Below are 72,089 nucleotides of genomic sequence, written 5' to 3' on the forward strand. Positions count from 1 at the left end.
CCAAGGATGGAAACTACACAGCCTCTCTGGATAGCCTTTTTCCAATATTTAACCACTTTCAGAGCAGGGAAGTTGTTCCCAGAGTCTAACCTAAATTTCTTTTACTGTGATTTGAGAGGATTGCTCCTTGTTCTATCCTCTGGGCCCCAGAGAATAGTCTACCACAGGTGTAACGGGTCAACTTCACCCTGAGCAGAAGCAACACATAGGGCAATGGTAGCTTCCATTTCCCATGATCAGCACAGCTGGCCCATAATGATAGCTGTTAGTCTTACATGCCCCAGCAAGTCAGCACTCTGGTTGCTGTTGCCTGGTTGCCCCTTCCTCCCCCAGTACCCTCCACGTGGTTAGTTATACTACTTATCTCCATCATCCTTAGAATAACCATTCACATATTTGAGAACTGTTATTAAACCCCTCCCCCCTCTTCCCCACTGCTTCAGTCTTTTCTCCAGAGTAAATAATCCTAGTTCTTTCAGGCTTTTATCATGTCATGTTTCCCACATCCCTAATCATTTTTGTCATTCTTTACTGGACTTTCTAATTTGTCTTCAGATTTCTTGCAGCTTGGGACTCAAAACCGATCACAGGTCTCCAGAAGAAGTATTACCAATAGAGTAGAGTGCCCCCTTTTTCAGGAAACAGGACACTGTTGGCTCTTATTCACCTTATGGTCCTCAGGAGCCCAGCCAGTAATTCTGATTTGTGCAAACATTTGCTCTGTCCTAAAGGCAGGACTTTATTCTTTTCCTCATTGTATTTCATTTGACTGATTTTGGATGCTTTTATGAAGGTCATTCTGAACTCTACCCCTATCCTCCAAAGTGTTTGGAAATCTACTCAACTTGGCATAGTCTGAAAATTTGCAAAGTGCACATTCATGTATCATCTAGATAGTCCACACAATTGGACTCATGGCTATTTCAAAAGTTATCTCAAGTTAATCTACTCTTCACTGCAGTCACAAAAGTAATAGACATACTGGGTGCATCTACATGTAAGTTCTACTGCAGAGTTAGATTTGACTAATTAGCTCCACAGTAAAGCATCACAGTTGACATATACACCAGTATTAGGGCACAGGAAATTAATTAACTCTGTCATAGGATAGTATGGTCAGAAGCAGTACCATCCTATGGTGGAGTAAATAACTTTAATCAAATGCTCATGTAGACTAGGATAGCAGGTAGAAGTTATGCCCAGTCATCCCAGGCAGCAGGGGTACAGAACCCTGCCTGCTGTTTAGCAATATGGCTCTGCACATTTAGCACTCTCATGCTTCAGCGAGCCCCTCCACTGCCCAATACCACCACCCACAGCCTGGGGTTAACCCCCGAAGTCCACTGCCAACCCTGACCTGCTCCCCCACAGCAAGAAGTACTGCTGTCCTGGGCATATGTGTAGACACTGTGCTCGGGAGTGGTTAAATCCAGTGCAAACTGTTCTGAAATTTATTGCTTCACCCTAATTTCACATGTAGCTGCACCCATTTTGTGTCATATTGAGAAGAAGGTGGGAATCCCTTTCAGATAGCAAAGCCTAAATGATCTGGAATCTTCATACCGAGTGCACAGTCTCTCCTCATTTTATACTTCCATAACGAGAAGTCCAAGCATCTCTTGAAGTATGGGAGAAGCTTTTGTGACAATGGAGCTAAAGGTTAAACCCAGTAAAGGACACAGGTTCAGATCCAAAAATGGACTTAGGTGCTTAAAACCCTTTTATTCAAAACCTCCTGGAGTAGATAGGATGCCCACCTTTTACATAATAGTCTATGTGGCAGAGTATTCACATAGGATGTGGGAGAGCTGGATTAAACACCTTCCTCTCTTTGTTGAGTGAATTCAAACCCACATCTCTCACCTGCTAGAAAAAAAATACTCTGACCAGCAAGCTATAGGCCCACCATCTAGGATCACCCTCCACCCTCTTGCTGAAGGTAAGACAATATGCAGAAAAGAATGCAAGCCTCAAGTGAGAATATAACCCTGTAGACTAATGATTAGGGCATGCACCTGAGAAGGGTTAGTCTTTTATTGCTTGCCCCAGGACTATTTCTATTTTTCTCACATGAATGCTTTCATGTAAAACACAGTGATGGGAGCAAAGAATGGAAACCCATCCTAGGTGAGTGTTTGAGTCATTAAGCTACAGTCATGCTTTCTTGTTTTCACTCTTCCTGTGTCCCTGAATTTTAATTTATTTTTTGTCCAGTTGAAGTTTCAGCACAAGGGGAGGAATTATGCATCCAGCCTAGCCTATACCAAGATGTTTAGGAGTGTCTCAGTGCCTGATGAAGGCAGAAGCAGTGAGAGGTCCAATCCTTTTCTTTTTTTCCCACCCCCAGTGGAGGCTGCCCACCCCTCCCATGGATGTGGGTGAGCTGGTGGCTGGCTGAGAAGCCCCTGAGCTGTGGTGGGGTGCGGGGGGAAGCACAGTCCTTCCCTCTGCATTGGCAGCATCCCTGGGGTCACTCAGGCAGGCTGCTAGGAGGTTGGGTGCTGCCCCAGCTTGGGATCAGGGAAGAGTTGGATTGGACCCAGTGCTGCCTCTGAGCTGAGGCAGCACCAAGCCTGCTAGCATCTCACCCAGGTGTCCCCAGGGGCTGCTGCCACCACAGAGTGAAGGACTGGGGCCCTTGCAGCTATGGGGGTGCTCAGGCTGCCAGCAGATCACCGCTGGGGTATGGGCAAGCCCTAGCTCCAACCAAAAAAAGAAAAAGGAGCGGCCTCCTCACCAAAATGTGATGGAAAAATTGAAATGGTTTAATCCTCAAGGTTTTGTTCTATGACCCACTGTTTCAATTTAGGGGTCATAGAATAAAACCTTGGAGATTAAACCCCTGTTACATGGACAAGATCTCTTGGTTCCTGTATTTGGAAGAAAGGGCATAATTAACTTTGGAAAGTTATCTGCCCAACAGATGTCAGAGAGGGGGACACAGAGAGGAAGTGTGGGGAATGAATGGATCAGTTAATTGACTAATCTGCTTATCTTATCACTAACAAACACAAAGGTTAGAATTTTAAGAAGTACCAGAGGAAGATGAGAAGACAATTCCGTTTGAAAACCATCAAGCCAAGGCTGAAACAGAACTCAGACTGGTCACTCAAATTAAGGACAAAAAAAGTCCTTCAAATATGTGGTAAGTCAGAAAAAGAATCAGGGTAACACTGGACCCTTACTAAACCAGGTGGGGCAGCTGCTAACTGACACTCAGGAAAGCTAATGTTCTTAATGACAGCTTCGCATCAGTCTTCCGTTAAACCAGTGGGATCACCCTGCCTGACAAAAGGCAGGATCATAAGCTGAAAGGTGAACCTGAGCCCACCATTACCACTGATCTTGTAAAGGAACATCTTAAGAGGCTGGACATCCACAAATCAGCCAGCCCAGATGGAATGCACCCAAGAGTGCTAAAGGAACTAGCTGACATTATAACAGCCTATGGTGAGGATATTCAAGACTCGTGGTGCTTGGATGAGATGCCTGACAATTGGAAGAGGGACAATGTGGTACCCATCTTCAAGAAAGGGAGAAGGGAAAATCCAGGGAACTACAGACCAGTTAGCTTGACCTAAATCCTTGAAAAGATCCTGGAAAAAATCATTAAGGAAACCATTAGCAACATCCTAACACAAGGTAATATTCTGAGAGAGTGCCAACATGGCTTCATGGTGGGTAGATCTTGTTTGATAAACCTGATATCTTTCTATGATCAGGTCATGCATCACCTGGACAAAGCAGAAGAGGTGGATATCATATTCTTGGACTTCAAGAAAGCCTTTGACCTGGTGCCCCATGATGGACTCATGGAAAAATTGGGGAATTGTGGCCTAGACAATTTCATGGTCCAATGGCTGGGGAACTGGCTCCCTGGACAGACCCAGAGAGTGATATTTGATGGAACCAAATCAACTTGGTGCACTGTAACCAGTGGTGTTCCCCAGGGCTCTGTTCTTGGACCTGTACTCTTCAATGTGTTTATAAAAGATCTGGACTCGGGTTTTACAAGTGGACTGGCTAAGTTTGCTGATGACGCTAAACAATGTGAAGAGCAGCTAGACCAGAGGATAGGCTGGCAATCTAGACCAACCTCAACAGACTTACAGGGTGGGCAGATCAAAACCTGATGGCATTTAACACCAAGAAATGCAAGGTGCTCCACCTTGGGAGAAAGAACCCACACCACACTTATAGCCTTGGCAGTGCTACACTAGCTAGCACTGCATCTGAAAGAGACTTGGGGGTCATGATTGACCACAAGATGAACTCAGCCTTGGTGAGACCATAACTGAAATACTGTGTCCAGTTCTGGTCTCTGCAATTCAGAAAGGATGTAGAGAAGCTCAAGAGAGTTCAGAGGAGAACCACACAAATGATTAGAGGACAAGAGGGCAGGCCTTATGAGGAGAGGCTGAAAGCCATGGCATTCTTCAACCTGGAGAAGCATAAACTCAGGGGTGACTTGGTGGCAGCCTAAGTATATAAGAGGTGTGCACCAGGAACTGGGAAAACAACTGTTCAATAGAGCACCTCATGGGAAGACTAGGTCCACAAACTCTTGGAAAACCATTTTAGGCTAGACATAAGGAAAAAAAAAAACTTATTTACTGGACATAAGGAAAAACTTATTTACTATCTGTGTTCCCAGGGCCAAGAATAAACTCCCCCCCAGAGGTGGTGCAGGCAACTACTCTGGATTCCTTTAAGAAACACTTGGATGCCTATCCTGCTGGAGTCATTTGACCCCTGCTGGCTACCTGCCATTTGGGCAGGGGGCTGGACCTGATGATCTTGCAAGGTCCCTTCCCGCCCTAATGTCTATGAAATCTATGAAATAAATACCTAACTCCTGGGACATCCAAATGCTTCTGAAAAAATCATATGCTAGGTTAAGAATGTAAATGTTCCTGTAGCACATACAAATGGTGTTACAATAATAGCTGCACATGTGTGAAGATCAATTATTAAATAATTCCCCCCTGAGTGTATTCAATGGGAAATAAAAACAAAAATTAACATATTTCTGTAGCTGCTGCCTAATAATAGATTATGTTCCTGATATTAAGAGTCTATGAAAAGCAAATTGGATTTCCTTTCACTTTTTGTGGTGGGGATTTTTAACAGCCTTTAAGCAAGACAAAGTATATACCCAATTAATAACCATTATATCACTTTTGTAAAAAAAAAAGAAACAAACAAAAACTTCAGTGTAATTTAGGTTGCAAGTAATTACCATTTAAAATGGTTGAGCAGACACAATAGTATGCAAGTAATTGAGTCTTCATCAGAATATTGTTACAACTGCTAGATGTCTGCTAGGTGCAGCTGGCCAAGGCAGGTGTGCTGATCCTGCTATGGAAAGGACAATACAAAGAATATATTCCATGTAGTTATATACCCCTGGGTTTCAAACATAAAAGGCTGAGAAATCTATAAGATTGTATTTCTGAATTACTAGTTAGAATTATTTTAATATTGAGCAGAATTATTTATTAAGTACAAAATAGAGTATCTAACTCAGGCCAGTGATATAAGTTATCCCTGCCACTGCTAAAGCAAGAGATCATAAATGATAGCAGTAACAAAAGCATAAAGATGTGGTAAAGCAAGTTATGATATAGAAGAGCCGACAGAAAAATCAAAGCCTTTAAATTTCTTTATGATTCAGAACATGAGAAATCTAGGGGGAGGGGAAAAATATTAGAGAAGACATTCTGCTGCAGTTGCAAAAGGCAAAGATGCAAAAAATCCCTGAAATGATACATCATGATAAGAAATATAACATAAAACTTTATAAAAGATCAAAAAAGAGTATCTTGAAAGTGGAAAAAAATATAGGACTCTTTTTTCCCAATTGTATTTCAAAAGATAGAGGACAGACAGACCTTTTAGGTTAGATTCTGCCATTCTTCTCCCTATTGCTTTCATCAAAACAAATTAACCTACTCATGGAACAAGATATTTTCCAAAAAGAATCAGTGACCCTATACTGAAACACATCTGAATCAAAATATTCATCACAGAAGTTTGAATCCACCTAATTTTCAAATATTCAGACATATAACAATGCCCATAATAAAGACAACCCCCCCAAAAAAACAAAACAACAACAACAACAAAACTCTGTTATTTTAACCACTTAAAGTCATGTAAACTATCACCAAGTAATATGGCATGTAAAGAACTTTTTACTGAAAAAGTGTCATAACGGGTTTTGACTGAGTATTGTCCTTGTTTTGCTTAGTAGCTATTTAAGTTATTGTAGAAAGTGGGGGGGGGAGGTGCAGGGGAGAGGAGAAAATTTAATGTCCTTAGACTGTTTAATGTCATAATAGGACCCAAATATTAAAAACTATCCAAAATAGAGTGAAATCTAGTAGATCTGTCACTCCATGGAGATAGTTGTGTTGACTAATTATCCACAAGGGACTAAGCATTAGTAGTTAGTTATTTACAACTTTTTGAGAGATATATTTTGTATGACATACTGAGACACAGAAAAATGATTTTTGCATTTATAAATGATGAAAATATCATCTTATAAAAATCCTAAGTGTAAATTGTATGCACCCTAGCTCACTACATGAGAGGTGTTTGATTACATTGATAAATACTTAGCATAAATACTTTCTTACCACAAAAATTCAATAGCCTTGCTATACAAGAACTATGCAATTCTGAGGCAGTAAAATAATCACATCTTTCTACTTGGCACTCTGACATTCATATACTGTTAAAATGGAGAATAATTCTGCAAAATAAAGCAGTTGTTAAACTCTCATACAGTTGGGCCTGCTCCTCATGGAGATGCATGGGTTAATGACTGTCCCAGGGAACCTGGGGTTGCAGGAGGGCCCCAGCCCAAAGAGAGCCCCACTTACCTCTCACAGAGCCCGAAGAGCCGGAGGAGATGCACGCGGCGAAACCGCCGTTGAGGGTGATTAGCCACGCGTATATTCAGCTGTGGCCGGGCAGCGTGGGCAGGAGACGCCGCCCGGCAGAGATAAGAAGCGGCTCCAACGATGTGGCAGGGTGGCTGATGAGTGGAGGCTGGAGGGGAGAGCCCTCACACAGAGGGGATCAGCCACTGCTCCCAGCAGTGTGGAAAGCCAGGGGCGGAGCCAGGAGAGGCTTTGACGGAGTTGGCAGCGACGCCGACAGCAGCGCCAGCAGGGAAGCTGGCTGTAACACCAGCAGCAGAGCCAGCTGGAAAGCCGGCAGCGACGTCAGCTGCAGAGGTGGCAGTGAAGTGGGGAGTGACACTGACAGAGGGTCTAGCAGCTGCACCCGCAACAGGACCGATGGCAGCACCTACGGAGGAACCGGAGGCAGGAGCACAGAGAGCAGCATCAGGGCTGAGATCTAGGACTGAGCCTGCACAGAAGCCTCAGAGAGGAGGTAACAAAGGGGCGTGTCCAATGGGGCCTTGTCAGCCGCACCGGAGGGCGGCTGAAGACCTGAAGTGGGGTTGGATGGTGGACCTTCGGGGCCCACAGTGGCCTTAGGAGGAGGAGGGGATTCAACACCATAGTGGGATGAGCCGCCGGGGCTGTGGAACCCGGGCCCGGGGGAATCCACACGGCCCATAGGCCAGGGGCACCCTTTTGGGCCTCCTGGCCCCATAGCTTAGGGGCCTTAGTTGTCACGGTGGTGGGATAGGCCCATCACGTCACAGGGTGATTAGTATAGGACGGTCGGGAGTCTAATTGGAGGGACCAGGTCCAAGGACCTCATGGACCATACACCTGGCCCAAAGACTCAGGCACGCAGCTGGCAACCCGTGGGCAGAGGTTGGGGAAGAGCAGAGAACACCAAAGGCGCCCGAAGATTGGCAACCCAAGGTGGCGAGTGGCTGGGGTGTAGGGGAGGTCGGAGCCCCGTGAGTGCCCGCCGGGAGGCGCGACAACCCTGGAGGCTCCCCCAAAGGGGAACCCGTCCACTGAGGCAACATTCCAAGTCGTGGCAGGAAAGTTAAGGGGACCCCCTGACGTCAGCAGGGGTAGCCTGTGGGGTCCACCCGCGAGCCCAGGACAGACGCTATCCATAGTCCGGGCTAAGGCAACATGAGAGCACTTAATCGAACGGAGGTGAGCACAATGGCCATTGTGCCCCTGGGACCCGAAGACCCAGACTTGGACTCCAATGACCCCCCCAAAGCGTAGAGCTAGGATGCAGGTGAACTGGGGCCAGGAGAGGGTGGGCAAGTACAGGGGTGGTTGGAGGGTGCTGTGTGTGAGTGAGTGTGTGCATGCGTGCGTGCATGTGGAGCCATGCCGGGCGGGACATGCTGGCTGAGTGGAGCCTAGGAGGGGAATGCCGCCTCCCCGCACCGTTTCCTACTTAGCTGAGGCCCCCAGGGAGCCCTATGATTGGAGCCATGTGAACGGAGTTCACAAACAGACACGGCTCTACTTCAGTTTGCCAGTTTACATGGGACTTTGCACAGAGAGGTGTACAGAAGGCACCCAGAGGGCTGTTTCAAGTGAGAAGCTTGAGACCAGAAACCTGAAGAGTAGCTGCTGAGACTAGGTAGGGGCATGAGCTGTCTCTCACAGGCTTCCCAGCATTGCTGAGGTCTCTACCCAGAGACAGCTCCTGGACCTAGACTTTGGAGGCTGCCTGGCATGGCTGCTAGCAGCTGGGCATGGGGCACTCCAACATCTGGGGTATGCTCCCTAGTGGAGTCTCTGGAGATCTGGGTATGGGTACTAGAGGATGAGGTGGTATGCCAGCTATACACCATCAAGGCCCACAAAGATTTCATTGATGGCTACTGCCAGGAACTTCTCCCGAAGAATGCCAGGAGTTTGAGGAATAAACAGGAGACCCTCTGGATTAAAATCCATGGGGAACATGGCACAGGGGACACAATGGTGGAAGTCTACTACAAGCCTCCCACCCAAAGTCAAGAGCTTGACAAGGAGTCACCAGAGAATTGGCTGAGGCCACATGCTCCGGGTCTATGGTTGTCATAGGAGACTTCAGCTACCCAGACATCTCATGGGAAGAGCGCTCAGCTAAATCCGAGCAGGCCGCAAAGCTTCATCTCATGTATACGTGCCAACGAGAGGTAAACCGCTGCTCAATTTAGTACTGGCAACTGGGGACAACCTAATCAGTGACTTAATGATGGAAGGGAAGCTGGGTGACAGCAACCATGAGCTGATGACCTTCACCATCTGCCGTAAAGCTGGCAAGTCAGTCAGCAATACAGAAGTCCTTGACTTCAGGAAGGCTGACTTTGACAACCTCAGGAGGCTTGTTGTGAGGCCCTAAGGGACCATGACCCCAAAGGGAGGGGAGTTCAGGAAGAGTGGTTGCTCCTCAAGGGAGTGATTGTTGATGTACAAGCTAATGCTATTCCATCTCGGAGGAAAGGCAGGAAAAGGGCAGAGCAGCCCCCTTGGCTCTCCAGGGAACTAATGGACCTCCTGCATCCTAAAACAAAGGCCTACAAAAGGATGGAATCCACCTCCAAGGAGGAATATTCTGCACTGGTCCAGAATTGCAGGGGGAAACCAGGAAATCCAAGGCTGTGACAGAACTCCAACCAGCTACAAGTATCAAGGAAAATAAAAGAGTCCTTTTTTAGATATGTGAGGAGCCGGAGGAAAAGCAAGGGCAACATTAGACCCCTGCTGAAACAGATGGGACAGCTGATGAGCAAACCTACTAAATGGGTACTTTGCATCGGTCTTTCATCAATCCCACGGGACACCCCTACCCACTATGGGACAGTGAGGCCTGGGTGAGGGAGATTCCCTGCCCTCCATCAATGCTGACCTCGTAAAGGAACACCTTGAGAGGCTGGATACCTTCAAGTCAGCCGGCCCTGACAATCTGCACCCCAGGGTACTCAAGGAGCTGGCTAGTATCATAGCTCAGCCCCTGGCATGGATCTTCGAGAACTCCTGGTGCTCTGGTGAAGGGCCCAAAAAACGAAAGAAGGCCAATGTGGTGCTTACCTTCAAGAAAGGGAGGAAAGTGGATCCGGCAAACTACAGGCCCATCAGCCTGACCTCTATCCTGAGGAAGGTCTTAGAAAAGATTATCAAAGAGGCCATTCTTAAACAGACTGGCCAACAACAACATCCTGAGGGATAGCCAGCACGGGTTTGTTGCGGGTAGGTCTTGCTTGACCAATCTTATTTCTTTTTACAACCAGGTGACCCATCACCTGGACAAGGGAGAGGAGATTGAGGTCATATATCTTGACTTCAAAAAAGTATTTGATCTGGTATCCCATGATCACCTCTTGACAAAACTGGCCAACTGAGGCCTCTGGTTCACCACGATCCACTGGCTGGGGAATTGACTCCATGGTCATACCCAGAGGGTGGTGGATGATGGAGGTCAACCATCATGGTGCCCTGTGGCCAGTGGGGTCCCTCAAGGCTCTGTCCGTGGAACTATATTGTTCAACATTTTCATTAAGAATGTGGATATTGGAGTCAGAAGTGGACTGGCCAAGTTCACCAATGATACCAAACTTTGGGGTAAAGTATCCACACCTGAGGACAGGAGGGCGATCCAGGCTGACCTTGACAGGTCAGGAAATGGGTAGAAGAGAACCTGATGGTGTTTAACACTGAAAAATGCAAGGTTCTCCACTTTGGGAGGTAAAACCTGCAGCATCCTTATAGGCTCAGCAGTAATACGCTGGTTAGCACTACAGATGAAAGGGAGGTGGGGAGTCATGATTGACCACAAGATGAACATGAGCCATCAATATGATGCTGTGCCTAGTAAAGCAAGCAAGATGCTGGCTTGCATCCATAGATACTTCTCAAGCAAATCCCAGGACATCATTCTCCCATTGAGCTTGGCCTTGGCGAGTCCACAGTTGGAGTACTGCATCCAGTTTTGGGCTCCACGATTCATAAAGGATGTGGAGAAGATTGAGAGAGTCCAGAGAAGAGTGATGCACATGATCAGACGTCAGGAAAACAGACCTTATGACAACAGGTTAAGAGCTATGGGGCTCTTTAGCCTGGAAAAGTGCAGGCTCAGGGGCAATCTGATGGCCACCTATAAGTTTATAATAGGGGTGTCCACCAGTATCTGGGGGAACATTTGTTCACCAGAGCACCCCAAGGGATGACAGGATTGAATGGTTATAAACTCCTGAAAGACTATTTCAGGTTAGACATATGGAAGAATGTCTTCATTGTCTGAGCCCCCAAGGTCTGGAATAGCCTGCCACCAGGGGTGGTTCAAGCATCTACATTGAATGCCTTCAAGAGAAATTTGGATTCTTATCTTGCTGGGATCATATGACTCCAGTTGACTTCCTGCCCCTTGGGCAGGGGACTGGACTTGATGATCTGCCAAGGTCCATTCCAGCCCTAATAGCTATGAAATAAGAAGGAAGAAGAGAAAGATAGAGATGGTGGCCAATGAGAAGGCTAATCAAAAATACCTACCTGGATGACAGTCACCTCATGCTCCAGGAAATACAGGGCCAAGGCTGCTCCTCATCTGGCCCTGCACAACAAGTATGCTCCCCTCCCCATTTATGAGGAGGCTCTGATGGTGAACCAGAGGAGGAGGAAGGTAAACAGCATGCTACTACCCCCAAGAGTAGGATCAAGGTGGTGGTAGTGGGAGACCTCCTCCTGTGGGGCACTGAAGGACCTATCTGCCATCCAGACCCCCTAGGCCATAAGGTCCACTGCCTCCATGGGGCCTGCATCTGAGGTGCTGCAGAGATGATCCCCAGGCTTGCAGAAGCTGAGGGAATAGTTCACCTTCAGCATGACAGGAAATTGAGGGTCTCAAAAGGAGGACTTAGGTGCCTGTACACTAGTGCCAGGGTAATGGGTAACAAGCAGGAGGAGCTAACCCTCCTGTTTTCCAGTGGGCATTACAATCTAGTACGTATTAGGGAGACCTGGTGGGACTCCTCATATGATTGAAGCATAACTATAGAGGGTTACACGCTGCATAGAAGGGACCAGGTAGGGAAGAAAGGTGGATGTGTAGCTCTCTATGAGAAGGAGCAGTACATCTCCTTGGAGGCCAACATCAGCTCCAAAGAAGAATGGCTTGAAACCCTATGGGTCAAGCTGCAAGGGCAGGGCGTGGCAGTGAGAGACCTAACTATAGGTGTAAAGTACAGAACACCAAACCAGGGGGAGGAACTCAATCTAGAATTTGCCCAAAAACTGACAGAGGCCAAATGTACATGGTTGTCATGGGCAACTTCAATTATCCAGACATCTCTTGGGAGGATACTCAGCCAAGTTGGATTGGGCACATTCCTTCCTGACCAGCATTGAAGAGCTCTTCCTGGCTCAGGAGGTGCACAGGCCAACCAGAGGTAATGCTCTCCAAAGTCAATTACCTGGTGACCCACTTAAATATAGAGGGTAGCCGAGGCAACAGCGACCATGAATCCATTACATTCACTGTCCATCACAAGGCAGACAAATCAGATACCAGGGATGAAGTTTTGGACTTCAAAAATGCAAATTTCAACAAGCTTAGGTCACTAGTAGGGGTAGTGCTGGAGGACCAGGGACCAAAGGCAAAAGGAGTGCATGAAGAGTGGTCATTCCTTAAGAACACAATCCTTGAAGCACAAAGGAAATCTATTCCCATGTGGAGGAAAGGTATCAGAAGGGCTGGGAAGTCCTCTTGACTGAACAGGGAAATCATGGTCCTTCTAAGTAAGAAGAAACAGACACACAAACAATGGAAGCTTGAGGCAGGCCCCAAGGAGGACTATACAACAACAGCCCACACTTGTAGGGAACAGATTAGAATGTCTAAGGTGGCAACTGAGCTTAAAATTAGCAAAGGGAATCAAGGACAACAAGAAGTCCTTCTTCAGGTACGTAGGGAACAGAAAGAAAACAAATGGAAGTGTATGGCCATTGCTCAACAACTCAGGACAGCTGGTTACTGGCATTCAGGAGAAAACTGAACTCCTGAATGACTACTTTGTTTCAATATTTCACTGGACCAAGGAAAAAATCATGCCAGACAGGGTACAGAATGAGCTGGGCAGGAATGACCACCTTCCTACTATTGCCATAGAACTGGTGTGTGACAAATTAAAAAAAAAATTAGACATATAAGTCAAGTCAGCAGGACTGAATGACCTCTATCTAAGAGTGCTGAAAGAGCTGGCTGAAGTTATTGTGGAACGCCTGGTGAAACTCTTCCAAAACTTGTAGTGCTCTGAAGAGGTCCCCGAGAACTGGAAGAGGGTCAATGGTGTGCCCATCTTCAAGAAGGGGAAGAGGAAGGACCCGGGTAACTATAGACCAATTAGCCTAATTTCTATCCCAGGGTAAATTCTCTAAAATTTCATTAAGGAGTCCATGTGCAATGGGCTTACAGAAGGTAGATTCTGAATGACAGCCAGCATGGCTTCATCACAGGTAGGTCTCATCTTACCAACCTCATCTTCTTTTATGATCAGGTAACTCACACCTGGATAAGCGAGAAGAGGTTGACATTGTATCCTTGACTTCCAAAAAGCCTTTGATCTGGTATCCCACACTGTTCTCATGAGAAAATTGGAGGATTGTGGGCTTAACTGCAAGATAGTTAGGTGGGTATGAAGCTGCCTGCGAGGCAGGACCCAGGAAGTCCTAATGAACGGAGCTGGTGAGAAGTGGTCAACCATGTCCCACATTAGTTGGTGCTTGGTCCAGTGCTTTTCAACATCTTTATCAATGATTTGGATGTGGGGGTGAAGAGCTCACTGGCCAAGTTCACTGATGACACCAAGTTATGGGGAAGCATGGTCATGCTTGAAGATAGGCTACAGATACAGGCTGTCTAGACAAGCTAGCAAGTTGGACAGATCAGAACCAGATGAAGTTAAACATTGAGAAATGTCAAGTGCTCCACCTGGGGATGAACTGCTCCCTACACAACTACAGGCTTGGTGACACCAAACTGACCAGCACCATGAATGAAAGGGGCCTGGGATAATAATAGACCACAGTATGGATATGACCCGGCAGTGCAATGTTGTAGCCTGCAGGGCTAATAATACTCTGGCATGCATTAATCAATGCATCTCCAGCAAAGCCAAGGAAGTGATTCTTCCACTCTACTCAGCATTGGTGAGATCCCAAATGGAGCACTGTGTCCAGTTTGGGGTGCTGCACTTTAAAAAGGACATGGTAAAACTTGAGAGTCCAGAGGAGGGCCACCCATATGATCAGAGACTTGCATGGTAAGCCACATGAGGAAAGTCTGAGGGACCTGGGACTCTTCAGCCTGGAAAAGAGAAGGCTGAGAGGGGACTTGGCGGCACTTTACCATTACATCAGGGAAGTACATCAAGGGCTCAGTGAACAACTGTTCACCGGGGCACCCTTGGGGAAAACCAAGAGTAATTGAATGGCCTCAAACTTCTGGAAGACTATTTCACGCTCAACCTTAGGAAAAACTTCTTCACGGTTAGGGAGCCCAGACTGGAATAAGCTCCCTCCAGAGGTGGTGCAATCACCTACCCTGGAAATCTTCAAAAGAAGACTGGACAGTCACCTTGCTGGGCTCACTTTACCACAGTTGCATTTCCTGTGTGGGGCAGGTGGCTGGACCCAATGATATTCCAGGGTCCCTTCCAGCCTTACAATCTATGAATCTATTAATCTCTTGTAGAGTCAAGAAAGGCTGAAGAGTATCCTGTGGGCACAAACTGGCTTGACAGGTCTTGTGGAGGGCATAGATTGGTACTTTTTAAGATAATAAATTATCATCAGCAAATTCCATTGTGATTAAGTATGCACAAACATTTGGAAATGATTATTATTTAATTATGCATGTATAAATCAATAGGAGTCTGACAGGGATGCATGTTGTGCACAACCTTATAATACTACAGTGATGAGTTCTCAGTGACTAACCTAATTTCATTACCTTTTTTCAGCAAGGATCCCTAAATATTAGGTAATCTGGGTTGCCACTAAACCATAGGTTAAGAAGGCAAATCTTCTGTATTGGCGTCTTCTTCCAGAAAGAACTTTAAATGCATCTTACCTTCAGTTGTACAATACATTACTCTTTTACTCAAACATTAAATGTTAAAATCCAGCAAAAAAAAAAAAACAGTTAAGGTATGTTTTACTGCATTACACAAAATATGCTGCCAAATCAAAATTTTAGGAGTAAAAGAGATTGACTTGCTTGGGAAGGAGTCATGGCCCCAGTGAAGTAAATTAGTATCGTGCCATTAATTTCAGTGTACCCGAATTTCGATGACACAAGGATCTCAGCAGATATTGAACCATCTTTGGCTTACCTGAGCAGTGCTAGCAGATGATACGAAAGGAATACTACAAGTTAACAAGGGAATCAGAGTTATAGAGATAAATGGGAGATCTCAAGCAGTGTGAAAGAGGAGAGAGGATAACATTTCAGATTTTTAGCAGATGGCTGATTCAGCAATCTTAAAATAAGTAAGGTAGTGAAAGTAAACAAGGAAGATGCATGCTTTACTTATTAGTGTATCTGAATTTGAGAATCATTAACATAAACACTAGGTTTAGCATAAAGATAAATTGTCCAAGAGAGTAGCAAAAAGTAAAGTGTTAAACTTTTGTAGTAGTTGGAGCACAAAAGGCAGGCAAAATCTTTGGGTAGAGGTGATATCTTTTATTAGACCAACTAAATAGCTGCAAAAAAGCTGCAGGGAACAAAACCTGCTTTTGTTTCCTGCAACCCTCTTAAATTTGCATTCCTGCAGAACAACTTCCCAAAGACAGTCAGACGTCCCTCAGTTATTAAAAAAAATCCAATCTTTCATGCCTCTCACCATTTTTAATTTCTTTTTTTTTTTCTCTTTGCCTAAGGAAGGATGTGTGTGTCTGAAAGCTTGCAAATAACTTTTTCCAGCTATTTAGTTGGTCTAATTAAAGATATTGTCTCCACTCAAAGGCGTCACCCAAGTTTTGTACTGTGAGACTTTCATAAATGCACATCAGTTTAACAGGGAAATCCATGATAAAAGGGCAGAGTTCAGCTATTCAGCATTCTTTTGAAAATAATTCTGCTATCATTATTTCTTTTTTTTTAATTATTTTATATATATATATAATATCAGAATTATATATAATTATATATATATATTTGTACAAAGTGTAAAATACAAACATTAATAATAATAAAAAATCATTTACAAAAAAATTTGTAAATTCATCTGCAGAGAATAAGAGTAAAGGAAACTTTGAGCAAATGCAAATCTTGATACCTCCACTTACCTTAGTGAAGCTACACCACTTTGCACAAACCCAAAGTCAGAATTTAGGCCAGTAAGAATATCAGAGGGGATAAGGCAAGGACATTGAATCATTCAATAAGGCTGATGCCTATGTATTTCTGTATCTATGAAATCTTTATTTTGAAGATATTTTGTAAGAATTCTGACTCTAATATGTAGAGAACAGCTGCTCAACTAACTAGTGGTCTGATAGGATTTCATGTGCAGCCCCAGGTACCTGCCCCACTATTGTTCTGGCTACTATGGCAGGGCAAAATCCTTCTCCCCCCCAGCCATAACTCTGTCTCCCCCTCCCTGTCTCAATTTTCACTTCCTGTTCCTCCCCTTAGGGAGCTGCTCTGAAACTAAGCAACACTGATGTATTGGAAAGAGACAGTCATATCACTGCAGGCTAGTCTAGCAGTCCCTAACATGTAGAACAGCAATTTAAGATTATAAGAGATGTGTCAAAACTTTTGTTCAGATAACTTTTTTCCTACTACAGTGATCATTCTGCCCACATCTAACAGGTCTGGTTCTTTGGAAAAATACCATCATTAGTATGGTCTGTTTCTTTTGTTGTTGACTCTAGGCAATTTTTAATAGTGATTAAAAGGTGTTGATGCTATAAAAGAAAAATGACATGGTCAAAGGTCTTCTGCAGCCTCAATTTGGCTAACAAAAACAGCAGTTCAAGAAAATCTCTGAAACGATTCCTATGTTCAATCAGAATAAAAGTTCTGTTAGCTTTGTGTTTTCCTCTGATCCATTAAACCTCTAAATATCACTGTGTGTGTGTATTTAAAAAAAAACAAACTTTTTAATTGGACTTGACCCATAGTTTCCATCTACATGTATTTCAAACGATAGCAGAAGCTACTCTGAAATCAGTGGGCACAAGCACATCTACACATGTGCTTTAATGCACAGTAGCCTATTTTACTGTGCATTAAAGCATCACATAAAAATGTTCAATGACACTAATGTACAGTAAGATAGGCTACTGCGCATTATCACTTTAAAACCATGCATATTCTTTACTGCACACTCAGGCAGCTTAATGCACATTTCTTTAGTACCTCACATTTGAGGTACTAAATTTAATGTGCATTAGAAAAAAGTGCTTTAATGCATGTGTAGACAGACCCAGTGTAGCCTACACAATGGGCATGTTTACATGGGCTCTGGGAGGCATGGGGGGCAGCTTTAATTAGCGAGCTATGCTAATTAAGAGTGCCCAAGTGTCACATGTATCCACGTCCTTTGCACTGAAAAATGGCAGCGGAGTGCTTTGAAGTAAAGCTTATTGAACAAGCCTTATTTCAGAGAGCCCCACCATCATTTTTCAGCACAGGGATGCTGATACATGTAACACTAGAGTCTGCTGGAGCATATTCATTTCTGTGCTCCAGCAGACCCAGTTAATTGAGTCCACTCCAACACACTGGATTTCCAGTGCATCAGAGCCAGCTCCCTGAATGTGTATAGGACTGTCACAGGATGGGGTCCTTAAGAGTGGCCATGTTACCCCTAGGGCCCCTCGACTATGCCAATGCAGCCTGCTGGGTACCCTCTATTCTTGCCCGCCACATCTTGATATCATTGTAATGAGTAGTGAGGCTGCCTTTAAGCCTACTTGAGCTGGATGGACTTCTTTGAACCCCGTGGGTCCCATTTCAGAATAGATGTCCCAGGGACACCCCGGCCTTATGCACTATATGCATGGCTCCAACCACCCCTTTACCACTCCCCAAGCTTAGCAGATGGCATTGACATAGTCCAGTCTGGAACATGAATTGGCCCCCTTGTCCTCTTTGGGCTCTCTGCAGCCCTGTCTCTGTGTGCACGCCACTGGCGCCTGGGTCTGTGCACCCCAAATGCCTGCCCTCACTGGCGCTGGGGTCTGTGCACTGTAGTGGGCCTCCTATGAGGCCTCCTCCTTCCCCAAATAGCCTCATCCAAATGACCAGTGTTATAAAACTACAACCAAACATAAGCCCCTGGGCTATAACATAAGGTGTGCATAAGGTGTGCTCTGCCCCTTTACATTACTAGAAGCAGAACTTAGTCAGGCCTCTTCCCTTCACTTACTTTACAGGGGCTCCTTCCCCCTTGGCCACTGGCAGAGAACTGCCCTCCCTAGCTCCAGCCTGGTGTTTATATGGGCCCAGGGCCCTCCCCGTTCTGGTCAGCTGACCCTGTGCAGGTACAGGTGCAGGCTAATTAGCCCTCTGGCTTGTTGCCCTGGTAACCTGCACCTGGGCTTCTGTCTCTGTCTTTGGACCCTCTCCCAGGCAGTTTCTACTCTTCTAGGAGCAGGGCACCTTAGTGCCCTGCGACACATTTCCCCACTTAAGACTCAAACTCACCAGGGGGAGGGGTCCTTACTCTTTGTCACTTGCATTCTTCTCCTTAGGCTCCTCATGCTCTTGCTGATGCTGCCCAACAACTCAGGAGTGTGGAGGTTTTCAGGTGCCTCCTGCTCACCTTTTCCCCAAGGATGCACTGTGTGGGGTTTGATGGGAGCTACGCTGCCACGGGTAGTACCCCCATATTAACCAACTTTGGTAAGATGTCATTTCAGTTGGTCAGGTCTCCGGCCTTTTAGGGCCAATGGGATCCTCCTACACTATGTTCTTTCCCCACCCCCCCCGCTCCCCCACTCCAAGCCTGCCAGTGGGGCAACCAGAACCTTCTCCCTCCTCACAGGAGAGTTCCCCTCTATCTGTTGGGGTGTCTTCTCCCCCTCAACTCAGGCTCAATTCTGTTCAACCACTACACGCCCCATTCCTCCTCTCTGAACTGGTCATGGGACCTCTTACTTCCCTATGATTCCTTGCAAATCCATTAGCCTTCCCCAGATCTCCCATTGCATTTTTAGGGCTTTTCAGGCATAATCTTCAGCCCAAAATTCTATTTAGCCTCAGCTGGTGGATCTGCCTCCCAGTCCCATAAAAACTCTTATGTAGGCCACACCCCTGACCCTTGCCGCAACCAGTTTCCGTAGGGTTCACCACTCGATCTTCCTTGGGAGGTTATTTACATACACCTGGGGTATCCTCCCAGGCCTTTGATCCCCCTCTTGTTTAAGGGCCTTTGGCTCAGTGGAAACCCCAACTCCCTTATGTGGGTATGCAGCCCATGCCCAGGATGGGGTCTGTCTCAATGGGAGGCTCAATGCCCCCCCTTCCCCCATTATAAGACTTTAGGCCCAGCTCTACTTTATCTAAGGCCTCCTTGGATGGTCGCCTCCTCCTTTTCCTTCTGGTCCCTTGGCCTGAGTTCCTGTACCTGTTCCAGTGGGCTGGACTTGCTCTGGCACAGTGAACACCCCCTTGTCACATTTGCCAAGGAATTCCTCCAGAGTCCTTCTTACTCAGTCCATCTCAGCTGCATGGTTGTTCACCAGCTGTTCCCATCTCTGATCCAGGTGCTGCATGAGTGCTGATAGGATCTCTTCCCACATGGTTGTAGGGTCTACCCCTAGGGACTCCTCCATCATAGTAATCTTCTCTGGCTGCACTAGGGCAGCTCTGTGTCATGGATTATCCAGGCCTAGGTATTTGGCTGGCTCTCCCTGTTCCAGAGGCTTCAGGACCTCTAGCCACATGGTCTCCAGCTGTGTCTCTGTCTCCCGCAAGGCCTCTTTCAATACCCCAAACTCCTGGGCTTGCTCTTGGCATTTGGCTTTTACAACTGCTATGCATTCCACTAAAAGCAGTCCCAGCACTACCATCTTCTCATTTGCGTCCGAAGCCCCTAGTGCTTGAGGCCTCTGCCCCATTTCAGTAAGCGTTGCAACTCCGGTGATGGCTGGCATCTCCATCTCACAGGGATCTGGGGCTCTTGTGGCAATCTGATCTGTCACCTCCCGTAGCTTTTTGTTTTCTGACTCCAGTACCTGTGCTTGTTGTCTTGTGGCTTGCACATGGGGATGTACCCACTCACTCTCTGCGCGTATTATTGCCTCTTTAGCCAAGCTGTCTTCCACAAGGGCCTTCAGGGGCTGTACCTGTTTCCCAAGTTGGTTCCTTTCTGCCTCCACTCTTTGCAGTTGGATCCGTAACCCCTCACTCTCCTCTTTCATGGTCTCCACCTCCTTTTCAAGGGACTGCTTCTGGTTTTGCAACACTTTACAGTTCTCCATGTAGGATTTCACTTTCTCCATCTCTTCTGCTATTACCTTTCTGGTTTCTTCCGTCTGGACATGGTTTTTAACCAGCTCATCTCGCAACTCCTCGACCTGATGTTCCGCTCCGGAGGGCTGCTATGATGCCCTGAGACACCTCCAGCTTCCACGATACCTACTCCTGCACCTCAGGCCACACTGTACCAACTTCTGGAGGCTTTGACAACCATGCCGTCAGCTCTTTCTGCATCCTCTGCAGTGCCTCTTCCCACTCCCAGCTCTTCTGAGCCACATTCACAATAAGCTGCTCAAGTGCTCACATTCTCTCGGCATCCGCAGCCATCAAGTGCCTAATCTCCTTAGACCTCCCCCCTTCCTTTTTTTTTTTTTTACTGGACCCACAGCTCTAAATCAGAGACCCCAGCTTCAGCTTGGTTTTTCTGGGATTGGGCCACTTCTAACTCCCACTCTAACTGAGCTGCTTATTCCTGTAACTCACCCACCCATAACAACTGGGTGAAGTCCTCTGGCCCTAGGCCTTCCATGTCCTCTGCCTCAGCCATAACTAGCCTGACCTTATTCCCTTACTGGTCAGGGCCCAAATACTCCTCCCTGTACAATCTCTGGTGGCACCAATTTCCTGCTCAGCTCAACCTCTAGAGCTGTGGTGCCACTGCCTTGCCAAAAAATGTCTCTTAGTTTCTATTGTAGCCCAAAGGTTCATTCCCCTTTTCAGGGACACAGATTCCCTTCCCATGCACAGCTGAGTTCCCAGCCAATGCTCCAATTTGTCACAAGATGGGGTCCTCAAGGGTGGCCGTGTTACCCCTAGGGCCCCTCGACTATGCCAATACAGCTCATTGGGCACCCTCTATTCTCACCCACCATGTCTTAATGTCATTGTAATGAGTAGGGAGGCTGCCTTTAAGCCTAGCTGGGCACGGTCCGGATGGACTTCCTTGAACCCTGTGGTTCCTGTTTCAAAATAGATGTTCCAGGGACACCCCAGTTTTATGGGCTATATGCATGGCTCCAACCACCTCTTTACCATGCCCCAAGCCTCGCAGATGGCATTGACATTGACCAGTCTGGGCCTTGCTATGAATTGGCCCCCTTGTCCTCTCTGGGCTTTCCACAGCCCTGTCACTGCGTGTGCCCCACCAGTGCCTGGGCTCTCCGCATCCCTAGTGTCACACCCTCGCTGGCACCAGGGTCTGTGCACCCCCAAAGGCCACGCCCTTGCTGGTGTTGGGGTCCCCACACTGCAGTGGGCCCCCTATGAGGCCTCCTCCTTCCCCAAATAGCTTTATCCAAACCACCGGTCTTATAAAACTACAACCAAACATAAGCCCCTGGGCTATAACATAATACCAACTGCATAAGGTGTGTTCTGCCCCTTTACATTACAAGGAGCAGAACTTAGTCAGGCCTCTTCCCTTCACTTACTCTACAAGGGCTCCTTCCCCCTTAGCTGCTGGCAGAGAACTGCCCTCCCTAATTCCAGCTTGGTGTTTAGATGGGCCCAGGGCCCTCCCCCTTCTGGTCAGCTGACCTTGTGCAGGTGCAGGATAATTTCCCTTCTGGCTGGTTGCCCTGGTAACCTGCACCTGGGCTTCTGTCTCTGTCTTTGGACCCTCTCCCAGGCAGTTTCTGCTCTTCTAGGAGCAGGGCACCTTATTGCCCTGCGACAAGGACCCCAATATTTGGGGAAGCAAGTGGATAATTAACAGTTTTGCAAACATAGGTTTCTGGGATATTGGTACCTAATAGATATATCTCTTGATCTTCTGCAAAGAATAATCCTTACTCAAACATTAAAATTTAGAGTGGTTTCTCTCTAGAAGTACCCTCATTCCACTGTTAAGTGAAATTCTTTACCCTAACCTCAGACAGAACTATCAATATTCAAGTGGCTCAATATGATTAATCTTGTTTTTAGGTCATCACCATTTATAACACAGGAGCGGAGATGCCAATAGCTAGTAATGCTCAGTGAGATGGAGTATATGTAGTTGAGTTTTCACATGCATGGTTGGTTCAACTGGCTGGAAATGAAAAATGAACTCTGGAATCTCAGCTCTAGGTCACCATTTCAAATCCAGCCAAAGGCAATAGCTAAAGGAAATTTAAAAAATCATTACAAGATGTGGCAGTTTAGTCTATCCAGTATTCACAAGGGAGTAGTTAAAAGTTGCTTGTGCTTTTCCAATGCAAAGACTTTGATGAGCGTATGTGTATTGCTGAGTGAATTATTGCAATGTCCTCTGTGGGGCTGACTCTGCAGTACCAAAGCCAATTGAGAGTTTTGCCTCTGATTTCAATAAGCTATGGATAATGTCATTGCTGACACCTGCTCAGAAGTTCCAGCTTGTAGACTGAGCTTTTGAACAGTGGTTGCTGAGCATGTCTCATCAATTATATGTGAAACCAGGCTCTATTTAAGGTGTTGATATTACATCTTAGCTATCTGAGATATTCCTTCTCACAGGGCGCGTCTACACCAGACACTTTAATGCACGTTAGCCTAAGTTAATGTGCATTATGGGCATTTGTCTACATGTGCATGCCCTTAATGCACATTAACTTAGGCTAATCATGCCTAAATTTGATACTTGAAAATGCATGTGCAAGTGCACATATCAAATTTGACAGGATTAGTTCAAGCATATTAATGCATGTGTAGATGTGACCTGGCACTAACTTTATTGCCAGGTCCACCCAGCCATTAATGGGCCAGTCTGAGCCCACCCCCCAGGGCTCCTGGATGGCCATCTCTCCTGGTTTCAATTTGGGACTAAAGTTGGTCCCAAGGGCTGGCAGCCATGTGGCCAGAGGCTGGAGCTCCCCCAGTGGCCACAGGGGCTCATGGCAGGACTGGAGGGACTTTAGTCCCAAATTTGTGCATGTGTAGATACCTGCCAAAAATTACTTAATGTACATTAGCTTAATGTGCATTAAATTTAGCCTTGCTTATTTGCACATGTAGACAAACCCACAATCTCCATTCCCAGTCACAGAGATAAGATTACCCAAGATGTTTAAGTGAATTGGGGCGGGGGTGGGGTGGGGGGAGGCTTCTGATAATTGCCAGTATCAGTACTTCTGGACTATGCTTGACTCTTGCTTTAACTGAGAATCCATTGTCTATTCAGGCAATGGAGCAAAAGTCACCTAATTATACAAATTTCTTATAAAAATGTAGGATATATTCTTGGCTACTGTTTAGTTATTTTTTGAGGGGGTTTGTTATTTAAATGTACCTTCTTGTATTTCAGAAGAGTAGGTTGTGGCCATGTTGGTCTAAGGACATAGACAGACAAGGTTCTTTGAGTAAATATGATATCTTTTATTAGACCAACTCAAATAGTTGGAAAAAATTATTCTTAGCAAGCTTTCAGGTATAAATACCTTTTGTCAGGCTGAGGAAGCATCTGCAGTTGGTGTGTGCTCTTCCTGGATAGAACGAGTAGTAAAGAAGCCAGAGGCTAGTAAGCATGCAAGAAAGGCAGCCAGTGAAGATGTAAATTGAGGAGTCAGTCAGTGAGAGAGAGGCTAGGGAGGGGGGGTGGGGCAGTGCCAGCAGTTTATATTTGCATGATGCACCATTAATTATAACATATATTATTAAAGAGAAATGGTAGCTTCTTGTTGAAGTACATTTTACCTGTTAAGCTACAAGTAGATCTTTATCTCACCCCCAAATCTCAAATTAGATCATAAATATATTAATGGAGAAATGGAAAATCCCTGGTCTTGATTTTTTCCCCCCAGAAATCTTCAAGGGATTCATTGACTGGTGGTGCGCAATTCTGACCAAAATTTGTAATATAATTATTTTAGAAGGCATTATCCAAAGTGCAGGAATGAAAACATAATAGTCTCAGATTTTTTTAATGGTCATAAGAGATATCCAAAATCTTATTGCACACTTATCCTTATGTGTTTTCCTGCCAAAGTACTTGGGAGACATTTACTTTTTTACCTTCAGACATGGATTTCTGAAAATAATAATTTGAGACAATAACTGATTAATAGAGAAATAGGGCTGGAATGGATCACCAGAGTCTGTGAAAGGCAGGATCATCCCTATCCAAACCATCCTATACAAATGATGATCTAAACTCTTCATGAGACTACCATCACCCTGACAACACAGACCTAACACCCTAACTTGCTACACATAAAGCAGGGGAACCATGACCGCCAATGTCCTGCTTTTATGAAATGTTGTTGATATACTCAAGAGATTCCAGGTAGAGGGTGACATCCCCAACTACAGAGGAAGGCAAAAATCCCCAATCTGTACCAATCTGACCATGATAAAAAATCCTTCTTAACCCCAAATATGGTTGTCAGTACTTAGTAGTTAAAAGTGCCTCGACACAGCAGAATTCTTAGCACGATGCGAGTGCTCGGTGCAAGGGATGCCTCGCTATGGTGGGAAAAGCCTTGGTGCAGTGATCAGCTCCCGCCAAAACTAGCAGTTGCACCATTTGGATGCATGCTACTGATTGGCTCATTGTAAATTATTCATACCCGGCAGCTAGCAATTGGCTCACTAGCCGTATAAAAGCTTGGGTAGTTTCCGCCCAAGTCGGAGAACTCCACGTGTACGTTGGGAACGAGTTCCTCGTGTACCTTGGAGCAAAATTGGAGGCCTGATCAACCACCAACCACTCCCCGTCGACAACCGTCCCAACGTACCCCGTACCCTGCATGCTCGGAAAACATCGGTGTGATTTTGCTTGTGCCTACACTGTGTGCATCGATGCAAGTCCCTGTACGTCAGTTTGTAAATAAAGTTCTTTTCAATTCAACCAGTACGCGTTTGTGCCTAATTCCACTCCATCGCGGCCCCATTCCGGCTGTACTCGGCACCCACATGGTGTCACGAACAGGATCAGTATCTGGGGAAGACGCAATGGAGTTGGAATTAGTTAAGAATTACCCCGGCACAATGGGAAATGCCACGTGCAGAACGCCGTGGAATTAGGTGCACACATCGCCTACCACCAAGCAGGCGGAACGGGCGGAAGACTCGTCAGCGGTTACCTCTCACTTGAAGGAGAATAGGAAGCTGCGAAAGAGTGGGAAGTACATCTCCATCCTGGGGCGTTCAGATGTGTGATGGGAAGTGAGCAGGTTCTATTTAGACCCCGAGAGGAAGGGGGCACAGAACTGTTTGCTGGACCAAAGCCAAGCGAAGAAAGCACTGCCCTCAGCCAGGAGTTTGCCTGCTGCATGTGCTGCGCGCAGGAGGGTGAAGAGCCGGTGCTGATTAATTTAACACTCGCGCCTGAGCTGAGAGATCCCAAGCTTCTTTTGGAGCTCCGCAGAAAGTTAGAAGCAGAAAGTCACCCCGCGATTGGAAGGACCAGCTCGGAACACGGAAAGGGGAAAATGTTAAATGCAATGTTCCGCATGATAACAACTTTGATGCGGGAAAAAGCAGACCTGGAAGCCTGACTGCTTTCCATCCAGGTGGCTGAGCAAATGGCAACGGGAAAAAACCCCGGTCCCCCACCATTTCAAGATGGCGTCGAGAGGGAAGGGAGCTGCCCGGAGGACCCGGAAGAGAAAGGCGGATCCTTCGACAGATGGGCGGAAGTTCAGTCACTGACTCTGCCCCATGAGGCTGCGTCGCTCCTGACTGCCCCACCCTCACAGTACAGCAAGGGGGCAACGGAGAAACAGTTGTATCCAGTTCCCCTAACGGATGCAGCAACATCTCAGGCAGCCACACATCTGGTGGCAGCGAGAAGCCGAGTGATTGGTGCACAGAGTACAGCTTGTGTCACTGTCAACACCTGTCACGCCGGAACCTGGACGGAATTGCAAGAGTTATGCAAGAAGTCCAAGATGAGACCTGAGGAAACCTTGGCTATGTGGTTGGGACACCTGGTTGTGGAGTTTGGGTCTGACCTAGTGGACAGAGAAGAGGCAAGTTTTCTAGCTGGACGAGCCTCATGGAGCGGAGGACACACCACTGACATTGATAGAGTGACGTATAATCCCCACTGGCCCTTTCCACTTCCAGCGCTTGTTGCAGATCAAGTTAGCCGCAAGTCCTATGCATGACACAGAGGTTGCCCATTAAAAGTTGATATAAAGCAAATCTTATTGGCAACGATTGGAATCTCGCATTGCACCTGGAATCCTAGAACACATGCACTGGGACTGACACCACCCCAGCAAAGAGGACCGTGGCCTCACCGTTACCTGCAAGATCCTGGAGCTGTTCCGGTAACGCTCAACGGCGTGGAAGCCTGCATTGAAGTTTACGGAGGAAAAGTCGCCACCATTCTCTGAGTTCTTATAAACCCGCTAGTCGGATGGCCCGCAGGTAATCTTTTGTGTCAGCTCCCACGATTGCAAGCTCTCATCAAGCCGGGCATAGAAACAACCAGTGATTCAGAGCATAGATCCACCGTATGCCAGCACAAGTCTAGCTCATGACAACTACGTGTGTCACTGCAGAGACCACCAGAAAAGCGGATAATGTTCGGATTCCTCCTGCAGCATTCTAGACTCACGAAATGGCAATTGCGAATTTTGGGAGATGAGGGTCAATGGAAACTAGCATACGAGCTAGGTTTTCAATATTCAGTTAAGCTAGATGATGACTCATCTTGTTAAAATAATGTTATAAGATAAGTTGGTTAATTGTCTAGAGAGTTTCTTTTTTCAACAGGTCCGAGACGCGTGCTGGAGCCGGACAAAAGAGGGAAAGAATACTCCAAGAAGCAAGGGCTCGACGTGTGACGTCATCATGACACCCACCAAAATCCTTGTGGTTGAACTTTTTGTGACAAATTTGTTAATGTGTAGTTGTGTTCTTTTAGGTTATTGTTTAATCCGATCTTTAGAGAACGAACTTGTTACGTTATCTACTTTTGTTCATACCTATTTGCCTTATGAACCCTTCGGGCAAGGCGACGACTTGACCGACTTGCATGTGCTCCTAATTTCAGCTGTGCCATCGGCAAGGGGGCATGTCAGTACTTAGTAGTTAAAAGTGCCTCGACACAGCAGAATTCTTAGCACGATGCGAGTGCTCGGTGCAAGGGATGCCTCGCTACGGCGGGAAAAGTCTTGGTGCAGTGATCAGCTCCCGCCAAAACTAACAGTTGCACCGTTTGGATGCATGCTACTGATTGGCTCATTGTAAATTATTCATACCCGGCAGCTAGCAATTGGCTCACTAGCCGTATAAAAGCTTGGGTAGTTTCTGCCCAAGTCGGAGAACTCCGCGTGTACGTTGGGAACGAGTTCCTCGTGTACCTTGGAGCAAAATTGGAGGCCTGATCAACCACCAACCACTCCCTGTCGACAACCGTCCCGACGTACCCCGTACCCTGCATGCTCGGAAAACATCGGTGTGATTTTGCTTGTGCCTACACTGTGTGCATCGATGCAAGTCCCTGTACGTCAGTTTGTAAGTAAAGTTCTTTTCAATTCAACCAGTACGCGTTTGTGCCTAATTCCACTCCATCATGGCCCCATTCTGGCTGTACTCGGCACCCACAATGGTGACCCTGAGCAGGGGGGTAGAGGGCAGACAACACCTCTAGCCAGGAACCTCCAGTTTGATCCCAGCAGGAGCATTGGCACACCCCAGTCAAAGTCCCCAGGCCTGGCTATAGCCAATATCCAATTCTTCTGAGGAAGGCTTAAAAACACCCTGGCATGTAAAAAGGGGGGTGGCGTGGGGTGGGGTGGGGTATTTGGAAATGAAAGAAGGATTTTTTTTTTTAAGGAAAGAAGCTAGAGTTGGTGTCTTTTAAAAAAATACTTGTAATATATATTAGCAAAAACCTGAGCCACATTGAAAATGTAAATGTTAGAGCAAAACAAGTTTTGGGTGGAAGTTTTAATCTTCTACAATTATACCAGCAATGATGAAAGTAAGAACAACAGTTGTTTGTAGAATGAAGGTCAATTTAGTTTTTAGAAACCATGATCAATTCACTATCTATTTAATTCTCTTGTACCAGCTTATGACAAGCCATAAAACTTTAATTCTTTAATTCATTTTCTTAGATGAAGTACCACATTCAGTAAGCAAGGTAGCATAACCCCCAGGACATTTTCAGAACAAATGGTTTCCAAAATAAAATCCTTCATCTTGCAGGTATGCAGGCCTTTATCCTTCATAGTTAGTATCTTATTCTGTGAACACACACTGGGCATATCTACATAAGATGTTTACTGTGGAGTAAACTAATTATCTCCCCAGTGAGAGCATCAATACAAGATACTTACTGCGCAGTAATTTTCTCTAATACCAGTAGGGTGCCTTGTCCTGGCACTGTTCTCCCCAGGAGCTGGGAGCCAATCAGCATGGGAACTGGGGACCGGGTCCTGTTCTGACCTGGTGCTGTGCAGCTCCCAACTCCCCATAGGAGTGGGGAGCTGAGCAGTGCTGGGACTGGTGAGCTCTTCCTTCCCTGTTCAGCCAGGTGCTGACCAGGAGCTGTCCTACCAGTGAGACAGGTAGCAGCCAGCCACCATCTGGGTGTGTATTCCCCACCCATCCAGGATCTTGCTGCTAGCTATCTCACCAGTGGGACAGCTCCTGGGTACCCCAGGCTGAGTGGGGATTCCCCATTGCACTGGGAGCTCACTGTTAGCTATCCCACCAGGTGATCATGGCAAGGGGCTAGGAAAGAGATGCAGGACAGGGGACTGACTGGCCAATCAGGGCAATGGGCTGGGAAGCAGCAACTGTGGGAGGGCAAATCCCAGCTGACCCAAATCCTGAATTAAAGCTGCTCTTTTTTGGAACTTTTCATGACATATCCTACTGTGCAAAGCTACCATTTTTTAAAATGATCTATTGCCCTGTGGGGTCAGGCCAACTCTCAGGATCTCAATATTGCACTGTTAGACAGGAGGGCATAACACAATTGTACATATATAAACACACAAATCAATTAGGTGTACACACACACACACACACACACAATGAGCTCTGGCACATACACATCCAAGGCAGTCTAGGCAGATGTATACCTGTCACCAATTCAAGCACATGCACACTACACACTAAAAATTGTGTGGGGGGGGAGGGGGCAGATAAGTGGTGGCAAGGAAAAGACAGCCAGGAAAGAAACTGAGGCAGAAACTTGGTTGCTCAGGGGAAGAGGCAGGGGGGATAAGACAATGGCAAAGAAACAGGGGGTTTGGAGGCAGAGAGGAGCTCAGGACAGGTGTTGGAGGTGGCAGTGAGCCAGAAGCAGGAGAGGGAGAAATGAGACAGAAATTAGAGGGGCAAGGAGCAGAGATTGGAGCAGGGCTAAACCATAGTAAATCAGGGGTCCAAATAACACTTTTATTAAACAGACAACATGCTACACAGCCCCATGAAGTTATTGGTTCACACACGTGCACATACACAAGTACTCACAATAGCAGCAGGAGAAAGAGACTCAGTAGAAGCGCTGGAGTCCAGATAGGGAAGAGAAGTAGCATCCAAGTCCTTGGTTGAAGAGAAAGTGGAGGGTGATAACTACCTATCCAGGCTGGAAACGGGTTTTTGTCCAGTAGGTGTTGTCCAGAGGGGGGTCGCGGGCAGGGCCTCTGGGTGGATAGGTGGTGTGGCATGGTGCTAGTCCAGATGAAGAGGACATCCCAAGGAGTCAGTCTTCACTACCCCTTTTTATGGGGCAGACTACCTCTCATCTCCTATGGGGAGGGCCTGTCCAGGCAATGTCAGACCTGTCCTAGAGGGCTCTAGTTGTTCTTACTGAGCATGTGCAGCCTTGGCACAATGGTGGGTTGCCTCATCTTTTGTTTCTTGCATGCTGAGGGTGGTTCCAATGGCTGGGTCGTTGGTCCAGGTATTGGTGTTGAAGGTTTGGTCATTCAGAGGGAACTATTTTTAAACCTACTGCCATTGTCTCTCAAGCACCCTCATTCATCCCCATTCATTCAGGAACCAAGTTACATAGGAGGGGTAGGTGTGAGTCATGGGTTACACAACAAGGCATGGGGATAAGATGAAGGCTTGACATTACAAGATGGAAACTTGACATGACTTATGCTAACTCACATATATAGGCCTAAAACAGTAATCACACAATATAAAAGCAGCAAAAAAACCCCAAACAAACAAACAAAAAAAACCCCAACTCAGTACAAAACATAATAATTATCCATTATAAAACAGTGGATATCTGTATCAAAATATCAGGGCACTTATTTGCAAAGAGGGGAGAAAAGAAAAAAAACAATACCTAAAATAAAATGTTAAAGCTTATCCTATAGCTTAGCTTACTTATACTTATCTATAGGAAATAGAGAGGGAGAGAAAAAGTCAGAAATGGTTGGGGAAGGAGAGGAATGCATTTTAAAATAAATTTTAAAAAACTGTGGGTTTTGCTACAGTGAAAATTAAATACTTAGTAATGAAGTATTAGGCAGCTTAACATACTGACATGTTAAAAAATTACAAAAAGGCCCCAAAAAAACTAGCAGCAGATGATTTCAATACGAGCATTGACAGTACCAACACCCATGATACTGAAGATATCATAAATGAAATATAGGGAATTCCCCAAGCAACATTATGTGATAAGAAACTAAATGAAGGCAGGTAATACCTGTTGTAGTTAATTGCAGAAGGAATGTACCTAAGGCATTCACACGTTCCAACTAAAGAAGGAAGCATGATAGGTTATCTATTAATAGAATCATGTGTGGCATATATCATTTGAAATTTTACCATGTGTGGAAAGTGACCACTTCCCCAAACACAATACGACCCACTCTCAAACTGGAAGCAGTCAGTAAAGATAGAACTCAATGGAATCTTTCTTTTTCTCACGTCCTGTCACCATGTTCAAATTTGGTCCAGTTATGGGCACATACTGTTATTTTATCTGATCTTTAGTGAGGTCCTCATTGACGCATGCTTCTTGCATATCTGGGCAGGCCAGCAGATGTTCCATACTCTGACAGGTTATTCCACATTTGCACTTGGCACTTGCTATATTGAAGTATTCCTGAAGTTTCATGTTAGCCAGTCTTACCAATTTCTGTTTGGAGGCAGTTCAAGCTTTTCCATATTGGTCAATGAAATTCTGTGCCTGTAGGGAGGAGTTTGGCAGTGTTGACATTGATCTTAACTGCATCCTGGGTCATCTCTAGTTGTGACTGCCACAGATATTAGTATTTCATCCAATAGTTGTGGTGTGAAGCAGAAACATTTTTTTAATTTTAGTCTACTGAGAGGTGCAGTGTGGCCATGTAGTGGATGTCTCTTCTCTTTGATGTGCTGGGTACATACTATTCTGTTTGTTACTGCTTTCCTGATGTCCAGTAGGGTGATTCTAGCAAGTAGAATTTTATGCATACCCTACACTGTACATAGAACAAATGAATCTGTGAAAGATAACATCAGAGAAGTTAGCAAATATGAACCCCTGCTTCTACTTGAAATCATAAGAAGAAAGATGTAGTGGTTTGGACATCTAAACAAGACCTGACACCATCCTGCTGGGTGCTATGGGAAGAGAAGGAAGAGAAAGACCTGAGACAGGCTGGACCATCAACATCAAAAACTGGACAGGATTAAAACCAACTGTACAAGGATTGCAAAAGACCAGGAAAAATGAAGGAAAATTACTGCTGCATCAAAGGTGTCCCAACAGTCAGTGCAGCCTCAGGACGGACCAACTGACTGACTCACAAGAACCCCAAGAAGCATTTACTCAATAAGTTGGCAGTGAGATGCACAGCATGGCATTGCACAACTCCTGGAGCAAAGGCAGCAGGGCGCAGAGCCTGAGCCGAGACAGTGGGCAGCCCACCTATGCCCCATGCACAAATCTGGGGGGCATATACCCACCATGCCTCCCCCAGAGATGCAGGGAGTGACACCTCATGCCACTGAATGAGCCACCCATGGTTCTCTCCTATGACCCACCCCAACCCCAGGGTCCCATTCAACCCAGCCCCTTTCCCTCCCCGACTCCCTAATGGTGGGGGCCTTGATTGCCTCCCCAACCCCTTCTTCTATACAGACTTACCTGCTGGGCTGTACTCTACATGCCACCAGGCTTCATTCCTGGCCATGTACATGCTGCGGCTGCATGCCTGCATGCAGTGTTCCAATATGGAACCCATATATCAGTGCACCTCTAGAGTGTGTGTGTGTGTAAAATTGCTAGGCACATTTACACAAAAAGTTTACTGGGCATCCGACTAATTAGCTGCACAGTAAATGTCTCGCATCTACATGTGTGGCCCTATTAGGCCACAGGAAACTAGTTAACTCTGCAGCAGGGTAGTACTTGTAAATACAAATACTATCCTGCTGCGGCACTTTTTACTTCACAGCACTGCATGTGCATATGCTGATGCACCTTGCTGGGACACAAGGTGCTTCAGTGCAGGGGCTGCTTGCCACCTAGCCCCACAGTGGAGCACTCTCAGGCCCTATCCAGTCCCTCCACAATACACTGAGTTGGGTCAGAGCAGCCCTGGGCTGTCAGGTTGATCACCTGGGCACCCTGCCAGTCGGGGTTGCTCGGAGCTTGCTCAATGTGCTGCAATACCAGGCAAATATGTAAGCACAGCACCCAGGAGCAATAAACTTTGGTGTGATAAGCACCAGAGCATATTGCTTTGCCTTAATAGCACATGTAGATACACCCTTTCTGTTGAAAAGAGTATGATTTCTGGACATATCACTAAAGTATACAAATAGCCTTAGTGACTTTTGGAATGGCTTGGATGCACTGCTGAAGTAAGAGAAAGCTCAGGAAATGTTTGAACTGTGGAGTTTTATTTCTGCAAGATGTCAAATGAGATCTTGAAAAGAACAAAGGGAAGCATATTAATTTAAGTGGAAGTCCAAGACCGCTTTAGATAGAAGCTTGGTAAAAGGATAAAATACTTTAATTAAAAACTCTGTTTACAGGAAGTGAGATAAGGCAGTTTTACAATTGGTGCTTTCCACTGTGAAAGAAGAGGTTATGTCCACTAAGAATGTTACAAAGTATCAGAACTGATTTTTCATTTGGAAGAAATCAGATAAAAAGTTCAAAAGTTGCATAAGAGATAAGCGAAAAATATGTAATTTCCAGAAAGGGGTACTCTGGAGACAGAAATAAGGCTTATATTGTATTCACAGTAGGAAGAAATACACCCCCAAACAGAGGATGACTAGAAGAACTGGGAATTACAACGAGATACTTTGTTCCAAGAAAATAAGTATGGCAATATTACCTTCCTAGTAGAGATGTACATTACTGCCTGGACCAGAAGCAGCGTAGTAATGATACCCAGATTGCATTAATTGGCCTGTTTTGAGTCTGTGACAATTAGCCTAACCCTGGTGCTGCCACATTGCTTCCAGGTCATGAAGTAACATACAAAGACCAGCATAGTATGTTTAATGGCACCACTTTGGCCTAGTAAATTTTGGTCCCGATGTGTCCTGAGACCCTAGGACAGAAATAATGCACCATTACCAAAGTAGATCCTTAAGGAAAACCACACACACACACACACACACACACACACACACACACTTTAAAGCCAATCAATTTATTACAAATTAATACTAACACTAACTAGGAAAACCACCAAATCTGCTAGAAAGCTTGATATATGATCACTTAATGCATTCTGTAAATAACTGAAATTATAACAAACACATTTTGGTTATGAGTATATTAATATTGAATGAATTATGTAATGTAGTATAACATATACATTTGTACTACCAATACATGTGTACTATTGTATATTCATGGTAATATTTCAAGGACAACTGTAGAGTAAGCTGGTTTAAGCTAGTCCTTTCATTGCTCAAGAACAAAGACAGTTAAGCATATGCAAATCAGAAAAAGAAGAATGAGCTATTAGGTCAAAGATGTTTAAATAAGCATCGTTAAAAAAAAAATAAGTTCCAGGACAGGGTTCAGAGAGAACCAAGAAATGGAAAACCAAGAGAAGACTTTCAGCCCCTGTGGTTCTCTTAATATTGTTGCATATGGTTCTGTGGGACAGCAGAAAATATATTGTAGACCCAGATCTCAGGCTAGTGGCATAACCCATCTCCAGTGAAACCATTAAAAAATGCAGAAGAACTAAAACTGCAGTTTAACTAAGACTTGCAGCAGCTACATTTTTGCCATAATTAGGTAAACTATTTCTTACCATTCTCTAATATAATCTATCAGAGAAAAGACAATTACATAATAGTACATCACCTGCCAACTCTTCACTTCACTTTGGCTACTCCCACACATCACAGCACTGTCTAAGTCAAGTTATTAATCTCTTGGGGTACCAAAACTCTCTCACCATGGGCAGCCATCAGACTAGAACAGCAGACTTCACTTACAATAAGGATATTTTATGGGGTTTTTTATACTATTACATGACTAATAATAATTCAAGTACAAACTAATTGGCCTTTCTGCAGTGATGGTCGTTTATTATTGGCCTTTACTATTTTAAAACAGGGATGGGAAGCATGCAATACAGATGCCACAGGTACGTAGCACATAGCACATCAGGGAGGGTGCACGTACAGTGGTAGATAGGGCAGGAAGCAGAGAGTAGAGCAGCAAATCAAGTAGGGAGCAAAAGGAAGGAAGCAGAAAGCAGAGCAGTACATCAAGCAGGGAGCATGGGGTTGGAAGCAGAGCAGCAGATTGGTCAGGGGATTGGAGTGGCACTGGGAAAGGGTTGCAGATCTAGTTAGTGGCATGGCTGATAACCAACTTGACAAAAAGGTTGGTCCCCACTGTTTTAAAGGGCTTTAAAGGCTCACTTCTGATTCACACAATGCACATATGCATGGAAGTAGTACAGTACTCATCATAGGCAATCCCTTGATTTGAGGATGATCTCTACTACAGTTCATTGATGGGTCTTGGGGTGACTTAAGAGTCCAATCCTTGAGCCACAGAGCCATCTGTAAAATGTCCAGGTCTTTCTATGGGGAAAAGTAGACTGTAGGCTGAGATTCTTCTCCTTTTTCCTTCCTCTGCTCTCTCTTCTCTGTTTTGGAGGCAAGACACTTTGCCTTGAAACAGCTTGCTTCTAGGTTGAAGTTGCACTTCCACTGGAGTTGACTAGCCACCAGTTACTCTCACCTCTTGATGTCCATACCCATTTTCTAGAGGTATGCCTTCAATTTATCTTTGTAACATTTCCTCTAACCACTGCAAGATCTCAGGCCATAACTAAGCTGGGAATAGAGCATTAGTTTTGGGACTCAAGAGTCAGACATCTGCACAGAGTCTGTTCTGGTGAAGCTGGTGCTTGAGGTTGCTGTTAGTAACACTAGATTCAGCAAGGATGGTAGCATTTGTGTGGCTATTGTCCCATGTGTTATGGAGGATTTTCTGCAGGCATTGTTGGTGATACTTCTCCAGGCTCTTGAGATGACAACAATAGGTTTACCACATTTCACATCTGTGAAGAAGAGTGAGGGTGATGACTACATTGTAGACCTGGATCTTAGTGTCTTTCTAGAATTCATGAAGACTATAGGCATGCTAAAGCAATTTCTGAAAGGAGGCACTTGTGGATTAGATCCTATGTTGGAGCTGCTCAAAATTCATTCTGAGAGACCTGGCTATAAAAGGTAGGGGAAGTGCTCAACTACTTCCAGGTTTTTTTCCCCCCTCGCTGATAACTTGTGTGGGAGGGTCATATTCATGGTCCAGGGCAAGCTGATAGAGCATGTGACTCTTCTCAATGGTGAGAGGGAGGCTCAAATTTTAGTAGGTTTCTGTAAAGAAACAAGGTTAAGCAGGTAGATCCTGCCTGACATGAACCCATGCTAGTTGCCCTTCAACATTATGTTCCTGCACTCTATCTTGCATTAGCAGGTGCATCAAGAAGAGGTCAAGGGAGGTGATACTTCCCCTCTATGTGTCATTGGTCAGGCCACAGTTGGAGTACTGCATACAGTTCTGGGTGCCACACTTCAAGAGGGATGTGGGTAACCTTAAGAGGGTCCAGAGGAGGGCCACTCATATGGTTAGGGACAGCAAAAAATTGGAGCTGATCTGTTTACCAGGCACCCCTTGGAATAACCAGGAACAATGGCCGCAAACTGACAGAGAGCAGATTTAGGTTGGACATCAGGAAGAACTTCTTTATGGTAAGGGTTGCCAGTATCTGGAATGGGCTTCCATGGAAAGTAGAGCTCTCCCCTACCTAGGGGGTCTGTAAGAGGAGGCTGGACAAGCACCTGGCTGAGGTCATATGACCCCAGTGCTCTTTTCTGCCCAGGGCAGGTGGTCAGACTTGATGATCTATTGGAGGTCCCTTCTGACCCTAACAACTATGAAACTGATTTTTCCTGCTGTGGGAAAGAGAGCAATACCTTGATCGTTCCTACATACAGACTTATTTCTTTTCTTGAAGACAGTCATTATGTTGACATTCCTCAGGTTCCCAGAGATGCCTTCATTGTTCCAAATTCATAGAATAAAATTTGGAGTTTCCGTTCCAGTTTCTTACTGCCATCATTGTAGATTTCAGCAGGTATATCATCTAGTCCAGTAGCCTTATTCTTGGCTTCCTTCATGGCACACCAGACTTCTTCTAGGACAGGAGGGTTGATGAGGGATCCCCTTTCAAGGTGCTGGGGAATGAACTTGAGGGCAATACCTATCACTGTTAACTCATGGTTCATGAGTGCCTCAAAGTGCTCTTTCCATCTGTCTTGGATATATTGTCTTTGAGGAGCATCAAGCCATTCTGTGATGGCAGGAAAGCAAGAGTATGGGAAGTTTGGTCATAGACAGCTTTCATTGTCTGGAAAAAAACTATGCATGTTATATTTGCCAGAATACAGCTGGATTTCTTTGGTTTTAATCTTGCTACCACTGATTTTTGATTTTCTGGATTCTCCTTTGAGCTTCAGCATTGAGAAGCTGATATATTTGTTTCTTCTGCTACAGTGAGATGTCATCTTGCAAGCAGAATAAGCCCTTTTCCTTTGGTCAAGGAGGTCTTGGATCTTAGTCCCGTTCATCAAACCAGTCTTGGTTTTGATGGGTAGCATAGCCAATGGGTTCAGCACAGCTCATATGGACAGCAGTTTTAAACCCCTTCCAGAGTTCCTCAAAGTTGTGTTTAACTGTGAACAAGGCAGAGAGCTTTTCATGGGTATATTAATGGAAATCCTTACAGACCTTTAGATCTTGTAGAGATTTGGTGTTAAGAGTCCTTCACATTGCTTTTGGTCATTTTCAGTGTTTTGTAGCAACCAGAGCAAGTACATTCCTACTACTTTGTAATAACACCCGATAAGACTGGGACACATGTTCATTAACAGGATAGTCACTCTAATAGTGTCAGTTAATTTGCTGCATCATAATCAAACTATTTGTTTTTGATGTTTTGATTATTAAAAACAATAGGTTGTTATAAAGACAGTTTGTTATAATACGATATGCTTTGTCCCCTTATCACACACTGGGCGTGGATAGATGTAACAATGAAAACACAGTTTCAAGGATTAAAGATCACTGTTAAGGATATCGTATCTATCACCATCACTTTCGCCATATACAAATGTCAATTTCCCAATCCATAATTTAAAATTAATTTCAATATCTCTGTCTGTAGTTGCTCTTCTGTCCTCTCACTCACCCAATATAGAATTACTGTATATTTTCATATTACTCTTTCCTCCCACAGATTCTCTTCAACAAATGAAGTATTAATTTATTTTACTGAATTTTATGTATTCAACAAATTTATCTTGCTTTTGCAAAAGCAATTGTTACTTACATTTCTGTTCCTTAAAATTGCTTTTAATTATCTTATCAGACTTTATAGGAATAGAAAATGATTGGATAGGCTGATTCATGAGAGTATTCTTTCTTATAATTGTGTAGGCTGATGAACTCTATTATATATGAAGTATTTGAAAACCTTCACAGAAATGCAAAGGCTGCACCCACCTAATCACCAGCAATATAGCAAGGATAGCACACATTTTTTAGAATATTTTTGCGCACATTTTTATTAAACTATTTTTTCCACTTCCATAAAAGTTATCACACTTTTAAAGGCTGAAGATCTTATACACACCCCATTTTAAAAAGAAACCTTGAAAAAAAACATGTTATGAATCCAAAGTTTGGTGGCATTTTGATTGAACTAATAATAAATATACTCTGACTACCCAATCTCAAGTTTAAGAATAAGGGAAATACCTTGGACTTGGTTTGTTTTTTTTTCCTTGTCTGACATTTGTAAGAATCTTTAAGTTTTCTGTGTATTGGATTTTTGCTCCATGTAGTTCGGACCATTGTGCAGTAGTGTAGTTTGGACTATTTGGCCTGTGCAAATAGGGAAATATTCAATTCAGATTTGGATTCAGCTGATTCAGAGGACAGCGATTCTATTTGGATCACTTTCCCAAATTGATTCAGCTGAATCAGCTTTGGAAGATTTGTTGCTGATTTGGAGAGATTCAGAGATTTGGCCATAGTCTATACTGGCTAATCACTGAAATACCTCTGTCAGTCATTTTTTGGCTGATTTGAATAAAAATTGTAAGAATGGTAGCCCCTTCTGTGGGCATGAGGCCTGCCAAGCTTCAAGGAGGTAGGTGTAGGGGTTTCTGGGAAACTGTACCTCAAACTGCTGACAAGCAAATTCATGCCACATGTATGTGTTAAGAAGCAGTGGGGTGAACACTGCAGTCGTGCTAGCCCCTGCTGAGGTCATGAAGCCTTCCAGGTTTCAAAGAGATAGGTGCAGACATTTCTGGGAAACTGTACCTCAGGCTGCTGACAAGCAAAACTAGTGACATGTGTGACACTGCATGTATTAAGATGCACCGTCACTGGTGCTGAGGCCTCTACACAACACGGTAGTGTGCCCCAATGAGGTCTCCTCCTTCCCTGCAGCCTCATTTCAGTCCACCACTTTAAATAACAACAGGTAAGCAGCACAGTAGCACTTGCAGCATCTTAGGCAGCCAAACTATCACAGAGCCTCTCTTTCCTTTCCTGTAGGAGTTTCTTCTCCAGCAGCTGTGAGAGAACTCTCCCTGCCAGTCCCAGCCCTGGGGCTTAGATGTGCCTAGGGCCCTGTGTCCTTCCAGTCAGCTGACTGGGGACAGCTGCTAGGGGTGTTGGTCTAAGGACATGGCACTGGCAGACAAGGTTATTTGGGTCAATCTGGTATCTTTTAGTAGACCAACTGAATAGTTATAGGAATATATCTTAACAAGCTTTTGGGCTGAAAACCCCTTGTCAGGCTGAGGAAACACCTGCAGTTGATGTGTGTGTGTGTGTGTGTGTGCTGTTCCTGGATGGAAGGAATAGTAAAGAAGCCGGAAGCTGGCATGCAATGCAGGCAAGAAAGCCAGTCAGGCATGGAGGCATCAGGGGGTGAGAGAGACAGACTGGAGTAGGGGGCAGGGGAAGGGGATGTATCAGGTAAAAGCAGAGAGGTACCAGAGGAATCAAATGTCCAGTAGGTTGTAGTGTATCATAAATCCAATGTCCATATTAAGTCCATGAGTTTCTGTACCTAGGAGGTTGATGAATTGAAGTTCATAGGCCCAGCTGTGAAAAGTGGTTTGTAAATTCAAACAACCATCAAGCCTCATCATCAGAAGCCAGCTTCCTACAGCTCAAAACAAAACCTGACAACACATCTCCAGTTCCCCCAACAAACAGCACACCAGAATCTATCAAAGACAACAATACCCAACTACCTGTGGGGGCATATTTCTCACAAAAATATCCCATTGTCTCCAGTCCCTCAGGCCTGATTCTGAAAGCGAATTTGCAAACTACTTTTCACAGACAAGCCTATGAGCTTCACTTCATCAACCTCTTAGGTTCAGAAACTCCTGGTCTCAATATGGACATTGGCTATATGACACACTACAATCTGCCTGACATCTGAATCCCCAGGTACCTCTCCACTTTTACCTGCTACATCCCCCTACCCCACTACCCCAGCCTCTCTCTCTCTCTCCCCCTGATGCCTCCATTTCCCTTTTCACTGACTGGCTTCCTTGTTTGCATTGCATGCCAGTCTCTGGCTTCTTTACTATTCCTTCCATCCAGGAACAGCACACACACACACACCAACTTCAGGTGCTTCCTCAGTCTGACAAAGGGTTTTTCAACCCAAAAGCTGGCATCCCAGGCAGCTAAGCTGAGCTCACATGGACCCTCACAACTCCACTGCAACCAGCAAGCCTCGGGCCTGTCTAAGATGTGATGGGTCTGGGTTTTCCCCAGCCAGGACTGTGTGTTTGCACATGGTGGCTGGAGGTTTTGGCACCTCCTACCCACTTTTCACCATGGGGATCCTTGGTCCTGGCATTTCCTGCAGCTGTTGCACCACCAGCAGTACCACCAGGCCTCCCAACCCTGGAAGAGTGAAGTTTTATTGGTCATGCCCAGGACCTGAGGCCGCCTTCTTCTCCATAGCTCCAGCCCATACCTCCAAGTTCATCCTGGCATGGGAGCTCACGAGGGACATGTTCTTACCCTGCTGGCCGGTGATGCAGTGAGTTCCACCTTCAGCTCTGAGACTGGGGCATTAACTGGTTTAAAAAAATAAAACAGAAATAGGTGAGGATGGAATGAGGAGGGTGGCACTCAGTCCATCTACAGGTGGAGCAGTGGACGTTCACCTTGAGGAACACCAGGTGCTCCACCAAACCAGGATCCAAAGAGGTGCAGTGGGGTGTCACAACATCCCCAGCAATGTTGAACACCCTCTCACTTGGAACACTGGTTGGTGGACAGGACAGGTGTTCCTGGGCAACTGTGGCCAGATCCTGCCACATATGGCTGCAGGTTGCCCAATAGGCCAAAGGGTTGTAGTCCAGAGGCTCCACATGCTTGGCAAGATAGGTAGCCACCAAAGCCTTGGCGCTACCTGCCTGAGGCCTGGATTTGGTGCGCCTGGACACCAAGATGGAAGCCATGCCCTTGGCCCATATTGGCAGCAGCTGGTGTGGAGGAGACTGGCTGGTGCTGGGAGTGCTAGCATGGGAAAGTGGATCCCCCTCTTCCACGCCCCCTTGCCTCTGCCCTTCAGCCTCCCTGACTGTTCACCAGCACCTTCATCCAGTGATCAAGGGTTTTGGTGCTGCCAGTGCACATGCTCCCCTTCACCCTTGGGTCACACATGCCCACCAGCATGTGAACCATACTGGACTGCAACAGATCCAGCCATTTCCTGATGCCCTCCTTCAGCCACTTCACCAGTGCCTGTATGTCTGGTGACAATGGCTTGCCCCAGCCAGGAACATTTCCCCTGGAAATTGTCCATTTGGTTCTCAAGTTCTCACTATAGGGATCACCTGGCTAAGGAGGGCATTGCCAGTGCTGAGGGTCTTGGTGGCCTCAAGGAACAGCTTGAGGACCACCAAGATCTAGGAGATGGTATCCCACTCTGCTTTATTAAGGGGGCCACTGATCCCAATCTCCCCTAGCAAGGCCGTCTCATGGATGGCCCTCTGTTGCTGCACCAGCCTTTCCAGCATCAGGTATGTGGAGTTCCACTGAGTCTCCACATCCTGCATGATTTTGTTCTGCAAGATGTTCAGCTCTACCTGTTTCTCCCACAGCATCTTGCCCACCTTGATGCTGTGGTGGAAGTAGCCTGCCACCTTCCTGCACTTTGAAATCAGCTAGGCATTAGTGAAGGTGCCATCACCAGCAGCCCTGCCCCCCTCCAAGGCATCCCTGACTATGAGGTGCAGTTTGTGTGCCAGACAGCAGATGCCAAAGTTGGCATCATGGACGGTCTTGACCACATTGGCCTCACTGTCGTTGACCATGAACCTGTGGGTGAGCTCGCCTTGCCCAATGAGCCACCCCTGCACCATGTGATTCATGGCCACCATGATCTCTCTTGCTGTGTGCGACTCATCCATCATCTTGGCTTGAAGGAGAGTCCACCAATGGCCTGACTGACCACACCAGTGCCCTGTAGGGGAAAGGGAGGTGTGATCTCCACCCCAGCTGCTCCAGATGTCTGAGGTGAAGTGTAAGGCTACCTGTGGCCCCGTCTTGTGCAGATTCTCCCTCAAGTGCTCCCTGCATGCTTCCTACTGGCAGGGCACCACTGTCCTGCTAAAGGCAGTGCATATGGGCACTTGGTAGGATGGGACCATGAGTGCCATGAGCCACCTGAACCCTGACCACTCAATTAAGGAGAAGGATTGGCCATCCAGAGCAAGCATCTTTCAAATGCGCTGGGTGACCTCGCTCACCCTTGCAACATGCCCCCTTTAGTCTGCAGCTTTCTCCCACCACTCCAGGGTGGCCTGCCTATGCTTTGGGGAGATGGGGGCTTTGGAGTGAGAGGGCGACTTCCCTTTAGGCATACTTCCATTGGTGCAAGGTTGAGGAGAAACAAGGGCAGGGGGGTGCTGCCTCCTGAGATGCAGCAGCATCACCATGGTGGTGAAGTCTTTCACCTCCTTGCCCCAGCTTATCTGCCTTCAGCAGTGCTGGCAGATGGCAGATGATCCCAAGTATGCTACCTCAAAATGATCCCACACTACACTATCCCACCACTTCTGGGTTGAGGTTGGGGATCCTGCTTTATCCCCTTCCTTAGCAGGCAGAGGCACAACAACAGGAGGAGCTGACTCAGCTAGCCACTTGTCTCTACAATCTCCTCTAAGGTGCCTTCCTGAGAAGGAGACCTGGGTCTAGGGGAACTTTGAGGTGTGTGAAGCACAAACTCAGATTCCCCCTCAGTCTCCAGAATTTCTTTAGCCAGGGCAGTCAGTTCCCTTGGTTCCAGATCCAGCTCCTCCTCTGGCAGTTGGATTGGAAATGGATTGGATAGGGATAACTAGAGGGATTCTAGTTAGTAAGCTGTATCTAATCCTTTCCAAGAACAGAAACTAGCAGGAAACTTACTAGGTGGTAAGCCAAGTCAGTCCAGTACCTTTCAGATGCTGTTGCTCAGGCAGAAACAGCTCACAAAAGGCACAGAAAGTATTCAGACCAAGGTTTATATGCTGTTTCTATGTCCCTCCCCCAGAGCACTGTGATTGGAAGGAGACTCAGGGAAAGATCAGTCACTGGCCAGCTAGAGACATCAGTCTCCCCCCCACCCCTCCGCCTCCCTCTTCTCAGTTTTTGTTCCCCTGATAGACTGCCTTCCAATACTCTGAATCTTTTCTGAATTGATTTAGAGGCTCTGAATCGATTCAACGGGGAGGTTTTCCTCCTGATTTGATTTGGATTCAGTGATTTGGCCTCTGAATTTGGCTGAAACTTCTCCAAATCAAATTGCAAACCAAAGCTTTGCACACCCCTACCCCTATCCTTGAAAAATATTGGCAAAATATTGCAGAAAAATCTGGAGGAAAAATATGCATTGCTTTCTGATATCTGAATGATTGACGTTAACAGCATTTCAAATCCTATTTTGTCCGTGCAAAAGCCTAGCAGGAAAGCAAACATTAAAAGTGTCACAACCCAATTAAGCAGTGTCCATGCCACAAGCAAGAGATACCAGTTAAAACATTTTCATTCTGCACTAGGTTAACTAAGGGTTAACAAAATGATAGTAACAGCCTTCTCTGCTGTGCATGCCAACAAGAGATTTATAGCTGCGCCACTAACAGAAATGAAACTTTAACCTTCTGTGCTTTACATAAATCATTATAATTGGTCAGAGTAATACAGGGAGTAGCCCTGAAATATCACCCTAGTGAAAACCGCTATATAATTGGCGATTCTAATTAAATTTATGACGTGGCAAAAAACAATTGGCTATTACACAAACAAAACCCGCTTACACTTCCGCGAAGTCAGAGACCTCCGCACACACCTTGGAGACCTCTGATCACATGTATCAGAGTAATTTGACAATCTGATCAATTGCCAAAGTCGCCCCGTCTTCGACCCAAATTTAGACGTAAATCAACGACTGCCGGCCCGAACATTTCTGCCCCAACACTTCTGCAGACCGACCTAATGAACTCTAAGCTGTAACTAACCAAGTATCTGACCTCCGTCGCACGTCACTATCTGGGCGACGTAAGTAAACAATGTCCTATAACCAACCCGCGTCAGTGCCTGGTTAATTTCATGCCATCCATCACTACCCGCCTGCTGCGGCGATAGTTTAGCTGCCTGGGTGGGAGTCAGGGAGAGCTGCTGGCTGGCTGCCCTGAGTCCCGACAAAAAGAAACTAAATTCCAGGATAGTGAAAGAGTTTACTGTGGTTTGAGGAGATTTATTTTCAGGATTGAGCACCAATGACTCTGGAGCCTGGTGACAATTGTTGACAAATGCTGCCATTAGGAATATACGGTGAAGTTTGCACCTCCATAGGAATTTCACTCAAGTCTCAACAATTTAACCAGAAGAATTTTTTCTTCAATATAACTTAATTCCTATCTACATGTAAATAATTGAGGAATTTCTTATATAGTCTTATGTACTGGTTAACACAAATTTACCACTGCTTTATTTCTATCCATGGTTTATTTCATGTATTCAACTTTCTTTTATTATATCTAGAAAACCCACATTTTTCTTTTTTCAGCTAGGACTTTTGCAATTAATTGAACACTGAGGTTAATAGTGATGGATCTCATATTAGAATAACAAAATCTATCCTTTTGCATACTATAGTTATGAGGCCATCTAAACATAAACCTGCCCCATCTGATAGCACAGTTCACCCTCTCTATAAGAAGCATATGATCAGGACCTTTAAAGTCAGTTTTCTGCTGGAATAGAAAAGAAAGATACAGAAAGGAAAGGATGCAGGAAGTAGGTATTTTTGATTCAGATAAAAGACAATTTAAAGGGAAAAAAAGCTAGTATTTTTAAATTTGCAAGATTACCACAGAGAAGGGAAAATATTTTTTTTTCTTGCTACCAAGAGTAGCACATTTAACCAACAGCACAATAAGTTTCTCTTAAATCTCTAGTGAAACAAATATCCTAACTCTAAAACCAGTGGGACAATAGAACAAGCTGAGTAGGGAATGTGTGTAATGTTTGGAGGTCTTCAAGAAGATAAGCATCTATCTGGAATGGTTTAGGAAGAACCAATTAATTCTTCTAACTTCCTTAAGGGGAAATGGACTAGATGACCCTTGAAGTACATTTCAATTTTAGGGATATCCACCAGTGTTCAACTTTCAGGAAACTACCCTATTCCAAGAATTGCCTCAAGATGTAAACACACCTTCTGCGTCAAAACTGAAGCAGGGTGGGTTTACATGAAACGAATTTTAGAGCTAATTAGCTCAGCAGTAAATCACCACCATGTATACAAGCAGAGCTATTAGAATGGAGTAAACTAATTAACTCTGCTATGGGATAGTACAGGGGTCGTCAAGCCCTGGCACACGTGCCATTAGTGGCATGCCAGAAGGCATGCAAATAAATTGGGGTTTTTTGTTTTTTTTCAAGTTGCTGCTCCAGGCTCTCCTGTGCAGTCACAAGTCTCAGCACTACGGCAGGCCCCGGGATGGAGCCAGGGGAGTGCAGGCAGGGAGGGAGGCCATCTGTGCTCTACTGCCCCACCCCTTGCTCCTAAGCTGTTCCCTCCATCCTGGCTGGCCCCTGGAGAGAGCTGCCCAGGCAGGCAGATGGCCTGTCCCACCTGGGTGGGGCAGCACTGCAGTGCTGAGTGCTGGGGCTGGGTGGTTGGGACAGGGTCTGTGTGGCATGGGCGGAGGCGCCACAGGAAAGCCAGCCCAGTCGGTCCCTTAGGAAGGTAGGGGCTGGGTGGGAAGTGGAGGCTACTCTGGGGTTCTGCGGGCTCAAGCTGTGGTATGCAGCTCCTCAGGGATGGGCCGTAGCCACCCTGTGCACGTGTGTGGATCAGGATGCCGGGCTCAGGGGGCTTCCCTCTCTGGAATCAGCCACCCTGCATGGTGGGCATAGTGCAGGTAGGGCAGAGTCATCCCTGATGCAGGGGCCTGGCTGCGGAAGCCCCCTGGACCATGGGAACAGCCACTGCAGCTGTCTCAGCCTGCCTGGGCCCCAGCCTTGCCCACCTGCAGCTCCCCTCAAGGGGCCAGGGCTGGGGCAGGCACTGCACAGGGCCACTGCACTGCAGGCTCCCACCTGGCTCAGCCTTGAGCACTAGCTGTGGTGGCAGTTCCTGGAGCCCAGGGAACAGCCTGCAGCTGCAGCTCCCACTTGAACAGTACCCAGCACACAGAGACCAAGCAGGGAGCTCCCTGGGCCCAGCATCCTGCCCCAGCCAGGCAGCGTCCCTTCATGGGCAGGGTGGCTGTGCCCCATCCCCACGGAGCTGCACAGTCCATCTCGGCCCCACTTCCAGTGCTGCTGGGCCCCGCCCCCACTGTAGTGGAGCCCTGGGGCAGTCCCCAGTCCCTGCCTGACACCAGCTCTCTATTTACAGTAATAAAAACTAAAAATTTTAAAAAGCAACATTAATGATTATTAATAGTATGAAATATGCAGTGCATTCTGTCATGTACCCTCTCCGTCCCAGTTTTGTCTTTGTGACATGCTGGCACTCTGGCACTTTACAAGATAGACATTGTGATTTTTTCTGCACTCCAGCCAAAAAACGTTGCCTACCCCTGGGATAGTACTTCCAGAAACAACTAAAATCCTATGGTGGAGTTACTTCCTCTAATGCAATGGACATGTAGAGGCTAGCTGAATAAACTTCAGCACAGTTTACATCTGAGTTTATTGCTCCAGGGCTCTGCATCTGCATCCACACTGGGAAAAACAGCACATTGAGCTAGGGTAGAGCAGCCCCAGTTGACAGGGAACCATGGGTGTCAGCCTGCCATCCCAGAGCTGTTCTGACCCATCTCAAGGAGCTGCAGATGGACTAGTTGGGCAAGTGTGCTTCAGTGCCAAGGCTACCTGGCAAGCAGCCCTGGCACTGCAGCAGTGTTGTGACCCAGCTAGCCCCTTTGGTGGCACATTGAACTGGGTTGGAGCAGCCCTGGGATGGCAGGCTGGCCCCCAGAGCTTCCTGCCAGCTGGGACTACTCTGCTTAGCTCAATGTGATGTGCTCCCAAGTGCAGAAGCAAATGCAGAGCCTGGAAGCTATAAACTCAGACATGAACCATGCCAGAGTTTATTTAGCCACATTAACTACATGTGTAGACATGCCCTGCTGACATATGACTAGGTTAGTAGTCCTTTAAAAGTTTTGTAAATTTTTTTAATGCTGCTTACTTCACTCCATTTTAATAGTAAGCAGAAAATAGAGCAATAATAACTATGTAGTTGGTTATTTAACATGTCTTGGTATTTTCCTGTTTTTGATTTGTATATAAAGAATAAGTGACCAAACCATTACCAAACTAAAATTCCACAGTTCCTTCAAAGATTGAGAACTGGCCCACATGCTAAAAAATAAGAACTTGTAAGACTGTGTATCATCTAGATTCAGTTCTAACAAAATGGCTTCCCAACACAATTTCTGTTAGCAGCATAGGCCACAATCCTGAATATTGATGATCTGTAGCATCTTTGCAGATCCCTATTGATCTGATTAGTTTCAGGCTCTGGATCCAATTTATTTGTGCACAAATGCATGAATGTCAAACCCTGATATACAACTGACTCTTCTTGAAGACCAGTAGAACAATGGATTAGCTATATAATATTTTATAAATTCATATTATATTTATATGATATGAATTACATTATTTGATTGAGAATTAAGCAGCATTTTGCAGGGTGGGGAAAAAGAAATGTATCTTTTGTGCACTAAAGTATATCATTATCATCACTGTTTCTAAAACCTACAATATATTTTCCTACATTATACGAAGCTATTAGCTGCACAAAATTTAGGTAGCTCCAGATACCTATGTACACACTACTACTGTGCATACTGACAATTATCAATGGAGGATCCTCATCAAGTAAAAAGTCAAACACAATAATAGTCAAATCTACAATACTATATTTGAACTGCCCCTTAAAAAAACAAGACTGTACAGTGTCAATAGGTATGCTAACATTAAAATTCCAGATTATAAAACAAAAAAGAAATGACAGAGAGCATCCAAGTTCCAGATACAGCAAAGAGGCAAAGAACCATATAAAATGTTAACAGAAATCCTGGAAAATAGTCCTGGACAAGCCTTTTATTTAAAAAAGGTTTTCTTTCTGTTTATTGAAAAGTTAAAGGCATACTCTAAGCTAAGCTGTGCCTGCTCTACCCTGGTTTCCCTGAAAAAAAAAATTAATGTCTTACTTAGGTTTCCACATGTTACATAATGAACTAAAAGCAAAACAACCCCTAAAGATTACAGATTGCAACCTAAAAAAAAGGAGCAAGTCAGAAGTTTTTTTGAGGTTTCTGCAGAACTTAATACCTGACATCAGTTATTTAAAAAGAGCTTAAACTTAAATGAGTCAGGAATAATACAACTGAATCAATCAGGACTAAATGCCATAATAGGAATTTTAGTATAATCTTTTATTTTAAAATCATGGACATTATTTTAAACTCTGTAATCCCATGTTTAAGATGACTGAAGATGATTTATAGTGTCAGAATATTTGAGTTTAAAAATAACGACACTAAAATAGTATGTTAAAGAACATTATTAGAATTGCAATATCAAGCACTTCTAAGTAAGGAAATGACAGAATTCAGGTAAACTATGCAACCTTAATTTGTCCCCTTTGTGCACGTGCCACAGAATAGTTATTAATAAGACAACACACTATTTTTTTCACAGACCTTGTTTAATTCATTCCATTGAATAAATGGTACTCAGTTAATGGGTAGCTATTTTCATTTGCTTCTTTAAAAAAAAAGTCCTTATTAAGTGAGTGGCTCTAGCTTTACTTATTACACATTAGTACTTTAACCCTGCTGTAAAGAGAGAATAATTCATTTCCTCATGGGTTTATCATTTAAGTCCTTCTCCAACATGAAAGCAAATTTGCTTTCATAGCACCTCGATGAGGTAAGTGCCCATTTTAAAAGTGGGAAACTTGAACAGAGAGAAGGTCAAAAGTATCCATTAATTTTGGAAAACACCAGGGACTTCAGCATTCAGCTTTGTTTAGGAATTTGTATATTCAAGTACAAATTCACTTGAGTTATACTGAGCATTCACAACTGTATCTCGATTCCCAGTCCTTCCAAAAATAAAGTAATACTCAGGCCCCCTCTGCATGTTACAGGTATCACACAATTAATTTAGACGGGCTACATGTTCAAATGAACTATTGTGCTATGAAAAGGTCAAACCAGCTATAAAGTTATTGCTGGAAAATGTGGAATAACTTTATGGCTCTTTGCAAGCCAGCTTTAATTTGCATGTGTATCAGGTTCTGCCACTGCAGCTGGGAGATATACAGTGAATGAGGCAGGAGATTACATGAAGAGAAAGGATGATCTCCTGTTATGAGCGCTGAATGCTGCCCTGAAGTATTGGATACTACCCTTGATTCTGTTACAGAATTCCTGAATAATGTTGAACGAGTGACTTAAACCAAACATTTCAAAGGTGGAGAGAGGTTGTTTGGTGTCTGAGTCTAAGGTACATTACTACCCTACCTTCTACCTGACATCAGACTGACTGACTCGAATATGCATAAGCTTTCATGCACAGGAGGTTACTTTATCAGATGCATCAGGTTCATCAGGAATGTGCTATTTCTCGTGAACGTATGCATCTCTGGGTCAGTTTATCTATAAGATACATCTCTATTCCCTCTTCTTTTCAAACATGGTTGCTGATTAGGGGCAGGCAAAACCATGATGGGATCTTATGTGCGATTCACACTATCATGCTTCCTGCCATGTCATACATGCATAGCAGGAGTGACTGAGGGATCACAGATTATATCCCATCATACCTTATTGCTGGTGCAAGGGGAGCCTAATCTAAGTAAAAAGCAAACTCCCATGGCTGAGTCTCTCTTCAACTGCAGGACTCCCACCCTGGCTGTGCACGGTACACCCCTATGGCTGCGAGCTCAGTCAGCCGATAGGCACTAGGTTACTTGATATCCTAGTAACACTGAAGGTGGATCCCAGTGTAACAGGGATCCCTAGTTTCCTGTTACAATCACATTATATTTTCCCTCAAACTCATGGCCTGCAACAAACAAGACAGGGTCCTACACAACAGTCTTTTTCACTACAAAACCCTCATTCATCCACTGTGCACTGAAGGAGGCAGTGAGTTTGGGAGAAAAACATAATGTGATTGTAACAGGGAACCCCTGCCCCTGTTACTAGGATACCTTCAGGGAGTAAAGGGCTGGGGTTCCAGAAGGTAATGAGGGTATTGACAGCACCAGGCTCAGGGAACTGAAGGGTCAATCAGGGGGCCAGGAGGAGTGCCCCGAGTCATATAAATTCATTCCCCATGCTGGGGGGGTGGGGGTGGTAGGTGAGGGTGAGGAGGGAAATGGGGGTGCAGGAACAGTCTGGCTCTACAGGCTGCAAAAAAGAGCTCTAATGCAAGACAGTAGCAGGAGGCAAGTTGATTGGTGCCTAAGCACGGATGGAGAATGAAAAGGTCACAGACACTCCTCGCTGACAGAGAAGGAAGAACCTTTCACAGATAGCAAGCTGACATTTATGGAGTTTTTTTGGCATGTCCAGAGGATCCAATTGTGACTGTAAGGGAATGGAGGTGGCCACAGACTTGGGCGCTTGAGGACACCATTCAGTAGCAAGCACTTGAGATTAATACCGCAGGGGAGAAGGACAGGGATTATAACAGTGCAAGCATACCCCAGGCAGGGGAATTGTCAGCAAGGAATGGCTAAGGCCAGAGGCTATGACTCTGAATAATAGACCTAGTGAAAGGGCATGCCCAGAGAGAAAAAGGGATTGGGCTGTGCCAAGTGAGACCCCAACAAGGACCCTGAAACTCATGAAGGTATCTCCTTAAAGGAGAAGTAGCTTGAGTAGGTTAAGAGGCCCAGATGTAGAAGAATCAGTAGTTTGAGTGGGTATATAAACCCAGAAGAGAGGTCTGTACATCTCATGATGTACCCATAGACCTGTGAGGACTCCTCCCACAGGAACAAATCTAACATAAAAGTCCTGGCAGGTAAGAAAAGAGAGGTGAAGGCTCTCAGCAGGCATGTGGATTCTGGCATTTCCTTTTTTTTTTTTTTTTTTTTTACATACTTGATTTCACAACAGTAATAATATTCCTTCAACCTAATAATTTGGCTGAAATTTTCTATTTATTTAATAAAACAAAGAAAAAATTCCAAATCCCATTTTTGATTTCCAATTGACAGCCACATGGTTCATCAGTAGAACTGGGAACTAACAAAACAATAGAAAATTCAAGCTGTCACTACAATCTATTTGTGAACCAGCACTTGTGGGGCAGGTGAGAGAGTTTTCTCAAATATTTGCTGGCAACAGAGGAAACCTGAAACACTAGAATCCTGGACTCTATTCCAAAGTATAGAGGGATGGACTCTCTAGGCAAGTCACAGGTGTTCAGTTTCTACCATGAGCACCAAAAGCATACAGACATTCAGACTTTTTCTCCCAGAGAAAGAATGGACTGTCTAAGAAAAAAATAGCTCGGTAACAATCAGGGCTAAATCACTCCTTGGAGGGTTTATCTTGGTAGATTGAACATCTACATACTTTCCTCCATGTGAAAGTATGGAGGAACTTTCACATGGAGGAAAGTACAATGGATAGGAGAGTACAATAGGCTAAGCTTGCTGTGTGGGGCTGCAGCAGAGGGCAGACTGGCCATTAAGCAAAAGAAATACCCCTGTGGGTGGCAGAGGAGCCATCTGACCAGAAGGGGCAGTGTTTATAGGCATATAAACCCAGTGCCTGGAGCAAGGAGGTCCACCTGGTTCTGTAGATCTCAGGAGAAGGAGTTCCTAGGAAAGAGGGACTTCAGGAAACAGGCCCACAGACACCCAAGCTACTCCAGGGAGCTAGATAGAGACAACTAAGGGGGAAGTATGGCTTGTTGTAGTGCGTTGACCCAGTGGAGATAAATTTTAGGTTGAAAACAGTTTCCTCATAGTTAAGCTTAGGACCTGAAGACTGTGTTGTGGCTATGGGTGCATTATGCATGCCACAGGTGAAAGGCACCCAGCATAGAGCCCTGTAAGGAACAGAGACCTCATGGGGCTGAATACCATGACACCAGGACAAGGGCCTAGAGTCCAAGAAAGTGAGACAGGGATGGGACCCAGAAGACAAGGCCTGAGGCAGTGGATGACAAGGCCTGGGCTGATGGGGCACAGTCAGAGAAGAAGGGCCAAAGCCAGGAAGGCTGAAGCCCCAACAAAGTTTTTAGGCCTGAGGGGGCAAGCATTGCACTGGGGCCAGGGGAGCTCCTCCAAAAGATAACACCAGAGAGGCATGGTTGTGGTGATAGGGGAGGATGGGTTATCACCTCTAAGGCAGCTTGTGTCCAAAAGCACAGATAGGGCCATGACTTAGAGCCATAGGAGTGAGACTGGTGCCAGTTGGGTATGTGGAACAATAGACATCAGAGGGATGAGACCCTGGGGAAGCCTCCCTAAGTTTTAGACAATATATCAAGGTGTGGCAGATGAGGTAGGAAAGGGAGGGTAATCCCAACAAGCCAGAGTAGTGTCATGGCTCCCCCAGGGGCCTGGTCCTGCTACTCTTTTTTTTCCCCTGGGAACCAAGAGGAGTGGAGCCTGAGGAAAGGCTCCTTGCCTTCACAAGACCAGCATCACCACAGTGGGGCAGCTGCTCCCATGCTCCTGCAGAGCAGGAAGTGAGAGGAGTGGCAGGCGCCACCCCCCTCCCTTTTGGGAGGGGCAGCCGCTACTCCTTGCCTTTTCTCCAACCTGGGCAGTCCCTGGTTTCAGAAAGCAGTTTGGCTCCAGTCCAAATCAGCCAATTCTCATTGAATAAGGATTAAAGTTATTGCAGGCTAGGGTAGTCCAAACTAGGCAAGTTAAACTGTATTAACTAACATGTATATATACACAACAGGTATATAAGGTTTGCTGTTGCTCATCCCCACCACTAGGCATTACAAGTGAGCACAGTATTTTGCCTTTGAAGTGCAGAAATGTGCAAAAACCTCCCTGATGGTCAATGATAATCTATTAACCCTTAATCAGAATTGAAATTTCATTCAAACAGCACGATGTAAATCAGTTGACATGGTTTAGAAAATGGTGAGCACATCTAAAAGTGACCTAAAAGTGCAGGTCGATTAGGCTTCAGGAAACTAAAACTCTGGAGCAGGGTGGTACTTGTAAATACAAGTACTACCCTGCTGTGGAGCTTTTTGTGCCCAGCAATGCACATGTAGACACTGGCAGGGACACAAGGGTGCTTCAGTGCAGGGGCTGCCTGCCAGCTATCCCTACAGTGGAGCACCCTCATGCTCCAACCAGCCCCTCCACATCATGGTGAGCTAGATCAGAGAAGCCCTGAGATGGCAGGCTGACCATCCAGGACCCCTCCCATCCAGAGCTGCTCTCACCCACCTCAACATGCTGTGGCCCCAGGTGTACATGCAAATACAGCACCTAGGAGCAATAAACTCCAGTGGGATATGCACCAGAGTTTATTGCTTTGCCTCAATATGCATTTGTAAATGCACCCTCTATCTGTTAAATTGCTGTCCTTGCTGCTCAGCAGACTGGCTAGGACAAGGGAAGGCTGGAGGGCTGGGAGCTAGGCATTCAGAGGCTTTCTGCAACTTAGCTCACACTTGCTGCCCCTTTTGTTGAGCTGACCTGAAGCAGTCCGGGGCAATGTAGGCTCTTGTGGTGCAGTGTCAAAGCTCTGGAACCCTACTGGTCCAGTGAAATGCTCCTGCCTCTTCCCACACTGCTTTGGATCAGCCCAGGGCAAGGAAGGTTGCTGTCCCTGCTGCAACACTCCCAGAGTCTGACCACAGCAGCTGACTGTTCCTTCTCCTTCTCCCTGCAGTACTCCAGGTCAGCCTGAAGGACTTCAAGGAGCAGGGATATTCTCTTGCATGGCTGACTGGCAGGTTGAGTAGGCACTCTCCTAAGGTGAGCACTCTCCTGGGGCTGTCTGTGGCAGCTGCTGCCTTTAAGCAGCTGCCAACTATTACTTGACAGCCTGTCCCTTTCCCAGGCAAGAGAGATGGCAGGTTGTCAATTAATAGGGTTCCCTAAGGGCAGGGGAGGCTCAGGGAGCAGCCCACTGTGGCCCCCTGGTTGGAGAGCTTGGTTGTAAAGCTCTCCAGCCATGCCACTGAAGGAACATCTGTATAATCCAGATGCCCTGCTATTTTTCTAATAGTAGAAATGAAAGTTTGTCTTCAGCCTTAGCAGACACAGACTCTTCATCTGTCCTCACTCTGCTTCCTTCCTGATTTTTTTTTCCTCTCCCACCCCTTCCATACTATCTCATTGTCTCTGTCCTAGGTTCTTGCATAGCCAGACTACCCCCCTGCCCCAACTTCCAGGTTCATTAACTTAGCCCCACTCATCCTAAACCTTAACTTCTTCTCCCTATCCCCAAACATGGTCTCTTTCACTAGCCATTTGGACCTCCCTACTTCTGACTCCAAATTTTCAATCTTGTTAAAATATTGATGAAACCAAAAGTAAAAAAGGTAATTTTGGATCAACCTAAATGCTTCATTTAATTGAAAACACAATATTTTGTTTGGAATGCAAGATTTTTTTTTCTTTTTATACTTTTTGCCTTAAACATAAAACTGAAAAGAACATGGAGACAGATATTTGGGGTTGAAAATAGCTAACATATTTCATTTTGAAAACTATAAAAATAAATATTTTAATTGTTTGAATATTTTTCTGTTTGCATGTTTTGTTTTCAGAGCTTATTCTTTGGTGAATCTCAAATCATGTAGTGGGATTTCCTTTTCCCCCCTCAAGTTATTTATGGCCAAAAAAAAAAAAAAACCCCAAAAAATTCCCCTTATTTGATTTCAATATATTTTAGCTTCTCCTAGTTTCAGATACCCCTATTGATTTCAAAGCAATGGATAATAGTAGTGTTAGTTGTGTACATATGCCCCAGAAATGAATTGAGAGAGAGTTGTGTTTTATAAAACTAGAGAAAGAAGTAAACACATTTACAATAGTCTTACTGGGAACTAATTATGGCTGAACCTGTACAAAGGTGTTCTCCACCTACCATTTACTGGTTTACAATTTACTCATTCAGGGCACAGCTATAATTAGCTCTCCTGCAAATTAAGCAGCTAACACAAGCCAGGTGTGGAAAGTGGGAAGGTGGTGAAAAGATAGGACAGTGGGTAAATAGTAATTTGGAGAAGAGCTGCAAAATTGCTTCTTGCTCCTTGATTTTTATTCATATCTATAGATGCAGATAGAAGAGCAGCTCCCCATTGCAACTCACAGCACTTTGCAGAAAGTGCTATGAGTTGCAATGATCCACCAGTCCAAACAGTAGTTTGCTGTTGAGTTGGGGATTCCAGCTTCTTGCTGTGAGCCTGCAACCTGGCCTCTGTAGCAATGTCATTCCCTTCTCCCAGCCTGTTGCTGTTTTCAAAATGGGAGGGGGCAAAGGGAGCAGATGGATCCCATTTTTGGGGTTCTTCAGCCAGTACTAGAGGGTGGGATGGGTGGATTGGAACCTCCCCACCTTGAGGGGCTCTAATCCACCCACCCCACCCTCCAGCACCAGCTGAAAAAGTACTAAACTAACCTCCGCATTGTTCCCCCCCATCCCTTTTTGAAAATGGTGACAGGCTGAGAGTTCCGCAGACATAAGTTACAGAATGTGCTCCATTTTACAGCATGTTCATCTGAACCCTTTTGCATTGAAGGTTCAGATTTTTACAGGATAAGGCCCTTTTACCATGGTCTGCATCATGTACTTGTTTAGGCATGTCTGTAGACTGCTTTCTAGGACCAGATCTAGTGAAAATTGTCACTTCTGTCTGAGACCTTCTGCACAGTAGTCATGTGATGAAAGATAATCACATCTACCCAAAGGACCTTGCCTGGATATGTCCTTAGATTAGCATGGTGACAACCAAAAACCCAGCACAGTACTCAGCACCCAGCTGTTCTGAAGGTGAATTCTGCTGAGCTACATGGAAGACATTCCTCAACTACAAGACAGTCTATTTCAAGTGGGATGAACCATATCACATGTAGCCCAGGTAACTTGGGTATATACTCCCCTTCTCCAGTTGAAGGGGATTGTTAGCTGGCAGGTGTGCTGTTGGGTGGGAACTGTAGACCTCTCAGTTTCCCTCCATCCCTATAGATCCAGGCCAGGACAGTCAGGGGACTTAACTATAACTATAACTTAACTTGTTTACATTAACTTATCACAAGGGAAAGGAACATGGATATAAACATACGTACAATGTATATATATATTTATAAGATACCTAAACCAGTAACATAAACAATACCCTCTGGGTAAATGACATAAAACCTTATACCAGTGCTCTGGATACAGGTAAGTATCTGATCTGAAACAGATAAACCCCAAGGATAAACTCAATCCCAAGGGGAAACCCCGATGCCCTTGGACTTTTCCCAAGCCCTGCAAAGAAGCTGGTAACTTTAGGGGGCCCTGTCATTGGGACCTCCCCTTTCAAGAACCCTTAACTAATTGCAGGGGGGGGGGGGGCCCCCTACAACTCATGGCTCCCAGACCTGGAGGGTGGTCCTCGTCCTCTGTGCCAGGCTGCTCTCTCACCTGCAGTGGGCTTCGTTGGAGGGGGAGGGGGAAAAAAAAAAAACAAGTTGCTGTCCCCTGGAACAGGGCTCCACTATGCAGGGCTTCTGCGGCCTCTGGCTTGGCCCTGTCTGCTGGCTCATGGTCTGTAGCTCAATCACCATCTGGCTCTCTGGACTCAACCTATTGCTATTGGTCTGAGGCCTGGGCTGGCTCATGCACTGTGTCTCTGACCACATGCCAGAGGTTGCATACCTGAGGAACCTCACACAGCTCCCAGGGTCTGGACACAGTGTGCCACGCTGCACACCGAGAGCCTAGCTGCTGGAGCCATCTGCCATTCCCTGCTGATGGAAGTCTTCAGGGGCCCTTCTGGGCTACTGCTTTGCCCTGCTGAGCAGCTCTCCTCAGCACTTCTAAGCCCTGCTCTTCTCTCTTCTGGATGTGTTCCCCTCATGTTGGGCATGCAGCTCCGTTTATATGCTCCAGGGCTCTCCCCGTGAAGTCTTCTGGACCTGAGTGTTGCAGTCTTCAATCAGGTCCACGGTGGGGGGGGAGACTCCTCTCCCCCGCCTCTCAGGAAACGGGCAAGACTGAACTCCTCTTGCTGCCTCCTGATTGGGGGATTAGCTCCACCAATAAAAACAGCAAGATTTCAAGCCTGGGACTCAACCCAAGCTCCAAAAGGCAAGCCTGCTACACACGAATGGATTAGTTGATATAGTAAGTGATGGTACAAGGGGAAAGATAAGACTGTGAAATCCACATCTTTGCATAATATGAAAGATTCTGGTGGCCATTGTTCAAATGGAAGCAGAGGCTTGGGCATCCTGTAACTTTCAGTTCACAGAGGAGATTGATTAAGGAGTATACCCCTCTGGCATCCTATGCCTCCCACCAAGAACTATCCAGTTCCCTTCCTGCTGGCTTCATTTTACCAGTCTCTGGGAACACAGCTGCCTGCTGGCAATTTCTGTTGCTAGAGCAGCAGGGGTTTCTGAGTGGGGATTCTGACAAGCCTAATTGCCAGAAGTGGTGAGGCCTCCTGTTGCCTGAGGCTGTCACAGTATCCAAGCATTTTCTTTTTTCCCCTCCATTTTAAAGGAAGAGCCTCACTTTTCTAAACTTCTAATTATTCTGATTTACCTGGGCTATCAAGGGGCCAATAATGTGGAACAATAACTTAAAGAAAAAACACACACAATTACTCAAGAGATCAATATGAAATTTAGTCTCTAAATCTTTAATACAAGAAACCTTGTATCCAATTCCATGACTGCTAAGTTTAGTGTCATGTAGCATGCTGGGAGAAAATAAAAGCCGACTGAAATTTGGATCCTTCATCTCAGCATTTGCAGATAGCCATATCCAAGAAAAATGTCTTGTCAGATAAGCCTAAAACTTATTTAACAGATTACAATCTTTTTCACTGTAGTGTATGTTAAACGCCAAATATGTCTGAATAGTCGTTATGAGCAAAAAGTAATACCAGGCTAACATGATAAGATAAAAAGATACACAACTATTTTTCAAGTTGCACTCAAAGAAAGTGAGTAAAGCTTTATAGGTAGCTATTTTAGGCTGCTACTTTCTCTTCGGGATTTGTAAAAAAAATGCAAGATACATTCCTCCTCCTTTTGTTTAGTTTCCTTAGGTAAATACCTATTTGCTTTGTGTTACATAGCCATGTGTGATAGCCATTTGGAATAATGGATGCTCTAAGGGAACTTGTACTAGTGCATTTCACTTTAGACTTCAGGGAGGGTTTTTTTCTGGGGGAAAGAAAAGGGAGGGGGGGGCAATGTTTCATTTTTATTGCTATTCATTCATTAATTCTACACCATACATTTCTATAGTTAATGTAGGACAAACATCTGCCTACCTTCCTCAAAGCTACATATTTCCTGGGTGCTTTCCACATCATTGTAGCAGAGGAACTAAGTAAATAGTGGCTGGTTGTAATATTAGCCACATTTCCTAAGGAAGTTTCCAATGATCTATTAGGCCTTGCTACTGGATTCCCTACAACCAGGAAACAACCTCCCCTGACAATGCAGAAGGCTGAGGAGTCTTTCTGAACAGGTAAGAATTTTAACAAATTGCAATAGAAATGTAGGCTATGGGAAATCAGTACAGTATTGCTGCATCGACTGATCTCCACAAAAATCTCAGATAGCACAGGATGGTGGGTAGCAGAGGAAGCAGACAAGTGATGATGGCGGTCAGTGGCATTTACTCTATTGCATGACCAACTCAATCTGTCATACTTAGGCATTACTGAGTGTGTCTACATGAGATGCTAACTGTGCAGTAGCCTAATAATATTCTGCAGTAGCATGTCACAGCACAAAGAGTGACAATATGTTATTGTACAGTAATATTAGGTTACTGCACAGTAGCATCACTAAAAAGGTGCTCACTGGCACTACCATGCAGTAACTCCGGTTATTGCTCATTTAATGTTAGCACTTGTATAACCAAGTACCAAGTAAATACACAGTAACCTCTGCTCATTTATGAATGTGTAGCTGCACCCACTGGGTGCATCTATATGTGCACATTTCCTGTGCAGTAACCAAAATTACTGTGCACTACTGGCACATATCTACATGTGCACACCCATACTGTGCAATAATTACGGTGACTTAGACCAACAAGTGTAAAATTGATAATTGCATTATACAGACATCAAATGTATGCTCGCCTACTTACTGCACAGTAATGCATGTGTAAATGCATTATTACGTAGTAACCCAGAGAGTTTCCCCACTGGGTCTGCCCAGCACTAGGGGGTCAGCCTGAAACCAGCTGCAGGGTTCCTGGATTTCCCCTCTCCTAGCTTCAATTTGGGACTAAAGTTAGGACTAAGTGCTGACAACCATGTGGTTGAAGCCTGGAGCTCCGCCTGGTGGACACAGGGGCACATGACAGGCTGCTCTGACCTGGGACTAAATTTAGTTCCAGGCTACCTGCATGCGTAGATGCCAGCCTATTCTTGCTTACTGTGCAGTAATTTACTGCACAGTAAATTTAAGACAGTATAAATGCACGTGTAGATATGTCCACTATGTGATATCTGTATGCAATAACAGCGAGTATGTAATTAATTGCCCCATTTAATAGCCCAGTACTCAGGGTGATTATTTTAATCCGTTATGATAGTCCAAGCCTCTTCTATACTGATACCTCATAACATCACATCATCAGCATATTCTAATTGCACCATTTTAATTTTTGGGCTACAATCTTTAAATAAATATATATATATATATAATATTGCCTCCCCAAATTAATTGTCAGGGAATTCCACCTAGCCACATAGTTCTGCCTTTTGAAAACTTTTTGTCTCACCTTGAGTTGCTTCTTTTTCTTCCCTTTGATTTTCTTGTACTAATATTTATAATCTACAGGTTAGGTAATAGTTTCTAGTATGGCATCAAAATGAATACTTTTCTGAACGCAGAAAGATTCAATCTACTGCATTCCATGTCTAGGGAGGCAGATATCTTATCAAAGAAAGGCATCAGGTTGCTTTGGAATGATCCAACTTTGGTAAAATCTAATTAGATTTTCTCCCATTTTCTATCAGCCTCCGTATCTTTAATTATCCGTTCCTTCCAAACTTACTCTAAATCCTTACACAATATAGATGTAAGATTTCTTCATCTTCATTAATCAGATAACTTTCCCCCTCCTCCTTAAGTATGAATATCATATGGTATTTTCAGTCATATGAACTTAAGTTATTTGTGACTTAATACAATCCTTTAAAATATTAAAAAAAAAATAAATCTTATAGGCCACTATTTTTTATATTGGATTATAATTCTGATAATTTAGAGGTTCCATGACAAACCGAGTTTTACTACACCTTGAATGTTGTAATTTCTATTTCTATGTACTTCTTTTCATTGCCCATATTGTCCTCTTGTTTTATATACAATCTTCCATTTTGAAGGCTGAAGGAACAGAATGACAGTTCTGGTTTTCTCAAAGAGCTGTTGGAAAAAAAGTAGATTTAGCATCAGATAATAATCTAACCCAGTGACTAAATGTCCCATTGAATGATGCTGGATTTTAATTGTTGAAGCTCTGAGGTCTGATTCTCATTTATATTTTTGGGGTTTCCATCTTTTTTCATGGCAGTGCAAAGAAGCTTTAAAAGTGCACATAACAACAATTCAAAGTATTCCCACTCTGCAGAATGTTGAGGGAAAAAAATAAAGTTTAAGGATGGTAATCTCTTTTTGTTACATGTGTACTATATACATGCATAAATGTTAAGTACTGGTCTAAGGAGAAGCTATGCACTGAACTTCAGGCACTGCAATTCTTCAAAAATGTAAACGGAAGCCTTTTCTTTTCCCCCTACAATGACAGGTGCATAGGATGAATAGGCATGTAGTAGATTTTCTGAACAAAGGCATAACATTTGAAATTTGAGTGTCTTGAATATAAATGAGCTACATTAGTTATCTACAGGGTCACTCCTCTTGTTCTCCAATATCCAATTCAGTCCAGTACCTCCATTATGGATCTCTATGGGTATGTCTATACTGCCTCTTGAAGCTGCTGCCATGAACTGTGCCTTTTTTCCCCTGCCCACTATGCTCATTCCAAACCTGGAACCAGAGGTAGTAAGGTGCTTTTAAGATCACTGTCTCTAGTATGTCTGAGAGCAGGAAAAGGAGGGGAAACACTGATAGCACATCATTTCCATCTTTATTCTGATTTTGGAGTATGGAAGATAGGATAATTGGGTAGAGCTTTGTTTTTGGCAGCAGTCTTGATAGATCAACAGAGGATATGCAGATTAGTGCCCCATCTCCACCAGCTAAGCTACAGACAATGTGGAATGAATAAAATAGATGAAACACAAAGAAGCCAGACATGGGCTGTATGTATGACACCTATTATTTCCATCACTCAGCATTTTCAGTGTTCTTATAGCCATTATGCATATATATGAAGCTGGGCAGTTAATGGTTTTCCAACCCTAGACATTTTATTTTTTTATTTGAAAGAGTTTGATGCCTGATGTCATTCCTTGATGCCTGATGTCATCCCTGCTATGTATTAGTAGACAACCATTAATCCTTCTGGATCATGGTGTATGCCTGAGGTCACCCAGACCTTTGACCTGTACACCTAGGCAGGCATGTGGAGGAGTGGAGGCTGCCCAGCCCTTCCACTCCCTCTTTAAACCATTGAAACAGAATCCAATAGCCAGACTGCGTCCAATGGCTGTAGTTGTATACACATCCAGAAATCAAACCCAGGTTTACTACATGGCAGACAAGGATTCTACCACTGAACCACAGGGAACTCCTCTTATTCTGCATAGATATGAGAACAGCTTTTCTGATATTGTCTAATATCTACAAAATAACCCTCCCCCCTCGTACTTTGCACTGATAAAAAGTTTTAGGAAGTACAAACACAAGATATAAGCGTTATCCACAGTAGGTCTACCTTACCAGACATTGTTATACGTACACTCATGTTTTCTTTCTGTCTCTCTCACTCTGAACCACATCTCATTTAGGTTACTAATATTTCTACTCCCTTGTATGAGTTATATGGACTGCATAGGCACTATAGGGGGGGGGGGATATTGCATTAGAACACAGTGGGCATGTCTACACAAAACATTTACTGCATAGTTGATGAATTAACTGTGCAGTAAATTTCTCAGATGCACCCCTATCAAGATACATAAAACTAATAGGCTCACTAGGGTAGTACTTATACATAAGGGGTCCTATACATATGCAGGGAGGATGCTCTGATTACAGCATATCAGAGCACACTAAATTAATCAAGTCTGTTGGAGCATGGTAATTACCGTGCTCTAGCAGACTCCAGCATCATATGCATCAGCATCACCACACTGAAAAATGGTGGCAGGGCACTTTAAACTAAAGTTCACTTGACAAGTTTTAGTTCAAAGTGTCCCACTGCCGTTTTTCAGCATGGGGACGCTGATACACTTGCCGCTCCAGATGCTTTAAATTAACGCAGCTCTGAGCCATGCCAATTAAAGCACGCCCCACCCCCTTCCTGGAGCATGTGTATAAATGCCCCAAAGTACTGACTTGCTGTGGAGGTTTTGGGGGCACAGCAGCACAAGTGTAAACCCAGCTGACTGGGACATGAGGGTGCATCATTGAGGGGGCTGCTTGCTGGCTAGCCCCATGCTGCAGCACCCTCATGCCCCAGCAAGCCCCTGTGCAACACACTGAAAGCAGTCCGATCAGTTCCAGGCTGGCAGGCTGACCCCCCTACCACCACCCCCAGTCCTCTGCTAGCTGGGGCTGATCTGACTCGGATCCGTGTGCTGCAGTCTGGGTGTACATATAAATGAGAGCTTCTCAGGTGCAATAAATGGATAAGTAAGTTCCACAGTTTATTGCTGCTTACTAATGGCACATGTAGTCATGCCCAGAGACATCAGAAATTTTATTTTAATAACACTTTTTTTCCTTTATAGAGGAATTTGGATTTTAACAGCGGGTCCAATATGTGGTATCACAACAGAAAATAATGTCTGTCCCAAAGCACCCATGGAATCTCCACCCTTATGCTTTGCACATGAGGCCAGCAAGTTCATACATGGGAGAAATCCATATAATGTGTAATTGAAATAGGGGAGCATCAGCAACCTATATGCAAATTCACAATTCAGTCTAATTTAGAAAGCCTGTCTGAGAGGATATTTCATTTAAACAGTCAGTCACATATACAAGTAGACTTTTTACTCACGCTATCTTCATGTTTCCAATATTTGATTCTTTACACACACAAAAAAATGCATGCAACAAATCAAGAATAAAATAGCTAAACACATTTTCCCTTCTCTGAAGAAAATATGAATATATTGGAACAGTGCTTTGCCTTAAAATGCAAAAAAAATGTTATTTCCAAACTCTTTATGAATAAATTAATACTTCCATCTGGCAATGCATTCATTGCTTGAAATTTTGTACTGTTTATGAAAATCCAGCATTTTTATATGGAAATTGAATTAATATAGAATAATACTGTGTTCAGTAACTACTTCTAATAAAAGTGTTTTGAATCAATGTACTATGCATAGTAGAAGAAAACAAAAGCAATTTAGTGGCTTAAGAGCTAGACTGTCATTGTGTAATCTGTTCTGCATAAGGGAAAATGCAGAGCTAAGCTTCATAAGGAAGACTTCATGATCCAAGCCAAGCTCAGAATCACAGGTCTACTTTTCCTCCTCTTGCTCCATGAGGAAAGGGACTGGTGCAGAATACTTCTCTCTGTGCCAGCTTAACTAGGGACAATATATAATGAATAAAACAGACAAAAACATGGACTGAATGTATGGTTCCCATCATTTCCAGTTTTCTTATAGCCATATATAAAAAGCTGAGCAGTAAATGGTTTTCCCATCCCAGCTATATTATTATTATTTGTAATTTTTAAGTAGTTTTATACTTTTAAAATAGTGTTTTTATTCTTCATTGAAACAAAAACTTCTAGAAGAAAAAAATTAAAGTAGTCCGGTGTACCACAGTACTCCATTCCTCCTTCCTCCCCCCAGCCCATAAAATCTGACTTCCAGTCTCAATTGAGCATGACTAATGTGGCAAAGTGGGGTATCCCTGACTAGCCACAGGGCTAGTTTCCCCACCTGCCTCTGGGCACACCAGCCACCTGTCTCTCCTGTCATGCCTTAATGGAACATAATTGAATGTTAACTAGGTGGGAGGCTGCCCATTTTACACCCCAATATTAGGGGGGTGCTATCCCCAGCTCCATTTCACCCCTCCACTGTGGCCCAAACCTTGCAGCTGGCATCTCAGGCAGTTGGCTCAACTGTCCCCTTCATCCATTAGCTGTGGCCTTCAATCATGGGACCTTTGGCTTCCATAAGCCCTGGCCCCATCTCAGGCCAATCAGGACTCCAAGCTTCTTCGCTGTTCATGGGCATCCCTTGTGGTGGGCTCCTGCCCCTTTTGACCCTTCTGGTCCTGGCCCCAGCATTGACCAGTTGAGTGCCTCAGCTGGGTTTTCACCTTCTGCCTACCTTAGGGATCAGAGTCCCCGCTTCCTGGCTCAGGTGCTCCTGGAAGCATGCCTGGCTCTGCAGGGCCACTCCCCCAGCAGGCTCAGGTGCCTCCAGAATCTTACCTGGCCTACCCTGCTCTGGTGGAATATGGCCCACCCAAAGGTGAGGGCTGGGGTTAAGGCACCCCTACTCACCTTTCACTGCGGTGGTAACTGGCCTAGCATTTCCTGGGGGCTCCCATGCCACTGAGAGCCCCACCAAGCCACCCACTCCTGGCAGGGTGCAGTTTTAAGTCATTCCCAGGAACATAATTTTAGGTCATGCCTCCAAACCATCCCCTACAGCTCCTGCCCTTACATCCAGAATGTTGTGTTTGTCCTAGCAGCCAGGAAATGTTACTACCTGGCCTGCAAGCAGCAAAGTGACCTGTTTATATAGGCAGCCATGAATCAAAAATGGCTGCTGCAATTAAGCACCTGCTGGCTGCTTGGCTCGGCCCGTAAAATGGCAGGCACCAACAGTGCCCTGACACACTAAAAATAAGGGCCAAGGGAACTGTCCCAGTGAAAACAGGACATGTGGTCACCCTAACCATTGAGATAGGGGTATTTCTGGCATAAATGTTTCTCTCCCCATGTAGAAGTATACATGATAAACTAACTTGGCCTGCTATATTACCAGTTATGAAAAGCATAATAGAAACAATCTAGCTTGATTATTATAGCCTTCAGTAAATACATGAAGAGGTCCTTCCGTATTATATTTTTTAATCAATCCTGAAAGCAGAATAGCTTCAGTATGGAAAATGGTGAGATAAGGAAATATAGAAAGTCACTAACATAATCCAGAACATCACTTTATGCATTAAAAATTAATTGGTTAGAGGAATAAAAAATTGCATTTAAACAAATCCATGTTTTCTTTTTGTTTTCTTATTTTTTTTAATGTTTTGTGGGGGGAGAGGACAACTTCCTAAGCACAAAACTTGACATCTTTGTAACTGCTGACCGCCACAGAGTGTAAATCAATCACTCAGCACTTCTGAAACTCAGGCAGGTAAGGACCTAATAATGGACTTTACGGCTGGTTTTGGAAAGGTCAGCTACACTCCAACTATGTCTATGAAATGAAGTGTTATCTTGCAGTTCTTAGATATCTAAACATCAGAGAGGCAGGCAGGCAGGCAGGCAGACTAAAACCCAGTGCTCAGCTCTAGGTAGATCTCTGTTTAGCATGTAGGGTTTTTTTTGGATTCCCTTTGTGAGGCACCTAACTCTCCCTTTGTATTGTCCTACAGATTGCAAACTGGGGCCCAGGCATGTAAGAGCTAGATATTGCAACACTTAAGAGTGGAGTTACACATTACTTTTCAGATGTGATAAAGGCTCGTAAAGCAGAAGTATCTCCAAATTAGGGAGTAAAACATAAGCTAAGCATCTCTGAGAGAGTCATTTTCCAGGAAGGATTAGCTCTAGTTCATCTTGGCACTTCATGTCACAGTCACGCTCAACTGCTCCACAGGACTAAGATAAGTTGGGAGTACAGGAGCTATGTGCTATGGGGCCAGGTGGATCTGGCCCTACACCCTGCCACCACATGCAGCTAGGGATTCAGGTGGGAATGATATGGAGCTGGGTGGGGCTGGCCCTGCATGCTGCCGTCACCTGCCACCAGGGACTGGGGTGGGAGCTGTGCACTATGGGGTGGGGCAGGGCAGGGCTGGCCCCACTCACTGCTACCACATGCAATTCCAGTGACTTTCACACCCCAGGGACTCCAAGGACCCCCCCCCCCATACACACATACCCACACACTCCATCCCTCCCCTTACCCCCACAGTCCCCACCCCCACTATACCCCCATACCCACCCATATAATATACAAAAATAAGATTGTATTTTGAGCTTTTATGCAATCACCTCTACATACACTATGCAAACACACACAAATCAGGGCAAAATAAAATTAAAACAAGTTATAGTAGATAACTTGTGTGTGTATATATATAGTAGATGTTTGTTTGTTTGTTTGTTTTTAGTATACGATTTGTTGCTTGGTGGTTTTTTGTGTTTTTGGTTCCCCAATCCCTTGGAGATCACTAGTTATGCCCCCGCAACTTAACCCCTGCCCCTCATCCCTCAGGGAGGCAGGCTCACCCCCCACCCTTCCATTGTGTCCCCCAGCTCCCCACTTACCTGTGCTGCTGATACTCTCCTAGGGGAGCAGGCAGGGAAGGGGAATCTGCCTATTCAGAGAGCTCCCCATCATACACTATCCCCCCAGGACAGTAACAACAGCTACAGGTGAGTGGAGGGCTGGTAGGGAGGGTGGGTAAGGAGGAATATGGGGTGAGTGGAGGCCAGTTTAGGCTGGTGGTAGGTTCCATCTGGGCCACCAGGGGTTGGCAGGGGCCCAATCCCATTTCTAGAACCTAAACTGCAGGAAGGAAGCAGACAGCAGGTAAGCCAGGCAGGTGATCTGGCAGCTTCTAGCCATACCCCTACTTGCCAACCCTCTACTGGCAGGTTAGAACAATGCACATTAGAGAGTGTATTAGCTTTTAATGTGCAACTACTCACAACATGTGCTAACATTAGCAGAGCCTAACAGCATTTAAAAGTGAGTATATGCTAATCGTAATGTGCAACTAACTTGGTCATGGCCTAGTCCTTCTTTGGATCTATGCCCTACTATTAAGATCAGGGAGATGAACCATTTAACTCTTCAATAACTCTAAGTGTTTTATACTGAATTAGTTTAACTCCCAACAAGCTACTTAAACTGATTCCAGAGAAAACGCATATCAGCAAGTTGCATTCAATAAAGTCCACTTAGGAACAGATTTAGCAAAAAGAGTGCAATCTCTGTATGTAAAATAAACCCCAGTAAAAACACAAGTTATTTCTTCACTATATAATTACAGATATTTTTAGAGCTAAGTAAAAGTTTAATCTCTGAAGAGTTTCTACTTTCTTATCACATTAGTGAATCTGATAACTACAAAAGATTGTATTCTATGATATTTATGAATTAATATGGCTACTTCATTGCCTATTTGGTCATATTTCTAAGACCTATTGTAACAAATACTCCAATATTCTTATATTGCTTTGTGCATAGACATTCTGTACAAGAGAGGCCATATAAATCCACTGAGCCATGTTACTAGATTTGTGACATTTTCTACACCATGCAACATTATTCTTTACTTTTAAAAAAATGTATTGACTATAGAATATATGTAGAATAAATAAACAGGGACACAAGAAGACAAATGAACAACCAGTTTGGTTCAAGTCACTTAGAGCTGCCTTCCATGTTTCAGATAAATTACAGCATTTCAAACTACAGAGGTATTTATTTCAGGTTTGACTTTTAAAGCTAAGCTTAAATCTTTAATAGCCTGCCATTTGAATCTTGATTTAAGCTAGAATGAATCAATTGAGAAATATTTTAGACTAACTGGCAGGGCAGGGCACACAACATAATGTGCTCTGGAGTCATTGTTGGCAATAGCACACCAGGGGCCAAATTGCAATAAACCCATATTCAAGTAGAAGAGTGTGTGCCAGAAATTAATTTTCCAAATGCATACCCCACATTAAGTACCTATCACAATTCCACTATCTGGTGTCTTTCCCTGACACACAAAAAGGGACAGGCATATTTTAAGTATCATTTTGCACATAAAATTGTTCATCTTAAATATTAAGCATTATATAGGTCATGGAAAGTAAAAAGCAGAAGAAAAAAATATCACCTAGACATGCATTCTATCTGATGCCAGACGGCAGTTGCAGTGCTGGTGATCACTTAGGCAAAGTCCCAGTGGCATCAATGGAATTACATGCTTGAGTAAGTACTCATCAGTCTGGCCTAATCCCAACTTCTTAAAATGTATAATTAAACATCTGATTCTTACAGCTATACTCACATCTAGAATACTACATCACAAGGTCATCCACACATTTATATGGAATGCACTTGCAGACTGTGTAATACTTGGCACTCACAAGGAGAGAGAGAGAAAGAGAGAGACAGACAAACAAGTATATGTGATAGCAAGGCCAGAACCTCAAGCAGGTACTATAAATGTGTCTATGCCTAAATGTATAAATATTGACCTATTGGGAAAATGAAAGTAATGTAGTCAGAAAACAAGGCAGAAATATTGCATGGCCATTAACTTTCAAAACAAAGGGATATTATATTACATTTGATAAATGATATAAACAAGTAGTAGAGCAGAGTCAAATTTATATAGGAAATTATACAGAGGAAGAGATGGAGTGGAAATCTGGAACTATTAAAGTTAGCTATATCCCTTGCAAGTTCTTTGAATGTGTATCTAAGAGTGAAAGTATACTAAATAAATAAGCAAAATATGCTATTTATTTTTATAATGTTTGTGTAAAGGTATTCCTAGAAAAAAATGTTTTTTATATTTATGCTTTAATACAATGGCATAGTATGGAGTAGGGTTATTTTAGGTTGGCAGCCCAGGAGATCTCTAGTCTGCAATCCTTCCAGGGCCCTGCTACACATTCAAATTAAAGCTGGATAAAAACCAGCTACAAAGTTGTTACACATTTTCAAGCAGTAACTTTGTAGCTGGTTGGATCTTTTTATAGGTCAGTAGTCTCTTTATGGTATGAGAATTAATTTTCACACGTGGCTGATCTAAATCAATTGTGGTAGTGACTAGCTAATTGTGTGATAAATACTTTGTACTTGTGTCCAGTCTAAATTGTGTGAGATTAACCAGTTACATATCTTACCACTTAATTGTGTAAGATATGTAATGTGTAGTGTTAGACCCCAACTCCATGTGGCACCCAGTGACCAGGGAGACGACGATCCAATTGCTCATAGATCCTATTACTCATTAGCCAGAGCAAGCAGGGAGAAAACACTAGCACACATTGCTTGCAACAGCTTTATTCAGAATGGAGACAACTTTGGGCCAGGTCCCTCACAGACACACAGACCACAAACCAGGGGACCTGCACCGAACATTAGTTTTTTTCACATTTTATACACCTTGGTTCACGCTTATTAACATTTACTCCACTTTTGCCCCTCCTTTGGTTCCACCCATATCTCTTCCTTTCTCAAGCTCTGCCTCTGTTTGCTGTTTACTTCATTAGCATGGAATTGCCTATACATTTCATTCATTTACATGCCTCTCTGCTAAGAGCACATGCTTAAGACTTTGACCTCTGCTTCCTCTGGTCACTTGCTGGTTCTTTCTGGTTTGTTGCTGACTCCTTCTTCATTTGCAAGGTCTTCCTTCTACTTTATCCCCTGATGATAACTGGTGGGCTGCATCTTATTCTTCTTACACAGTGAACTATATATCTTTACAACACTACTCCATTGTTAAGAAAATGCTTGCCTAAGCATTTGTAAAGTTACTTTTAACATATCATTTTGCCTTGTGGTCAGAAGCTTTGCTGAACCCACAGATTAAAGCCTTGTATTCAGCTGCAAATCTAGTGCTCCCCAAGAGCCAAATACAGTCACCCTAACATGTAATGGGGGCTTTTAACTGGTATTTCACAAGTCTTTTACAATACAAACCAGTATTCGGGAAGAAATTTGATTTCTAAAGAAAATTAAAACAAATAATTTTATAGGCTTCAGGCTCTATTTGTTATTTCATTGCATACCCAAGATTGCAAGCATCCTCTGTCAGAATTTTATGTTCAGATCAAACCAAACAAGGGTCAAGAGGTATGATGCGGCCACTTGGGAGGAAAATAATGGGACACTCCTTTATTTTGATTGGCAATATTGCCATAAGAATGTTTTGGGTTTTTTTGGAATGACCAATTGTTAAATCAAACACAAAAAGAAGGTAGAATGGGGGGAATCTTCTAGGGAAGACATCTACTAAACCTATTGCTTATTCAAGTTGTAAAAAAACTTGCCACTCAATGAAATTTACCAAAATGTTTTAAAATACAAATAAATGATACAATTTTCTTTCTAACCAGATAATCATATTAGTGTCCATTACCATAGACAAGGTTCTTTGGGTAGATGTAATATCTTTTATTAGAGTAACTGAAAAGTTGGGGGAAAAGTTCTTTGCCAGCTTTCAGGTGCAATCACCATTTTTCAGTCATAGGAAGTCTCCGACTTGGAGTCTCAGAACAGCAGAGTCATCCTATGCCTGAAGAAGAGTGATTGCACTCAAAAGCTTGCAAAGAACTTTTTTGAACTACTCAGTTGCTGTAATAAATTATATCACATCTACCCAAAGAATCTTGGCCTGCCTATGTCCTTAGACCAACACAGCTGAAACCAAAAACCCGGTGTCCATTAACATAGTATCCAAGCTCCTCTCAAGAAGAACAGTAATAAGCAAAATTGAACTCAGACATATCAGTTCAAAAAACCCACTTAAGTGTAAAGGAAACATGTAGTTCTATTGACAGCAGGGGCCTAATTGATATGTTTAATATCATGCTTAGGAGTCAGGGTCTAAAACTGAATTCCATTTTAAATTCCCTTTTCAAACAAAGCTTATGAAGGTTTAAGACTTGTCATGGCATCATAAGCAGATACAAGTATAAAATATAATAAGAAAATATTTTAGATGTGCTCTGCAAATCACCAGAATATCTCAAAGCAAACTATTTTCCCAACAATCATACTTTAAAGTTAGTCGCTCTGCACTGCAGTCTTCAATTTTCTCTGGGGCTTGCTTTTTCTTTTTTCTGGGTTTTTTGTTTTTTTTTTTATTAAAAGTGATCTTCTTCCATTGAGGTTTATTTGTTTTTCTTTATTACGCTATACAAAAGAGAAATCCTCACTAGCACCTTTTACATGTGCCATGTGGTGTTCTACAAAGTGCCAAAATGGGCTAGAAGACACAGGGCCTAGTCTTCCAGGCCTTGGTCCTGTAAATAATCCCATTGTTTCAAAAGTTTACAAAACTTTTCTCATAGTAATACATACACCAGCTATTCCTAAATTTACAAATGTATGTGTATGCATGTGGCAGAAATGGGGAGCACAACAACAGTTCAAAGCATAATAATTCCCAAAGCATGCATAACTCAGATTCATAGATTCATAGATGTTAGGGTCGGAA

This window comes from Alligator sinensis, unplaced genomic scaffold, assembly GCF_000455745.1.
Source record: "Alligator sinensis unplaced genomic scaffold, ASM45574v1 scaffold485_2, whole genome shotgun sequence".
Classification (NCBI taxonomy): Eukaryota; Metazoa; Chordata; order Crocodylia; family Alligatoridae; genus Alligator; species Alligator sinensis.